Genomic DNA, 50,611 nt, shown 5'->3' on the forward strand with positions numbered 1-50,611 from the left:
AGGCACCCCGAACGGAGTCATCCCCCCGAGCGGATCAACTGTCAGTTCTCCGAAGCCATCTTACGAGACCCACTGCCAAAGCATTACACGCCCCCCCCCATCGGAGAGTACAACGGGACCACCGACCCGGATGACCATCTGGGTAAGTTCGACAACACAGTCACTTTACATCAGTATACAGATGGTGTGAAGTATCGGGTGTTCCTCACTACCCTTTCTGGATCGGCACAACGGTAGTTCCGGAGGCTGCCGGACGGATCAATCACGAGCTTCAGAGAGTTCCGCACGGCTTTCCTTCACCATTTCGCGAGCAGCAGGCGCTACCAGAAGACCAGCGTCAACCTGTTTGCCATAAGACAAGGCTCGAGGGAGACGCTCCGAGCTTACATCCAGTGCTTCAACCAGGTGGCCATAGATATTCCGACAGTCACTGACTATGATGAATACGTTCACACAAGGGCTCGCGGACGACGACTTCTTCCGCTCGCTCATACGAAAGCCGCCCCGTAACTACGACCACATGCTGAACAAGACCAGTGAGTACATCAACATAGAGGAAGCCCAGGTGACCAGAAGAAAAGAAGCGCCACCCGAGCCATCGGCCACTACCGAGCGAAGGCCGCCCACCAGCTATCAACCACCGAGAGGACCCCGTGCGGAAGTAGCACGCCCTCATCAGGGAGCAAGGGCGCACGTCGTCCAACACGTGACAGCCGATCGGCCCAAGCAAAAAGGGAAGGTATGAACTCCCATGTTTTGTTCGCTCCATCAGTCAGCAACCCACAACACGTGCGATTGTCAGAGTCTCCCTCCGATCGCTCACCCTACGCCACGAAGCTATCGTCGCCGATCACCTTCGCCGGACCGACGACACCGACACCAAAGCCCCGGTCGGCGTGGTGCCAGAGAGTCACCTGAGCGACATCATCATCGCCAGCCAAGGGCCAATCCCTGAGCATCGCTGGAACGGGTAAGGCCTTTCGCTCGGGAGGAGGAGAACAGAAACAACGCAGCTCAGGGCGAGATCAACATCATTGCTGGCGGACCTACATGAGGTGACTCGAACCGGGCTAGGAAGTCACATGCTCGGCAGCTCAGGATCCACGCAGTCGACTGCAGTTAGGAGCGGGTGAGTGGGCCCAAGATCAGCTTTGGCCCTAGAGACCTCGAGGGGGTCGAAGTCCCGCACGATGACACCCTCATCATCCGAGCGGTAATAGCTAACTACACTATCCACCGCATATTTATTGATACAGGCAGCTCGGTCAACATTATCTTCAAGAAGGCATTCGACCAACTTCAAATTGACCGAGCCGAGCTACTACCAATGACGACCCCGTTATACGGGTTCACGGGCAATGAGGTTCTGCCGATCGAGCAGACTAGATTGGTTATCTCGCTAGGAGAGGAGCCGCTCAGGAGAACTCGGACAACTAACTTCATCGTGGTCGACACCCTCTCCGCATACAATGTGATCTTGGGCGACCGGCTCTCAACGAGTTCCGAGCGGTTGTCTCAACATTTTGCCAAAAAATCAAATTCCCTGTGGAAGATCGGGTGGGAGAAGTCCGAGGAGATCAAATGGCAGCCCGGCGATGTTATGTGGAAATGGTCCGAGCCGAAGCAAAGACCGCTCGGAAAACACCACGCATCGAGGTAAACGCTATAACCGAAAGACCCCCTACTTTAGTTTATAAAGAAAAGGAGGAGGTACAGATCCACCCGGCCCGACCGGAGGCCACGACGTTCAAAGCCTCCGACCTGGAGGCAAGTCAGAAGGAGGAGCTGACCAGATGTCTCCAACAAAATCGCGACATCTTCGCTTGGTCAACTCATGAGCTGCCGGGAGTCTCGCCGAGTGTGGCGCAGCACGAGCTTCATGTCCGGCCGGACGCTCGGCCTGTGAAGCAAAGGAAGAGGGACTTCAGTGCCGAATAAAATGTTATCATCCGAGTTGAAGCCGAGAAGCTTCTGGAGGCCGGCCATATATGGGAGGTGCAATTCCCGAGCTGGCTCGTGAATGTGGTGCTAGTCTCCAAGCCTGACAACAAATGGATAGTCTGCATCGACTTCCGTGATCTGAACAAGGCGTGTCCGAAGGATTTTTACCCGCTGCCCCGGATGACCAAGTGGTGGACTCAACCGCCGGGTGCGAACTGATTTGCATGTTGGATGCTTATCAGGGTTACCACCAAGTGCCGCTCGCCCGGGAAGACCAAGAGAAAGTCAGCTTCATTATGACGGATGGTACCTACTGCTACAACGTGATGCCATTTAGACTGAAAAATACCAGAGCTACGTACCAGCGGCTCATGAACAGGGTGTTCCGAAAGCATATCGGGCAGAACTTGGAGGTATATGTAGATGACATACTTATTAAATCACTTCGAGCGGTCGACCTGTGTGCAGATATAAAAGAAACCTTCCGGACGCTGAGAAAGTACGGAGTCAAGCTGAACCCCCAGAAGTGTCTATTCAGAGCCAAAAGCGGACGCTTCCTAGGATACATCGTCACCGAGCGTGGCATCGAGGTGAACCCTAGTAAGGTGAAGACATTGCAGGATATGCCGCCACCCAGAAATCTTAAGGAAGTTCAGCTTCTTACCGGTCGGATAACAACATTGTCGTGATTCATCTCCCGGACGACCGACCGAGCCTTGCCCTTCTTCAAGATTCTGCGCCGAGCTACCAAATTCCAGTGGGATGAAGAATGTGACCGGGCGTTCGAAGCTTTGAAGGTTTATCTGAACTCTCTCCCTATATTAGCCAAGCCAATTACCGGCGAGCCGCTCCGCGTCTATTTATTATCAACCGAGCATGTTGTTGGCTCGGCATTGGTACGGCTGGACGACGAAGAATAGCCGGTGTATTTTCTGAGTCACATTCTAAAGGATGTCGTATCCCGCTACAATGGTCTCGAGAAGCTTGCTTTCGTGTTAGTCCTCGCTGCTCCGAGGCTCCGGCCTTACTTCTTGGCACACACGATAATCGTTATGACGAACAACCCTCTAGGGAGAGTCCTCCTCAACCCAGAGGCGTCCGGACGGCTGATCAAATGGACAATCGAGCTCAGTAAATTCGATATACAGTACCAGGCTCGAACGGCAATTAAGGCGTAGTCCTTAGCAGATTTCATAACTGAAGTACAGAACCCCGAGCCCGCAGCTTTATGGAAATATTTGTGGATGGATCATCCACTCGGCTCAGAAGTGGAATCAGTATCTTACTACTTTCTCCTCAAGAAGAGCGGATGCATCTGTCTGTCCGGCTGGATTACCGAGCAACAAATAATGAAGCTGAGTATGAGGCCCTCATAGCCGGCCTGCAGGCTGCTCGACATGTGGAAGTCAGTCGAGTGATCATCTACTCGGGCTCTCAACTCGCCGCCCAGCAGCTTTCGGGAACTTTCGAAATAAACAACGCACGGCTCAAGCTCTATGCGGACGCCTTCGAGAAGCTCAAAACCAACTTCGAGGAAGTTGTCATACAGAAGATTCCCCAAACGGAGAACCAGGCGGCAGACAAATTAGCTAAACTCGCGAGTTCAATATCGTCAGTCGTCATCCAGCAACCGATCGAGCATGTATCTTTGGTGGCACACATCGACAGAATGGAGGGCCTCACGTTCCTGAGCGATTGGAGAACGGGCATAATGGAATTTTTGCGCTCTGGAACTACACCGTCCGATCGGGAGGAAGCCCAGCTGTTGAGAAGAAGAGTCGGTCGGTCCACCCTCATAGGGGACCAGCTCTACAAGAAGGCTTTCTCCCGACCGTTGCTAAAGTGCGTCAACTCAGAGGATGCGGAATATATATTGAAGGAAGTGAACCAGGGATCTTGCTGAGGACATCTGGGCGGTCGTTCGCTGGCGAGGAAGATCCTGTTAGCAGGGTACTTCTGGCCGACCCTTCAAGAAGATGCCGCCCGGACCGTTGCCAACTGCCTTTCCTGCCATAAACATCACTGCTTCTCCCATCCGCCAACGAAGGTGATGAAGATGTCTACAGTATCCTGCCCGTTCGGCCAGTGGGGTATGGATATTGTAGGGTCTTTTCCCATGGCGACCGGACAGCAAAAGTTCTTATTGGTAGTGGTAGATTATTTCTCAAAATGGGTCGAGGGCGAGCCGTTGGCGAGAATCACTGAGCAGATGGTCAAGAAGTTCATCTGGCATCACATAATATGTCGGTTCGGCATTCACTGCCGGCTCGTGTCCGACAATGGGTGGCAGTTCGTCGGCCAAGAGCTCTAAGCATGGTGCAAAGAGTACGGCATCCAGCAGCACTTCACTTCCGTAGCGTATCCCCAAAGCAATGGGCAGGTCGAGGTCGCCAATCGGGAGATCCTTCGGATTCTTCGCGTTCGGCTCGACCATATAGGGGGGAGCTGGGTGGATGAATTGTCGGGCGTGCTATGGGTCATCCGCACGACCACAAAGGAGGGAACAGGTGTTACTCCGTTTCACTTAGTATATGGAGGAGAGGCAGTCGTCCCAGTCGAGGTCGGCGTGGAGTCCGAGCGGATATTGAGCTACGATAAGGACAACGCCGAACGGAGGCAGCTAGAGCTGGATTTGATTGACGAGGAGCGAGCCAGAGCAGTCGTCCGGCTAATGGCATACCGGCAAAGGATGAAGCAGAATTACAACAAGCGAGTAATCCCCAGAGCGTTCCAGGTCGGCGACCTGGTGTGGAAGAAGGTAAAGTCGGTCGACGATGTGAGTAAGCTGGAGGCCCCATGTGCTAGTCCCTTTAAAGTCGTTGAGAAGCTCCGATCGAGCGCCTACTACCTCGAAGATCAAGACGGACGACAGTTGGAACGGGCCATGGAGCGCTAATCATCTCCAGCCGTACTGAGCTGGGTGAAAGGTGCGCCAATATAATCATTTAAGCATGTTTTCGTTCTCCTGTACCCTTTGGCTGCAGGAATGGAATCACAAAACACAAGGGTATACTGATTTCCACCGAACGACCGAGCTCCATCAAACTGTTGAGCGGCGACGTTAAACTCTAGGGTCGAAGCGGCGACCATAAATACCCCGCTCGGAAGACCGTCGAGCGGCGACGTTAAACCCTAGGGTCGAAGCGCCGACTATAAATATCCCGTTCGGAAGACCGTCGAGCGGCGACGTTAAACCCTAAGGTTGAAGCGGTGACCATAAATACCCCGCTCAGAAGACCGTCAAGCGGCGACGTTAAATGCTAGGGTCGAAGCGGCGACCATAAATACCCCGCTCGGAAGACCGTCGAGCGGCGACGTTAAACTCTAGGGTCGAAGCGACGACCATAAATACCCCGCTCGGAAGACCGTCGAGCGGCGACGTTAAACTCTAGGATCGAAGCGGTGACCATAAAAATCCCGCTCGGAAGACCATCGAGCAGCGACGTTAAATTCTAAGGTCGGACCGACTTCTACAATCCCCCGGCCCAAAGATCGCCCAATGGCAACATTGAAGCTCAACGCCCAACGAGAGACGAGCGGCGATTATTAAAGGCCAGGATAAGGAGGGAATCGACCTACTAAAACGGAGCCCGCTTGAGATGCACGATTATTTATGTTGACCAGAGAAAACGAGCCAGCAAAACACGAGCAAATTTTCATTAAACAAAAAGGACTGATCGGTAGGATTACAAAAAAACACTTCATTCAAGAAAGTTAAAAATATCCTTGGGCATGCTGCTGAGGAGCGCCGTGTGTTCCTGGACGGGAATAGTCAAGGACTCCGGAAGGTGGCCCTTAGCCTTCAAATAATCCGCTGTGGCGGTGATAGGCAATTCAAAGGCGTGAACGAGCCGGTGGCAGACCTTTTCAACAAAAACGTCCGAGCGGGTGTACTTTTGCCTCAGCACGGCGAATCGGCTTGGCTCGACCTCCTAGTACTCCTTGAAAGCAGCACGGGAAGCATCGAGGGCCTCCTGGAGGACCTTCAGCTCATCCTTGACAGCCGGCACCTCCGCCGAATGACCCTTTTTCTCGCCATCCAGCAGCTCGGCCAATTCCTGCACCTGCTGCGCCAAGGCCCGAGCCTCAACATTCTTCGCGTCTAGATCGACGATAGCGCGATTCTTCCGAGTGGTCGCCAGTTCTATCTTGTGGTCATAGGTTTTGACCTGCTTTTCGAGTTGGCCTAACATGAACACCTGATCGGCAGATTTCTTCCGCTCGGCCTCAAGCAGCTATTTAGTCTTCGCCAGCTCCTTCTGCAGCTCGGCGTATGATGGTGCCTGAGAGGAGGATGGCCCGCTGGAAATTTTAAGCTTCTTCAACTCTTCTTCTAACATCGCCAAGCGGCCGGAGATGGCCACACTTTCCACCCAATTCTGATAAAGGCCAAAGTTGTTAAGCACCGAGCGGAAAAGTCATGCGAATAAGTTGCAAGAGACTCACCCCGGTGGCATGCTGCATGTAGCTGTCGCCTAGCTGACCCGGTGACATCGCGGCGGCGCGAGCGAGCGCGTCTTCCCATACCTTGGCGAGCGGCCCTCGAATCGTGATAACGTGTTCGGGAGCTGTTGGTCGAGCGGATTCAGCCATATAGTCCTCTGTCGGAAGGTGCAAGACAGCTTATATCACGCGACGTCCGCTTGGCATCGTATGAGTTGACACCGAAGGACTAGACGGCTGGTCGAACGGTGCTGAAAATATGCCCGAGTGACGAATCCTTGGAGGCACTGGAGGCAAGGAGTTGACCGGCACCGCCTCGAGGGGGTCTGTCGGCACGTCCAACTGAGAGGGTGTCTGGTCGGAGGAAAGGGCCTCAATTGATGGAGCCTTGTCTCTGGGAGAAAGATCCCCCGTCCGCTCGGACGCTTGTACTGCGGAGGTGGCCGAACGCAGAGGCATCTCCGTCCTGCGTCTCTTCCGATTAAGGGGGAGATCATCCTCCGGCTCAGAGCCCGAGTGGCAGGCTCCTTGCTAGAAGTTGCTCCACCCGTTAACTCCGTAGGAGAGGTCTGAGCGGCCGACTCCCCAGTGCTCGCCTCGCTCTCACCCTCGTGAGAGCTGACCGAAGCGATGTCCAGTCGCTCCATTTCTTTGGTCGCTACAGCCTCGATCGCTTCAGCCTTCTTCTTCAGGATCCCGAACAGCACGGACTCCATTACGATGTTTGCTGAGAAAGAAAATGAAGAAAATCAGTTAGACTCAAAGTAAATGCACAAGTGAACTTCTTACCAAAGCTGCTTGGAAGCTTGGTTCGGCTCGGACTCAGGCCGAACATGTACATCACCCCTTCTGGTAAAAGCTTGTTGATATCGAGCTTGAGGCCGACCAACATATTTGCGGCTTGGAGGTAGTCCGATCGGGTCTTATACCTCTTCAGCTCGGGAGAAGTTGGTGGTCCGACCCGCCACTTGATTATAAAATGAAGCCGCTCGGGGAGACGAAGGAAAAAGAAGTACTCCTTCCAATGTTTGTTGGAGGAGGACATTGTTAGAGTGTATACTAAAAGCCTAGCTTTTGGTATAAACATTTATTTAGAAATAAGAATCACATTGGTCAAATATCTACATTTATGATAAATGTAGTTGTTCAATTAATTTATATTGTAGATAATATGGTGTGTGGTGTCACACACAGAGGATCATGTTATCAGTACCTTATAAATTATAAACAGTAGCTCACGACCATAATGGAAAGGAACAAACCATTGGAAGGTCGTAGTGTAATTAGGTATTAGTTTATCTTAACTATATAATTACACTAGTACACTTAGAGTGTATTGAGTAGGACCATTAAAGGTCGTTTCTTTTATACTGACTTTATAAAGAAACAAAGACCTCAGTTATTATGGAAGTGTGTGCTCTTAATCCTAATATAATAACGAGCACATATATTTGATATTTATTTCTTTAATTTATCAATGGGTGAGATTTAGTTCGATGAATCAATAAGCCCGATAAGTTGGGAAATGATATCACTTATAGTGTGTGTTGTTGATTATAGAAGGAAACTGTGTCCTAGTGATCTAGGTTGAGAATGTCCCCAAGAGGAGCTCATAAGGATTGTCATGTTAAACCCTGCAGGTGGACATAGTCCGACATGACGATGAAGTTGAGTGGTACTACTCTTGGAGCTAGATATTAATTAAGTGAGTTGTCGAACTTACTTAATTAGTGGACATTGTTATCTTAAACACAGGAGACTAACACACTCATAATAAGAAGGAGCCCAAATGTAATTTGGGATTGGTGCGATAGTTCAATAATAGTTCTTTAGTGGAATGAATTATTATTGATGAAATTTAGTTGTGTGTTAGGGGCGAACATTTTCATCGGGAGACCAAAACCAATTCTTCCTCTCGGTCCCTATCGTAGCCTCTAGTATATAGAGATTTATACCCACCGTATACCCACCTTCTTACCCATCCAATGGGGCCGGCCAAGCTAGCTTGGAACCCAAGCTAGGGCCGGCCAAGACCAAGTGGATGAGCCATGTAGGTGGCCGGCCAAAGCTTGGGTCCCAAGCTTAGGTGGACGACCACTAGAATATTAGAAGGATTTTTATTAAAATTATTTCTTATGTGGATATCATGATTTTAAAAGAGAGTTTAAAAATTAAAAATTTCCTTTTATAACTTTCTACAAAAGATTAAGAGAAGAGATTAATCTCTTTCCTTATTTGTAGATTAAAAGGATGGTTTTAATTTTTGGTAAAAATTTTCCTTATTTGTAAATCATCTACATGTTTAAAAGAGAGTTTAAAATTTGAAATCTTTCCTTATTTGTTGATTAAAGGAGGATTTTAAATTTTAAGAAAACTTTCCTTTTTAACCACGTTCATGATTTAAAAGAAAGTTTAAAAATTAATAATTCTCTTTTATTAGTTTCTACAAAAGATTGAGAAAAGATTTGATATCTTTCCTTATTTGTAGATTAAAAGAGATTTTAATTTTTAGAGATAACTTTCTTTTTATCCACATGTTTAAAAGAAAGATTTTAATTTATTAAATTTCCTTTTTATAAACCAATCATGAAGGGATTAAATTATTGAAGAAATTTTATAAATTTCTGGAGACAAATTAGGAAGTTTTAATTAATTAAAACTCTCCTTGTTTGTAGCTTTGGTGTGGCCGGCCATTTAAATTGAGAAAAGAAAAATTATTTTAATTAAATAAATTTTTCCTTTTCATGGCAAAAGAATTAAGGAAGTTTTTAATTAAATTTCCTTATTTGCCAAGACCAAGGATTATAAAAGAGGGGGTAGAGAAGGCTTCATTGAGAACAACCTCTATTATTTCTCTCCCTCTTTTCCTTGGTGTTGTGGCCGGCCAACCTCTCTTCTTTTCTTCCTCTTGGTGGTGGCCGAACCTTCTCTATTGGCGTGGAGCTCTTGTGGTGGCCGGATACTACTTGGAGAAGAAGAAGAAGAAGGAGAGAAAGCTTGTATCCCTTGGAGCTTGGTTGGTGGAAAAAGATCTTCATCTTTTGGAAGCTTTGTGCTTGGCCGAAACTTGAAGAAAGGAGAAGAAGGTGCTTTGGTGGATTCTCATCTCGGAAGATCGTTGCCCACACAACGTCCGAGGTTAGAAGAGGAATACGGTAGAAGATCAAGAGGTCTTTCTAAAAGGTATAACTAGTAATTTTTCTTTCCGCATCATGCTAGTTATTTATGGAAATAATACCAAATACAAGAGGCTTACGATTCTAGTATTTCGAATATGTTTTTCGAAGTTGTGTTCTTTTATTTTATTTTTCCTTGTGATTTGATTGTTCTTTTCGGTTAACCTAAAGTTATTTTAGGAAATTAAATATTAGATTTCTATAAAAGGTTTTGTCTAGTCGGTGGTGGTTGCTCCCATATCCAAGAAGGCCATGTGCCTCGCCACGTCAGTACTGGGAACCAATTATGGAAATTAATATTTAATGGAATTAATAACTTAAGGTGATTTGGGTCGAACGTGTTAAGTTCCGCAGGAGATCCAAGTCAAAACCTAAAAGAACAAATAGATTAAGTTTTGGATCAAAAGTGTTAAGTTCCGCAGGCGATCCAAAATTTAATTTAAAAGAACACATGGTAGCTAGGAAAAGGTTCAGACCTTTGTACAAAATTTTTGTACAGTGGAACCTCTAGGCTTTCCGAGTAGCAACCAACAGACATCTTATCGAAAAAGACTAAGTCAATCCGAGACTGGAATAGATATGTGCCCAACTCGGATTGCTTGGGGTAATAGAAATAGTAAAAAACCTCCGGACGGAGGGGAATGTTGTAGATTTTGAATAACACAACAACTCCACACAAAAGGCGGAAGGAATTAGGTACAAGCTGGCCGAGCGGAATGTCAAAAAAATTACAGACTTTAACTATAAAGGGGTGGAGAGGAAAGCGCAGCCCGCCCACAAACTGATCGCGGAAAAAACAAATTGTGTCGCGCGACGGTTTGTGTGGCCAGTCGGAAGGTGAGGCCAGAATGATTTCAAGAGCAGAAGGAAGGTCAAAGGCATTGACCAGACCCTCCGCGTCCCGCGCGTCGAACTGCGACTCCATAGTCGTGTACCATGGGCCGGGGGCGAGCTTAGAGGGCTGAGAGGCGCTGGCCATCGCCGGAACAATATGAAGAGCGAAGGACGAAGAAAAATAGAAAGGTCGATAAGGAAGGAGTGCGGAACAATGCCAGCGGAGCACAACGCCGCTAGAATGCGAAGAAAAGCACGAAAAGAACGAAGAAAGGGTGGGCAAAGAGTCCTTACAGAAAGATGGTAGGAGAAGAAGGCGAGTGGTTGGAAGGTTGAGGACGAGTTCACCGGAGCACTGAACAAGATGGAACAGAAGCCTTCGGATGCACGCATGCGATAACGCGAAGCGGCGGAGGAACCTTATAAAGGTTAGGCTCGACCGACCGTAGCCGTCCGATCCAGGTCACGGGATTCGAGGTGTAGATCTGACCGTTGAATTCAAAAGGCCAAAGGTCACATCAGCCATGACAGCTCGAGCGAGCAGTGACGGCTGCGTGGCTACATGGCGCCCGCTCATGGGTGGCATTTAATGAGCGCCATTACGCAGGCGTGGTCGCTTGCTCAGCCTTAATGGCGAGGATTTGCACGAATTCCGAGGAGATTCTAGAGACATCAGCATGGACCAATGTCGGGGCGGCGGGACAACCACTGGCAAACAAAACTTTCCAAGTGCCAGCAAGTGTCAGGCCGAGCGGCATCACCCACTTGCGCAGTTCCCGATCGGATAGACACTAACATCAGTAGCAGAACGACAGGCGTGTCACCGGGCCAATAGTCCAGTCAGTCGGACTTGCAACCTCCTTCGAAAAGACTTGAAGGGAAGACACGTGATCCGATGGTAAGGATCGGGGGCCCACATAGGAAGGGGTCAACGACACGGGAGAGTCAAAGTCAAGATCAGACTTGGGACCCGGCTGATCGGGGGAAGTCACCTGGGCGACCGACCGGAGTAAATCCCGGGCCGGCGCGAAGATAGCTCGACCTCGGGTCGAGCTTCCGACGCTCACGAGTTTCCCTTATAGAGGAACCGTTGTGTCGAGCGGCAGATCCGCTCGGACAAATTGCAGATCAACCAGCTCGTACTCCCGTCTGAGTATGTGACCGAGCGGCCTTCTTGCCTGGTCCGATGCGCATACATACCCGAGCGCCCTGGAGGCCGAGCGGCCATCCCGTCCAGTCCAGTAAGAGACAAAAGACTTAGAAGAGGACAAAATGGGCAGCTAGTGATATCATTCTCGAGACACCTGCCGCCGACAAACAACATGGTCGGCGGTCGGGCCGTACAGAGGATCGTACGGTGGAAGTTTCCACTGTCATGACAGAGATATACTCGGACGGTTGCAGTATGGCGTTAGACACGCTTTTCTGACACAACCATTCTGAGGCATGCCTTGAGGAGCGTGCACGCCCCGAGAAGCGTGCACACGCCTCTCCGGGGTCCTATATAAGGACCTTCAGACTTCGGCGGAGGTATGCTTTGCTCATCTACTGTAGCCACAATCTCGTTATTTTGCCTCTGTTTCATCTCGCCATTGTCTGACTTGAGTGTCGGAGGGTCGTCGCCGGGAACCCCTTCCCTGCCCCGCTTTGTTGCAGGTCTACCGGAGGTCCACGTCATTGCGGAGATCACCCAAAGGCAGCAGAGAGCGCCACGCCCCCAGTTTTCATCGACTCAGCGCTTGGACATGATCAGGTTTGATTCCTATTTTTATTTTCTAATATATATATATATATATTTTAATGACTTTTAAATATTCTATTTTCTTATAATATTTTCTTTTCTAGAAAATAAATATAAAAGTTATTAATAAAACAATAATTTTTATTTTTTCAAAGAATAAAAATAAAAAATTTACCATGTCTTATTTTCATTTTTTTATTTTTCCCACATTTGTATTTATTTGTATTGAATATTTTAATTTACAATGAAATTTAAACAGTGACTTTTTTCATTAAAAGAATCTTGCCTTTCCTAATTTATTAATTCGAAAGGAAATACTAAACTTTTGGATTAAATAAATATTTTTTTAAAAAAAATAAAAATGCGTCTATTAGGGATAATTTTCTGCGGGAAAAAAAAACTGCATATCCAACTTTGTTTTTTTTTTTCCCATTAAAATTATCCTTTGGACCAATACAAACCAAAATAATTAACTATAAGATGATCTAACATATTTATTACGATCCTTGGATTTTCATGAATAAATTAATTGATGTTTCTTTCTTTGAAAGTAATTATGAATTTAATTGTTTAATTATATTATATTATATAATTTATAGTGAAATAAATCTAGAAAAAAAATGTTTTAGGTAATATAACAAGGATGGCAATTTGATCCCAAAGACTAGCATTTTTTTTAATTAGAAAAGTTCAAAAAGTATATTTACTTGTTAAAATTTATTATATGGATCACTATTTATATTAAAATATTAATTTTCAAAATGAAATTGACTATTTTTGATAAAACTTTAACTAGTTGTTATAAACAATTCAAGTCGTCCAAAGGCTATGATGTCATGTTAATATCCATAGGCTATGATGTCATGTTAATATCCATGATTCGATCCTCAACTATAATATATTTATAAAAAATTTTCTCTAAATAAGACGTAACTAATAGATTCTAGATTGTTCATCATATATTTTTCGATTTATTCTAGTAATTGATCGAAAAATTCCATCAAAATTAATAAATAAGACTACGAGTTTTATCATTTTTTATAAACAATTCAGTCAAAGTTATTATTACAAATAATTTAGTTCAGATTATATTATTTTTGAGATAAAAAATTATATTAATATTCTTAAATTATAATGTCCTTTTAAAGATAAAAAAAAATAAAAAGAGTCATTTTACTTTTTACTATTTCTTAAATAATTTGCACTTCGTCAACATAAAGATGCAATTATTATGTACAATGCTGCAATTTGATTGTTATGCAATATATTGGATTAGAATTTTGTTATGCAATCTAAATTTCAATTATATTTATATTTGACAATGATAAATAATTAATTAGTAGCTCTCAATTTAAGTGGGTCTGCCTGTCCACCAAATAATTTAAATGGATTAATAAAATTTTTATAAATTCAGTTTTAGATAGATTTAGGTGAGACAATCTACCTAGGGTTGTGATTGGTGTGGATCGAGCACAGATCTTTTGAACCATTTTTTTATGGTTCAGGGGATGTATCACTTGCATTTGTGGTCGGATTGTGATCGCGATCCGGCTGTAAATGGTTGTGATTCCTTCCTGGATTTATCGTCCCCATCAAATTATAATTTTTGTTCGGAGCGGGTGACCGGAGGCCGCTTGAAGGTCTTCGGTGGTGGATAAGTGACCAAGTTACTGGGCACCTAGCGAGGGTGTCCTTCGGACGGCCTTCGGCCGCCCCACCTACTCAGAACAAAAACTAAAATATGGTGGGGACAGTAAACCCAGGAAGGGATCACAACTATTTGTGGTCGGATCGGGACCGCGATCTAATCATAAATACGAGTAACACATCCTCTAAATCACAAAAAGTGATCTAGGAGATCATGCCTCGTATGGATCAGCCTACGACGAGTTCGAGTTGCAGATTAGGATTTTTTTAAATTTAAAATTAAAATGAAAATTTAGTGGGCTGTCGACGCCTAAACTAAATTTAAAATTTTTAACTTTATATATATTTTTTATTTTTTAATAGGCTTGAGCTGCAATCGATCGTGCATTGAAATGGATTTAAAATTTCTTAGGAGGGTGGGCCGACGGTACCGCGGATGATGGATTCCTGGCAGACCGGCCCATCCTATCCGGCTACGAATTGGCCCGATCTGACAGCGCTAGTCATGCCACTTTGCGAGCATCGACAATGGGGTGTTCAATAGATGTTATAACACTTATTTAATATTTTCCTCTCTATTGTGAGTGAGTATTATAATATTCACTCACAAGAGAGAGGAGAGAGAATGTTCAAAGGTTTGAACACATTTGAACACATTCTCTCTTAATTTTTTTAATATTTTCTTTTCTTTTTTAAATTATAAATTTTTAATATTATTTAAAAAACTAATAAAAGGGATGAATAAGTGGATGTGAGTGAAAGAGATATATTGTTAAAGCATCCATATCAATTATTCTAAACTAAACTTTTACCTTAAATTTTACATTTTGCATTAAAAAAACATCCACATCAGATACCCTACTCATTCCCTAAATATACATTTTATGAATAGTAATTCTTTAAATTTAGGGAATGGAATCCATTCCCTAAACATTAAAATACTATTTCTCTCTCCTCCCTTTAATAATAAAAAATTTCTCTCCCCTTCCTCTAATAATAAAAAATTTCTCTCTCCTTTATCTCTTTCCTCCATCTAATAATAAAAAATATGAAGGAAAGAGAAAAAAATATATATGATAAATTATAGAGAAACTGATGTATCATATAGTGAAAAATAGATATCTAAATTTAATAAAGTAATTTTTTTATCCTAAATTTTAGATTTTAGATGAGGATACTGATGTGGATGCTCTTATAATGAGTATGTGACAATGTATCCTATATTTTTTGATGAGGTGGTGGATGTTATAAAGCGTTGGGAATGCTCTTACCCCAATCCAAATGTTTCCATTTCCGTGCACGTGTATCACACGTGCGCTTCTATGTACGTACTGGTGACCGACTTACCGTGGCTGCTTTTCCTGTGAGACCGGGCGGAGCGGGGCGAGGCGAAGGGAGTAAGAGAAGTGACAGAGAGAAAGATGTCGGGGATGGGAGATGGGTACGTGGGCACCGCCCAAGATGCCGTGCGGATTCGAAGGCTGGAGAAGCAGAGGGAGGCCGAGCGCCGAAAGCTCGAGGAGAAGAAGAAGAACGCTTCCGCCGGCGGCCAATCCGGTCTTCTCCAATTTGGCTCCGGAACCTCAGAGGTATTGTTTATTCTAATTATCCCTACATCCTATTTTGTCTTGGCACTTCGCCTCCGTTTTCTCTTATTTGCTGGTTAGGGTTTTGCCTTGAGGCACAATAAAAATCTTACACACTAAGAGCATACAATCACTGAAAGTTCACAAACCGATAGACATGTATCTGAATTTTCCAGAACATCCAATCAATATCAGGTACAAAACCCTCAAAACGACATCTATTACGGGTTCCTGACAAAACATAAATCATGCAAGAAATAGCAAGTTATCTAGCCTTCATGATGTGGCTGCCCCATTTGTAGTGCTACCAAACAATCTAGAACAACTCATCACTTGTTCGGACCTCATGACTGACATTCACCCATGGTTTCACCTTCCTCCATAGAGCTCGGGTGATGGAGCAATCAAAATAGATGTGCGCATTCGATTCATCCTGCAGTCTGCACAAAGCAAAACGCTTATTTGACTCATGGCAATCTGTCCGCCGCTCCCATGCACAAGCAACCAAACACTAAACTGATGTTTGGGCATGATCCCCGGCTTCCACACTACCGCAGGCCTACGCAGTTTGAAGAACTCATATGCTTTTGCTGTCCCATTTTCCTCTGCTGCAAACCACTCCAGCAGTGCCATATTTGGAGCTCCCTGTCTGTGTGACCTTTGAACCATCTGATCCTAGATGTCCATAAACTGCTTGATCAATGGGGAGTCTGAAGCCCTTGCCCTCCATTGCCAAAAGTCGGCTCCCTTGAGGTAATGGTGATGAATCCATCTTACCCATAGCGAGTCCATCTTGGACTGAATGTTCCAAAGCGTTTTGCTCAGTAGGGCATTGTTCCATGCTTGTAGGTTCTGAAGTCCGTATCCACCTTCTTGTTTATCTTGGTCCAAAATATCGGTTGGTGCTTGGAGGACCGAATAAACATCCTGCATATGACATAAATCTTCTCAATCACTCCACCGGGCATGGGAAGTATGGAGAGTCAATAACATTCAATTCTAAGCGGCCCACATAGGACAACGTGTGCTTCGGCCAAGCATTATTCTTCTTTGTTATTGCATCAAGTAATATCCCATTGTTAGCAATTTGTAACTTCTTTGCTGTAAGAGGAATACCCAAATATAGAAACGGAAACGTGCCCTCCTGAAATCCGATGATTTGGAGCAACCGTGCCTTCATTCTATCATCCACACCTGCCATATACATATTAGACTTCAGAGGGTTGGCCTTTAGCCCAGCTTCATCACCAAACTGCTTCAAACAGTCCACTATTACTGAAATTGAGGTTATCTGCTCTTGCAAACATCAATAAGTTGTGAACATATGCAAGATGCGTGACCTAAGTTTCTTGACACATGGGCTGAAAATGAAAAGAGGGTAGCGAGGATGCTACCTTAATCCTTCTCGATAATACCTCAAGGCACAACCCAAATAGTAGAGGTGATAGAGGGTCACCCTGCCTTAATCCCCGTCTCTCACTGAAAAAATCGTGAAGTGCACCATTTAGGGAGATAGAATACGATACCATAGTGACACATTCCTTGATCCAATCCCGGAATGTTGGGGAAACTCAAAACCAACAAGTGCTGACATGAGAAAGCCTCAATCCACTGTATCAAAAGTTTTTTGTAAATCCACTTTAATCATGCATTTGGCAAAATCCTTTCGCAGGCATATTTCTGAAGCAATTCCTGTGCTAAGTTGATGCTATCCCCTATAGAACGACCTTGCACAAATGTTGCCGGCCGGATTCAACAAGCTGCCCAAAACTGTAGCCAGCCAATACCTTAGCTATTACCTTATAGAAAACATTGATTTCACGTTTGGTAGTACCTTGTCTCCTCTCCAGTAAAATACCCTTACTGTAGGGCGTCATATTTCTAGGAAATAAGCAGCTGTCCAAAAATTCTACCTTTCAGCTATTTGCCGAAATAGTTTTTTTTTTTTTTTGGGCGTGATTCCTGAAAAATACAACCTACCGAAGATTTGTACACGTGATCAGTTTTGGGTTATTGTTTTTGTGGATGGAGTTTAAAGAAACAAATTTGACCAATTTTATTTTATATGGGTTGTTTCCTGATTTCCCACACATCAACGATAAAAGTATTGGCGATCAATCTTAATTCTTTAGCACAAGAGACGAATGACGATCTTCTACGACTCACAAAGTTTCTCTCCGTTTTAACTGCAATTTTTCTTTTAAATAATAGTCCTATGGTTAAACTCTATTGGAATTCCCTTTCTATCCATTATTGAAACTGTATTTCATATATTTGCATTTGGTTCTACTTACAAAATTTTACTTTCTAAACTTGTGTTTATTATATCTACATTCTCATTAATTAGCACAATATCATTTACAAATAATAGGCATTGAGAATGTTTATCTTAACTATGATTTGTACATTCATCTTGTTGTTTAGAAATATGAGTTGGCAATCTATGTCAAGGAATCAACCACTGTGTAGACCCAAAAAAAAAAAACTTGGAACTCATAGGTAGTTGCCTAGCCAAACTAGGAAGGGGACCATATAGGCGGTTGCATATGTTCACATATGGTGTATACATCGCAATATGAAGTTGGAAACAATCTCATTTGGTTCATTTGAACCCATTTAGTCTTAACTAAGTTGACTTAATCTGGAAATAATCTTATTCGGTTCCTTCTAACCCATTTAATCTTAAACTAGTTGACTTAAGTCCGAATAGCTTATAGCTTGTATGTGCTTACTTTTGCAAGTGATACATTGATTATATGCATCTTACTTATGTATCTATTCTATGTTGCTGGTTAATGTGATTTGCATTGTATTATTGACATATTTTCTAGTTGTGGAATAATTAATTGAATGCGTTGATTAATGTACTTTATTGGATATTATGGATATGTGCCCCATATGCCCACACATACCTTATATGTGCTATGCAGTTGATCAATTGCATATTGCTCAAATAAATTTTTGAAACCTTGTTCTCAGTAGTTCTCAAAGCTAATAACTATAGTATCATATTGGCCAAATATGTTTACTCGATATTTTTTTTTTTGGAATAACATGTTCATGAATTATGATGAAGAAACTTTTCTTTCTTCAAGCATTAAATTCTTTGTAGCTTAACTCTGTGATGACTAATTCTCTACCTGCACTATTATTTCAACTTCCTTATTTTACTCACATACTATGGAAGTTTCTCAATCAATCTCTCTCATCTATTGAAATGAAATTGTTTTCTTTTTCTATGCCTAGATATAGGCCTGTTCCAGCTTGCATCTTAGTCTTCTGTAGTGCGCTTACTCCAGACCATCTATCTGCTGGCTAAAAGGGAGATAGATATGATCAGATGCACCTTCCTAGAGAGAGTGGATTCTTCCCCTCGCCACACCGGACAGTAGAGCATAGCCATCCCACTTAATTTGAATCCAATCCACCGGCCCGTTCCTAAGCGATGATATTCTGACACTATCTATTATTGTGTAGGAGTGACGAGATACAATTACTAGAGATCCTGCTCCGAGCTTTGACTTTTTCAGAGTTGAGAGAAAGTAGGAGAGATCAAGGGCTCCGGCACTAGTGCACAAAACAAGGAAATGCATCTCTGACATCTGGGTCCATCTATCGACTTCTGAACTGTCTTGACCTCAGACTGAATCTCTGCCCCTAGTGACTTGATCTCTGCGCCCATTCCAACAACTCAACTCAGCTAATGAATGTGGGTCTTTCTAGCTTGATCCAATGGAGGGCGGTCTTCTTGCATGATCCAATCAATCCAATAGGGAAGTTGTTCAAGGGACCGATTCTTCCTGTTCCTCTCACCCTTTGCCAAACTCAAAGACATGTAGGTGTCGAGCATAAAAAAGGGCCCTAGGCCCATCCAACCCAAAGAGGCATACGTGTTCTTTGTACATAAACCTTTGTGAGGGTTTCACGAAGTTTCACTATCTGTCTCGTTTCCCTGAAAAATTCCCCTAATCTTCCATCATAAAAAGTTGCAGGACCGCAGTCCACAATATGCAAAGCTCCATTGGGTGGGGCTTTGGTCTTTTGACGGTGCCCCCGTAACTCGTAGGAAAAGAGCTTTTATTCACCTCTATGGGTCTTCAGGGGAATGCAGTAGTTGCTTGGACTTCACTCTATCGTCACTAGAAGGCCCTTATGGAGGTCACTAGCAGAGTGGCTCCACAAGGAAGAACAAGCTGCAGGGGTGAGACAAAGAAAGCAAAGGAATTGGAATAGGAACTGATGATGCCAAAGAAGAAAGGCTGCTCTTGACCCACCTACCGAAAGACCCGAACACAGTCAATGAATTCACACACTAGTCAAGTGAGCCAGATGCTTTCTGCAATGAACGAGCAACGACAAAGCACCTTACTTAATTGAGGGAAGACTGTGATTACGATCATTCCAATATTCGAACAAGAGGCCTTTCTATCTCTTTTCTGTGGTCAGTCACTCTTGCTGTCCTATCTCCTAGAGGGTCACCTATAATAATGCTATCTTCTATATAAGAAGAGTCCTGAAAGGCCCTGAATTCACTCTATCGGCAACCTTTGGGACTAGAAGGTGCGACTAATCAAATATATTAATAGAAGGGACTAGAAGGTGCAACTGCAAGTGAACTAGGTTTTGGTATTCCTTCTCAAGCTTCTATTTCTTCCGTTAAAGGAGATTCGAGAAAAGATGGAATAGGAAGACGTGTTTCCAGAACAAAGAAAATAGGGGTTGAGGAGGGGGCCTACACATTCACTCTTTCTCAGCAAAGCATCATTGAACTTAGCCTGGGTCAAAACCTTTCTTTTCCCTGTCTCATGTTCTGATCATTATAGAACTGCTTAGTGGAGGGCAAGGTTCTAAAATTCGCTAGGCGCTAGTCGGACGCTAGACCAGGGCCTAGTGCCTAAGCCGCCTAGGCAGGGATTAGGCGTCACTAGGCGGATTAGGCGGATTAGGCGGATTCCACGATATCCACATAAATTACATAATATATCACACATATTATAATTCCAACCCAATAACATTAAATTTAAAATGAGTTCAAAATTATACAACTAATAAAATATTAAATTTAAAATGAGTTCAAACTTCAGAATCACACAACTAATAAAATATCACATTTATTCTACTTGTTCTCCATAATTTTTAACAACTTGTTTTTCATCGGACACAAAGTCAATAGCATCATGATCCTCCTCTTCTTCGGATGCAAAATCATTCTCGTGAAGTTCTCCCACTCTAGAGCTTCTTCGGGATTGTAGATTATCATTTGCTCCACTTGCTTCATCAATCATTTGCCATGTGAGCCCGGAATCTAGTTCAACTTCATCATCTTTCCCACCATCCACAATTCAACCTTGTGCATTTGAATCAAGAAGGACATCAACATTCCTTTCTTTTTTTCTTTTTTTGTTTGTTCAACAATCTAGTATTAAATTGGACAAATACTAGATTGTTCAACCTGTTGACATCCAACCTACTTTTTTTCTTTGTATGAATCTGAAAAAAAAGAGAGTAAATATTATAGTTAGTAACATGAATATAAACTTTAAAACAAATTAAAGACTTAAAGCTTATCCCTTCAAATGCACTCCAATTTCTTTCACACCCGGATAAACTTGTTGTTAATGAAAGTACCCTCAATACCACTCTTAGCAAGTTGGGTGTGTGAGCACCGTATGTACTCCACCATACGCATGGATCAAATGTATCATCATTCTTTTCACATGCTTTTGCTGTCAATGTTTTACCAAATAATCCAATCTTGTCTCTATATTTTGCAAATTCCGTGTTAATAATTGTATCTTGTAGATCTAACTTATTGGCATGCAAAATTTTCATACATTCAAAAATCCCCATCGTAATCTTCTCATAAAGAGCAATAGAACTATCATTATAGTAAAAATAGGGATTCAACAAAAAAGGTAGTAGTATGCAATGCTGTATCAAGCCTATCTTTCATTTTTGACTCAATAATTACTATGATAGGTTGATAATTTGATTCCACGTTGTTTAGGGCTACCTTGATATCTTCTTTAGCTTAAAGAAGCTTCCCTTATAGAAACCCCATGGATGACTTTTTATCTCCATGAACCAATCGAAGAACTCTCACTAAAGGAGCAAATATTTTCAAAGAAAGTGTCATACCATTCCAAAATCTCATGCTTATCACAGTAGAGTAAGCTAATTTCCCTTTGTTTGTTTTTGACCATTTACATTTCTCCTAGATATCACTTGTAAACATGACCCTTAAACTAGATTTTTTTTCAATCAAACTTTGCAATGTTAGAAAATTTGATGCAAACCTAGTAACTCATGGCCGGACTATGTCTCTCTTCTTCGTGAAATTTCTCATCAATGATAAAGTCTTATGGTGAGCATAAATGAAAATGGTAAAAGACTTGGCTTGCTCAATAACCTTTTTATATCGTGGAAGCTTGCCAATACTTTCAAACATGAGATTAACACTGTGACTTGCACATGAACTCCAAAAGATCCCATGTCGCTTTTCAAATTGATGCAGCCATATTATTGGTGGCATTGTCTGTTATAATCTGAACAATATTATGAGCTCCTATTTATTCAATACACTTGTCAACATACTCAAAAATAAGTTCAGCTGTATGTGTCTCGTCTGAAGACTCCTTAGACTCTAAATATGTAGTACCCTCCTTGCAATTAACACACAAATTTAATATGCTTCTTTTTCTATCACTCCATGCATCTGTCATGATCAAGCACCCATTCTTTGCCTATTCTTCTTCATGTTTCTTCAACAGTTGCTTTGTTCTTTCAAATTCGGCTTTCAACAGTGGCTCCCTAAGTTGATATTGAGTTGGAGGCTTGAATCCTGGTCCAAATTGACCAACTGCCTCCATTAGTTGTTTGAAGCTATCATTATCAACAGCATTGAATGGAATTCCATTTTCATAAACCCATCTCCCAATATATTGGTGAACTTGTCAAGTTCTCTATTTGAAAAATGTCTCATTTATATTTTTTGGCGAAGTACTTTACTTCCACTTGAACCTATATTTTCTGGAGCAATTATTGATGCATATCTATCCAGGGGGCCAAGTTGAAAAGATTTTTTAATTCCATTCATCCCTTCAATTTCAGGACCTTCTTCTTCGTTTTGAGAAATAGTCACCTCTGCTTTACAACTTTGTTCTTCCATTATTTTGTTCTTCTTTCCGTTCTTCCCTTCTAAAATAGTCTGTTTGCACTTATTTTTATCTTCTTGAGATGCTTTTCGACAACCAGATGCATTTCCAGATATATTTTCAATGTGCTTCTTGATTCTATACCCTCCTCTCGACATCATTTTTCTACACAACTTGCATTTAATTTTGTCGAGGTTTTTAGGATTAATTAGTATCTCAAACACTCATCTGATGTCATTTGACTTTCTTCTATGTGGTCTCTGGGGCCTAAGATCCTTTCTTGAAAGCTCAAGAGTATGAGGGCACTCAAAAAAAAAAAAGGAGAACAATCTCGCTTAGTGGGCGGTAGGAAGGGTAGGCCAAGAACCTAGTGAACCGGGCGGGCACTCGAGGAAAGGGGGGCACACTGAGCAGAGAAATTGGCCCCACGGAACTTTAGAAAAGCAAGGACCACAGAGGGAGGTCGAACCAAGGACCTATGGAAGTTGGAGCTCCCGTCAATATTGGATCAAACGGACCTCCACGTCGCACAGATATAAGTACGAATAATTCTCGTCCATAACAAAAAAAACACTCCCCATTTTTGGGGTTGAGGCGAGAAATGGCTTGATGAACCGTTCCATTCGCCACGCATGGGCCCCATTCACTTGCAACTTGTAGAGGGTATAGAAAAAAGAATCAATTATGAAACTCAAGTAGCAACTGTTAAAGGAAAGAAGTACTCTATCTGATTCCCTCTTAACAATGGAGCTACTTTAGGGTATGAGTCCATTCCAGTATAAGTAGGCTCCACTACTTTCTTGTTAGTTTTGAGTCTGAAGGAATCAACCTTGCTTGAACTTAAGGGCATCGACCTCATATATATACCTAAGTCAGAGAGGAAAGGACGGACATGAGAAGGAGCCTCCCTTTATGATTATTCCTATATCTTCCACCATATCATCGATCTTTCTTTATTCCACTCCTTCTCACCAAGCCCCAGGCACTGATTGAACTAGAAGCCTTTTCACTCACCCTCTGCCCGGACTGGCACCTGAACCCAGAACCATCCTCTTCATATCTTCCTAGTTGCACCCGGAACGAGTGATGGAGATTCCTTAAAGGGTGTGATGCTGAGAGAAGAACTTCCTGTCCGATCAGATAGGCCCAACTCCCACCTCTCTAATCAGAGACATTAACACTAGGCCAGAGCATGATGAGGGCTTAGGGAGGATACATTAGACAGATGGGATGGGATGGGATCTTCTCCCTCTTCCTGGACAATGGGCCTAGACAGGCACCCTTCCTCTCAGCGGCCAGCCCTATTCTCTTCTCTCTAGCATCCTTACGGCTTCGAGAAAGCTAGGCCACTCAAGCCATGAAGCACTCTCACCATAAGTCTGACAATTGGAGATGATATAATGCAATTAGGTATGACAGGTAGATTAGGGTTTGACGGCAATTTTTTAATAACTGTTATATGTGTTCGTGAATTATGATGAAAAACTTTTCTTTCTTTAATTCTTCGTAGCTTAATTCTATGGTGACCAGCTCTCTACTTGTCTGTTGTTTCTATGTTCTCAATTTTTTCTGAATAAAATGTTACAGATGTCTTTGAATTTCAGTGAGAAAACATTTATTTCTTTAAACATTAAATCGGTTAAAACAATCCATCACATCACTTCTACATCTGATAATTCTTTCTTTGTACTATATTTATTTATTTAATTTTCATATGGCTTTCAGATTCTTGACACGGCATTTAAGAAGGAGACAATTGGTTTAGTGACTAGAGAACAATATGTTGAGAAGGTAAGATATTACTGGGTAGTCTCATTTGCTTATTTCAGTGCCTCCACAAAATTGTACTGCAGTTTGTGTGACCAATTGTATTCATTTCTTATTTGTTCATGTTCTTTTTTGGACTCTGACAGAGGGTCAATATACGAAACAAAATTGAGGAGGAAGAAAAGGAGAAGCTTCAAAAGTTGAAGGAAGAGTCAGTTTCAGTCTTTGAACAATTCACTTTCATAATTCTCTGTTTCATCATAAATTTTGTGATAATTTGCCTATCAATGTTAGGGAGGAAGAGCTACAGATGCAAAAAAGGAAAAAGAGGAGGGTAAAGGTTGATTCACGCTTATCCTTTGTTGATGAAATAGAGAATGAGAGTGATGAGGAAAACATGGAAAAGAGTTGAGTTCATTCTTTTCTCCGGTACTCATTGTACATATATTGGTGTTAGCAACCATTTTCTTCCTAAACTCTGAACTATACAATTAGTTCTTCCTGAACAACCATTTCATTTGATAGATTTTCAATGTTAAACATAGTGAGGTTGATTTTTCTTCTTTGGTTCATTCTAGTCCATTAAATTGCTCTCTTTTGTGGATATTGTTAGTGATATGGCCTTGCATTGAATTCAATTCAGTTAGCTAATCCATATTGCCGATCCCAAAAAATTGGGACTAACACAGCTTGTTGCTGATGTTGACGACACTACAAATTGAATCATCATATCATAGGGCACTCTTTGTTTGTATCATGCAATATAAATTATATAAGAGGAACATTGATTGTCCATATCTCTTTGATCAACATAAATTGGAGGATGACATCTTTCTTCATATGGGCAATCAATGTTGATCAAAGAGATATGGAAGTTAGCTTCCAGTTTAGAAATGAAATCCTTCTGTTGATTGGTATGCCTGCAACATTTTTTAAAAATATGGCCTCCTAGAATTAGGCCTATTCATAATTACTTTTAATCTGCTTTTTTTTTTTTCCAGATCTACATGGCTTTTCCTCCGTCATGTTAACTGTGTGCACACTGATGAAGTTTTTGACAAAATAATTAGATGCAATTTAACCTTTTCACCTCCACGAAATGCTGTTGCATTTATGCATTTTCTCAAATTATTTGTTTTCAACCAAAGCTAAAATGAGTTGATACTACTGTATTGTCAAAGCAAAACTGAACTTTGTGTTGAAAAGACTTCTTGTGACATGTAAAACAAGTTATATCTATAGAATGTTTCTTTAGCTCTTGTCTATCAGGTTTAGTGATGTCATCTTTACAATTTACAGAACAAAACAAACATGGCAAAGATCCAACTGTGGAAACTAGCTTTCTGCCTGATAGGTATGGTATAGATTTATATATAAAAATCCTAAGAAAAATAACATTGTGTTTACTTCTTGGTTGGCCTAAAACACTGCGCTGGTCGCAAGAATGATCTCTCAGGGAGAGAGAAGCAGAGGAACAAGCAGAACGGGAAATATTACGGCGGCAGTGGCTACGTGAGCAAGAATTGATTAAAAGTAAGATGATGATTCCCCTTATAACTTCTGATTGTTAGCTTCTGTGCTAAATTAGTTTTAAAATTTTCAGATGAACCTCTTCAAATTACATATAGTTACTGGGATGGAGCTGGTCACAGACGGGTTATTCAAGTAAGTCTCATTATTTTCTCATCTTAGATGATTCTTGTTAAGCTCTGTTAATAACTTTTTTCTTTGAATCGTTAGGTTAGAAAAGGTGACAGCATCGGAGAATTTCTGCGAGCTGTACAGCAGCAACTTGCTCCTGAATTTCGAGAGATTCGGACAACATCAGTCGAGAACCTTCTTTATGTTAAAGAAGATTTAATTATCCCTCATGTATGTATTTCTCACACCTTTTTGTTTGCGTATTGCCCCACATCCATTAATCTATATAAGCTGTTAGCAAGTTATATAACTTATTCTTCCTGTACCTTTTTATTTGACAGCAACACAGTTTTTATGAGCTGATTATCAACAAAGCAAGGGGCAAAAGTGGACCGGTATTGTTGATACTATATATAATTTACTGCTTTCAGATTCTTTCTTTTCCTCATAATTGCTTGCACTACTATTACTTTCTGTCTACTGTTGTCACTCTGGAAAGCTTTGGCACACGTCATTTTGTTCATACTTCATGCATTCCAATTTTTTGAATTCTAGCAACTTCTTGGTCAAGTGCCATTTATTATCATATGTCTTGTTTTTGTTGATAACCTTACTAGTTTCTAGTACCATCCTTTCCATGTATTCACTGATTCTGAAGGTTGAAAAGGGTACCTTGTAAAGAGTAAAGGTTTTCCCTGTGGAGTTGTTACCTGCATAATGCCCCATTTTTTGTATGTTCTTATGTGCTTTGTTTTCGTCGCTGATGAACCAGGGCCATCTCTTAGTCTTGGATTTGGAAATTAATTGTAGCAATTAATGATCTTTATGATTGTGCATTTGCAGCTTTTCCACTTTGATGTCCATGAGGATGTTCGAACCATTGCTGATGCGACTATTGAGAAAGATGAGGTACCTGTATCCTATTTTACTGCTCTTCTTAAGTATATTCTTCAAGTTCTAGAATTCTAGATAGCAATTTGTGGGATGATAAATGATGCCACTGAATCGGGAAACTTTCTGTCTCAAATGGATTTGTAGGCAATGAATATACATTGTTTCTCATCACAATGTTGTCTTCACACTTGCAGTCTCATGCTGGTAAGGTTGTTGAAAGACATTGGTATGAGAAGAATAAACACATTTTTCCTGCATCTAGATGGGAGGTATGCCTCTTAAACATTCGTTCACAAACTTTTTACCACAAAATCCTATCAGAGATTACAAAGTTTTGGTGGCTTTTTCTGTAACAACCATCCCTTTCATATTTGCAGATATATGATCCTACTAAAAAATGGGAGAGGTATACCATCCATGGAGACTAGCAAAAAAGTTGAGTTTTCAACTGTGTTGCTCATACTATTCCTAGACTGTGAGAACTTAATTAGCAATCTCTAATAGGAAGGAAAATCTTCTGAGTGCAAAGTTTGATTTCACTATGTAATGTTTGCCGTTTTGTTCACAGGCCTAGGCCATATCTGAAAACTCTAGTATTTAAACATCGTACACCTGCATAACAGTGATGCTATTTGAGTTAGATTTTTTTAGATTTAATTAATTTTGAACTAGGATTGATATTCATTGCCTGAAGTTACCAAGTATCTATATTTCTAAGATTAATGCTCCTCATAGAACTTGAGGGAATCGGTGGGACAAATACAAGCACAGCAAATAGTTATCGAATTTGTTGATTCGCGTAAAAATGCCAGAAGTGACTTTTTAATCTACCTTGATTCAATAGAATATTATAAAAAAAGCTCCAGTTCAAGGAGTTGACGGTTAAAAATAGTATTAATCCTTAAATTGTTTTAAAACATTAAATAAGATCTTATATAGATCATAAATATTATAAAAATAAATTTTAGGGTGACAAAAGGTGAATACGTTTAACTCTAACGTTTCCGTTAATCTGTTTCAGGGTTAATACGGAGAAGGTAAATTTTAGATGATTATTAGTCTCTGGAATAGTGATTAATATATAAGGGAGATATTTATTTCGGTTTTATCGAGATTTGAATTCCAGATCTTATGGTGGTAATATATCATGCGCTAGTTACTAGATCGTCGCGAGAGGATTATAAAAAATAAGTTTCATGTCCAGTTGGTAGTTGGGTAGAGGATGATGAATTTAGTATAATGGGATAAGAGATTAATTTTCGATGGACATGTTTTTAGGAAAAAAAACCTTTCACTCTTAGCTAACTTGGCGGTGGACTATAAGTTGATCATGAGATTTATTTTTTTTCATATAACCTGGGACGGGTTGTGAGAGACATTTGAGATGAACGTAATTACCTTTGTTACAATAAATATCATAAAAATAAAAATAATTAAAAATGATTAAAAAGGTGTTTTCCGCCTCCGAAAAGACCTTAAATGGTATTTTTTGGATTTAAAATTTAGAGCTAGATCTCCTAATCCAAAAAAAAAAAGTAGATCAGAGGATGGATCACTTGCAATTGCGCTTAGATCGTGGTCGCAATCTGACCCAACTAGTTGCAGTCCCTCCCTGGGTTCATTGCCCCCTCCAAGTTATAGTTTGAGTCAAGATGGGTGGCTAGTGTTGGTTAGTCCTAGGAAAATCGTACCAGTTCCACTGTACAAAATTTTTTTGTACAAGTGTCGAACCTTTCCTTAAATAACCTATTGTGTTCTTTAGAAGTTAAATTAGGAATCGCGGACGGAACTTAATATCGTTGATTCCAAATTTAACTTATCTATTCTTAATGGTTTAGATTTGAATCGCAAGTGGAACTTAACACTATTGATTCAAATCCACCTATGTTATTAATTCCATTAAATATTAATTTTCAAAATTGGCTTCCAGGACTGCATGGCGAGACACATGACCTTCTTGGATATGGGAGCAATCACTACCGCTTAGACAAAACCTTTTAAGGAAAGCTAATATTTAATTTCCTTAAATAACTCTAGGTTAACCAAAAAGAACAATCGAATCACAAATTCGAAAAACAAAGAAAACACAAACTCGAAAAACTAGATCTAATGCCTCTTGTGTTTGGAATTCTTACAAAGAAATAAATTAGCATGATGCGGAAAATAAATACTAGTAATACCTTTCTTTGTAAACTTTAATGACCCCTTGATCTTCTACCGTATTCTTCTTCTAACTTCGGACATTGTGTGGGCAACGATCTTCCGAGATGAGAACCACCAAACACCTTCTTCTTCCTTCTAGGTTTCGGCCACCAAGAGTTCTTCTTGATGGAGAGGTTCGGCCACCACCAATGCTCCAAGGGATGCTAGAGACTAGGCTTCCTTTCTCTCCTTTTTCTCCTTGCTTGATCCGGCCACCAAGAGAACTCCACCAATAAAGAAGTTTCGGCCATAATAAGGATAGGAGAGAAAAAGAAGGGGCCGACCATACCCAAGGAGAAAAAGAGAGGAGAAAAATAGAATAGAGGTTATCACCCATGAAGGCACCTCTACCCCCTCTTTTATATTCCTTGGTCTTGTCAAATAAAGAAATTTTAATAAAAACTTCCTTAATTCCTTTGCCATGAAAAAGAAAATTTATTTTAATTAAAAATAATTTTCTTTTCTTAATTATAATGGCCGACCACTTTTAATCCCCAATTAAGGAAAGTTTAATTCACACAAGAATTAAAACTTCCTAATTTGTTTCCGAAAATTTATAAAAAAAAAATTCTCTAATAATTTTTCCCTTCATGATGGTTTGTAAAAAGGAAATTTTATAAATTAAAATCTTTCTTTTAAACATGTGGATGATTTCCAAAAAGGAAAGTTATCTCTAAAAATTAAAATCTCCTTTCAATCTACAAATAAGGAAAGATATCAAATCTTTTCTTAATCTTTTGTAGAAACTAATAAAAGAGAATATTTAATTTTTAAACTCTCTTTTAAATCATGAATATGGTTAAAAAAGAAAAGTTTTCTCAAAATTAAAATCTACCTTTCAATCTACAAATAAGGAAAGATTTCAAATCTTTTCTTAATCTTTTGTAGAAAGCTATAAAAGGAAAGATTTAAATTTTAAACTCTCTTTTAAAACCATGGAATCCACATAAGAAAAATTTTAAAATAAAATTCCTTTTTATTTTAATAGGGTCGGCCACCTAAGCTTGGGTTCAAGCTAGGGCCGGCCACCTCATGAACCCATGATCCATGCCTTTGGCCGACCCTAGCTTGGACTCCAAGCTAGCTTGGCCGACCCCTATAGGATAGGTAAGAAGGTGGGTATAGGTGGGTATAATACTCTATAATTAAGAGACTACGATAGGGACCGAGAGAAGGAATTGGTTTTGATCTCCCGATGAAATTAAGCATCCCGTGTTTGCCCCGAACACATAACTTAATTTCATCAATAATAATTCATTCCACTAAAGAACTATTATTGAACTATCACACCAATCCCAAATTACATTTTGGGCTCCTTCTTATTATGAGTGTGTTAGTCTCCCTGTGTTTAAGATGTCGAATGCCCACTAATTAAATGAGTTACTGACAACTCACTTAATTAATTTCTTAGTCCAAGAGTAGTACCACTCAACCTCATCGTCATGTCGGACTAAGTCCACCTGCAGGGTTTAACATAACAATCCTTATGAGCTCCTCTTGGGGTCATTCTCAACGTAGATTACTAGGACATAGTTTCCTTCTATAATCAACAACACACACTATAAGTAATATTATTTCCCAACTTATCGGGCTTATTGATTTATCGAGCTAAATCTCACCCATTGATAAGTCAAAGAAATAAATACTAAATATATGTGTTTGTTATTATATTAGGATTAAGAGCACACACTTCCATAATAACTAAGGTCTAGTTCTTTTATCAAGTCAGTATAAAAAGAACTTATCTAAAATGGTCATACTCAATACACTTAGAGTGTACTAGTGTAATTTATTAGTCAAGATAAACTAATACCTAATTACACTACAACTATTCCAATGGTTTGTTCCTTTCTATTTTAGTCGTGAGCAACTGTTTATAATTTATAAAGAACCGATAACATGATCTTCTGTGTGAACACCACACACCATGTTATCTACAATATAAATTAATTGAACAACTACACTTAACAAATAAATGTAGGTATTTGACCAATATGATTCTTATTTCTAAATAAATGTTTATACAAAAAGCTAGGCTTTTAGTATACACTCTAACAGCTAGATGCTGCCCCTCGCTCGGCGCCAGGCTGCCTGACCACTTGCCCACTGTCGGCGGCCTCTGGGCACCCGCCTTGACCCAAACTAGAACTTGGAGGGGACGGGGAACCCAGGGAGGGATTGCAACCAATTGCGGCCGGATCACGACCACAATCCGATCGTAATTGCAAGTGGTCCATCCCTTGGTCCACTTTTTTTTGTGGACCATAGGATATGCTCCTTGAAATTTGATCGTTATAGGTTCCACCTGATAACAAATTTGTCTCTGAACAAGCTTCGATTCAAGCCTGACAGCGTCTTGTTCTAATACTCGAGTTAAAAGTTATGACCTCTAGAAAATTGCTATATCAAATCCACATCATTCTTCCCAGGGTAGCGAAACTTTTGCCTTCAAATTATCAATCATGTCATCATCAGAAGAATCACCATGGTTGGGAATTAAATCCTTCATATTAAAAACATCGATAATGTGAATAGGACTAGGTAGCTTCAAACAAGATACATTGGGGCTTATCTTCTCAATTATTTTGATCGGATCAATTTTCTTGACTAATAATTTGTTGTAATCCCTAGAGGTAAAACAATCCTTTGTTAAAATTGCCCAAATGAAGTCACCAATATCAAACTCTAACTGTTGCTGCTGTTGGTCTTCTCTGTTTTTGTATTTGGAATTAGAGATGGATAAACGATCATGTACCGATTTATGGATCTCCTACAAACAATCCAAGAAGTCAGCTACCCTACTATGTACTTGACCATACTAGGCAACATCAACATATCTAGTGGATCACCAGGCTGAGTTGAATAAACCACCTGGAATGGGTTGAAACTAGTACTACGATTCACGGTATGGTTATGAGGAAATTCCGCTTGTCACATCTTCTAATCTCAACTCTTCACATGGTCTCCTACTAGCAACATAGTAAGTTTCCAAGTGATCTATTCACAACCTCCGTTTGCCCATCCGTCTGAGGATGATATGCACTATTAAAATTCAATTGTGTATTGACCATCTTCCATAAGCTACGTCAAAAATGGCTAAGAAAACATGTGTTCCGATTTGAAACAACGGATGTTGGCAATCCATGAAGACGGTAGATATCATGAAAGAACAGTTGTGTCACCATAACAACATTTGTAGTCTTCTTGTAAGGAATTAAATGAACCATCTTAGAAAATCTATCAACGACAACAAAGATGAAATCACTATCTCGCTGGGCACGCAGTAAGCCTAGCACAAAATCTATGCTAATATCAACCCAAGGTCGAGAAGGGATCAACAAAGACATGCACAAACCCACATTAGTGGATACCCTTTAGAGACTTGACAAATTTTGCATCTCTATACATATTTCTCTACTTCTCATCACAATGTAGGCTAAAAGTAGGAAGTTTGAACCAAATACAATCGGTCCCAACTAACATTACCTTCACCGTGTAACTCCTTGATTATCTGCAAGTGAAGGCTACACTCTTGAATGTAAAATTGATTACCTTTAAACATAAATTCATCATGCAGAAAAAAATCTATTTTCTTTCCCGCTCGTTTGTTTTACAGTGTCATCAAAAAACGGATCAATACCAAACAAATCACAGAAAGAGTGAAACCTTAGCACCTCAACCTGCATAGTAACTAGAAAGTTGCTCCTGCGACATAAAGCATCTGTCACCCGATTAGCAACCCCTATTTTATCTTTAGTCACATAGGTAAACTACTCCAAATACGTAACTCATCTCACATGCTGGGTTGATACATCGTCTTGCTGGTGTAGGTGTCTCAATGAATCATGATCTATGTATAAAATAAATTCTTTGTGAAACAAATAATGATGTCGATACCTCATGGCTTGTATAATGACATAGAATTTTCACATCATAAGTACTGTAATTTAATTTTTCTCCAGAAAGTTTTCCATTGAAAAATGCTACAAGTCTTTCATTCTGACTAAGTACTATGCCAACACCAACTTTGGAAGCATATGTGCGTGTAACTCAAAAGGTTGTGAAAAATCTGGAAGGACTAAGCTTGGTGTCATTGTGAGCCATTGTTTAGTCAATCGAAAAGTTGATTCTACATCCTCAATCCACTCAAATATGCAACCCTTCAAACATTTTATTATGGGAGTCATAATGCTACTGAAAGAAGTAATGAAATGCTTGTAAAATGAGGTCAGTCTATGAAATTTTTTTGCTTCTGTTAAAGTTATCGATGAAGGTCAATCATTTACTGCTGGTATCTTAGTTTTGTCAAATTCCAAACCCGCTCCTGAAATCACATACCCTAAAAACAACACCTTGGGTGAGACATAGACACACACTTCTTCATTGTAGCATAAAATTTTTCTGTACGCAATACATTAAAAATTTCCCTCACGTGTTGTAGATATTGTTCTGAAGTCATACTATATTTTAGGATATCATCAAAATATACCATGACGAATCTACCAATAAACGACTGCAACAACTAATTCATCACACGGATAAAGATACTAGTGACATTGGATAAACCAAAAGGCATTACAAGTCACTCATACCACCATTCCCTAGTCTTAAAAACTGTTTTCCATTCATCTCTCGACCGATAACATCCACTCTTCAAGTCCAATTTGATGAACACAATTGCTCCACTAATTTGGCAAGTAAATCATGTAAACGAGGAATGGAAAAACGGTACCTAACAATAATTTTATTGATGACCCTATTGTCCACACGCATACGCCAAGATCCATCTTTTTTTAGTACCAAAAGAGCAGGTACTACATAAGGACTCATGCTTTCTCTTATATGACCCTTAGCTAGCAAATCTTCAACCGGTCGTTGCAATTCTTCATGCTCACACAGGCTCATTCGATAATGTGATCTATGTGGTGGAGATGCTCCTGGCTCCAGATCAATATAATGTTGAATATTCTGTGGCGGAGGTAACTAATCTGGTAGATTTTCAAGAAAAATATTACCAAAGTCTATAATTAGTGGAGCCACTAAATTTGGAACAGTGCTAGGTTCAAACACTTTCTTTCCCATCAATATAACCCTATTTTCTACATTCTGCAACTTCTTGTCCAACTGAGTCATGGATAATAAAACTGGCTCTTCACTTGTAGGCTTTGATTACTCCATCGCCTGTCGGCCAAGTAGTAGCACAATTTTAACTCCTCAAACACAAAATTATAAGTATTATCTCGTCCATCATGATGCACTTGTCTACCATACTGCCAAGGTCCATCTAACAATAGGTGATAAGCATTCATTGCTACCACATTACATCAAACAATATCTTTATATTTTAGACCAATAGACAAAGAAATAAGAGCCCTTCTTGACATCGACACTTCACCTTCCTTCTTAAGCTATGGTAATTTATATGGTTTGGTATGATTTTCCATTTGAATATTTGACTTTTGAACAACTTCAGCAGATATAATATTTTCATAACTTTCAACATCGATCACAAAATGACATACTCTGGCAAGAATAGTACATGTCAACTGAAAATATTACTCTACAACTAGTCATCGTCTACCTATAATTGTGTCGAAAAGGAATATCGAACCACGAAGGCTATCCTCGGGACTGTCTCAAGATTCCTCGTGGCCCTTGGCAAAAATTTTTTAGTGCTTTAATATATATTTTTTTAATTTTCTCTCACCCTTTTTTATTTGGACTTGGGATCCACAACCGCGAGTTTATTTTTTTTAAAATAAAATATTAATTAAAAAATAGATTTTTATACAAAATATACTTTTGAAATGTAAAATTATTAACTAAGTTTTTATATTCAAGTTTTGATAATTTTTTTAATTGATAAAATTGTTAAATTATTTAATATTTTTTGAAATAGTGTTGAATTTAAAATTTAGTTTTCTAGTTTTTTTTAGCATTATACGTTAAGTTATATGAATAAAAAACAAATCTCTAATTAGAAAGAATATAAGTAAAAGAAAGAGTGAGAAAAAATATTATTGACCAATGAAGGAGAAGGAAGAATATGTAAAAGAAATAGTGAGTAAAAAATATTATCGATCTAATAAAGGAGGAGAAAAGTATAGAATCATTGATGAGAAAAAAACAATGACACGAAGCACTGATGAGAGGGAAAAGTTATGAGGTTGAGAGATATTCAAAAGAAAAAAAAAGTTGATTAGGTTATATAAGATATATAATTAAATGGTCTGTCTAATTATAAAATGCTGAATAAGAAATTAACATTAATAATAAATAAATAAATAAATAAATACATTAAACAATGAATTAGGTTTCTGATCAATCATCAGTCGATCGGATCAGTGGATTTTGGTCAGGAGCGGCCCTTGTGAGGGGTAGGCAGGGCACTTGCCCAGGGCCCCACTTTGGGTGGGGCCCCATAATTTATTTTAATATATTATAAAAAATATATTTTTAATTCCTTGTCGAATTCTCCTCGCCAAATTGAAACCCTCTCGCCCTATCCCTCTCCCTCCACACTGAAGTGAACTCGCCCTCCCTCTCTCCCTAGCCCTCTTTCGCTCAGTCACCCTCCCTCTTGCCGCGCCGTCCCTTTTGTCGCGCCCTCCCTCATCATCATCGTTGCCGAACTCCGAAGCTCCCCGCGACGACGCGGCGACATCGTCCCTCGTCGTGGCCTCCCTCGAGTTGCTCTCAGCCTCTCACTTGCAACGACGAAGACATAAAGCGTTTAAGCTAGGGTTTCCCTGTGTCTCCTTCGCCGCCGCTATGACACGTGAAATCATCACGTTGACTTGATACCTTTTGCCGGGCAGGTCTTCTAAGTTTTAACATCTGATCCTCATCCACCAAATTTTTTTGGGAGTGATTTCTTAGTTTTATGTGTTTTCCTGCAAAAGGACAACTATCTCCTTATCGAAGAAGGCAAACTGTATGCAGTGAAAGATCACCAGAAGTCAACTTCTTGTTAGTCGTGCCTCCGAAGCCGAAGGGTATCTCTCTTGTGAGTGTTATTTATTTGTTAAAAATTTAGTTACTGTGACCGAACTATTTGTAGTGATTAGGGAAGTTGCAATCTTGAACTTTGAAGTTGTATTGTTTGCTTTGATCATCATCATTTCCTTCCTGTTTATTTGATTTGGCTGTTGGTTCAGGTAAAATTGGATCCAAAAGTATTTAGTATTGATCATCTCGGTCAAAAAAGAACAACTGGATTAAAATTGTCAAGGGATATGTAACAAGGAAGGTCTAGTGGATTTTGCTATCTTATTCTTCATCTCCAATAGCCTTTTTGTTTGTTATCATCAATATATGTTGCATGACTACTATTATTTTTTCTATTGTTTTGGATCTATGATATATCACCAAATAACATAGTTCTATTATTTTCGATCAGATTGTATTGTTTGTGTTGCATATTTCAATTCTCTATGAATGATAATCTGTGTTATAGCTTCATACATGCTTTTTTCTGTTAGTCATTTTTAGAAATTGCATGATTACTCTTGTTTTTAAGTTTTATTTGTGTTAAAATTCTTTAGAAAAACATGATTTATTTTATTTTATTTTGTTTCTGTGTTATATCAGAAATTAAATTATCACTTTTATCTTATTGTGTTTGTACTTGGTGTACCAGAACTTAAAGAAAAATGATGCCTAGAAAATACTCCTTTGGAAGTGCTAAAAAGAAAAAAAAAGCAACAAAAGAGAAGATGACTCAATCAATGAAAGGTTCTATGGATAAATTTATCTTAAAGGAAACAAAAACAAAGCAAGAAAATTTGATTAATGATTTAAATAATCAGAGCACACAAGTAAATCATTCTGAAAAACAAATAGAAGATGTGTATGTTGTAAATACTAAAGATATGGATCAAGACAAATAATAATGAGAAAGATGAAACATAGATCTTTCTCTAAATATATTTGATCCAAGAGTTTGGGATGACCTTGATACAAAAATGAGGGATTCACTCGTTGAAAAAGGCTCAATTAGATAAGTTAATTTTGAATACCCTCATGATGAATTTGGTAGACATTTTTCCTCAGAGTATTATAATAGAGTGCTTTCAAACAAAACAAATCATGGAAGAAAATGACTAGTTTATTCAAAAGAGTTGGATAAAGTATTTTGTTTCTGTTGTAAGCTTTTCAAAACACTGCAATCACGAAGTTAATTAGCAAAAGAGGGATCTAGAGATTGGAAACATATAAGTGAGAAACTTAGCAACACATGAACTTAGCAGCTTTGATTTTTTGTTAAGCTTGGTAATTTGGTATGATATTCTCTACAACATAAACTTGGTCAGTAAATCCTTACAATCTGAAACGATGTGAATTGATGTTGCAGTGAAACAATTGAAAGGGCTTGTTTCTTTTTTTGAGAATTATAGGCAAAAAGGATTTGCATCAACCATAAATTCTGCTAAAGAAATTGCTTCTAATATAAGAGTTGATCCTGTATTTCCTGAGCAACGACAAACTTCTAGAAAAAGATAATTTGATGAGATTGCTAAAACTGAAAGAGAACCACAAAAAGTTGAAAAATGCTTTAGGACTGATTATTTTCTTGTTGTGGTAGATATTGCTCTTATGGAGTTGAGGAGTAGGTTTGAACAATTGAATACTTTTGAAGAGATGTTTGGATTCTTGTTCGATGGAGAACCGTTAATGACATTGGATGAAGATGATTTGAGAAAATATTGTGTGAATCTTGAATCTGCTCTAAAAAAGGATGATCTGTCTGATATTGATGCATATGATCTACTTTTGGAATTATGAATGTTGCAAGAGATGCTACCTCTGGAAGCATATGACACAAATAAATCTTGGACGACCATTAAAATTTTAGAGTTTGCATTGAAAATGGATATTTTTCCTATGGTCGTGGTTGCTTATCAAATTTTACTCACTATTCCTATGACTATAGCATCAGCTGAAAGGAGTTTTTCAAAGTTAAAATTATTGAAATCTTATTTGAGAACTACAATGAGTCAAGAGAGATTGAATGACTTACTGATCCTTTGCATGGAAAAAGACATATTGGAGGATATCTCATATGACGATATAATTGATGACTTTGCTTCAAAAAAATATAAGAAGAGTACATTTACAATAATATTAATTGTTGAATAAGTTATTTCGAGAAATCATGTAAAATGTTCTCTAATATATAGTTTCTTTAATTACATATTTTGATTTACTTTGATTATGATATATAATTAATTGTTTTAATATATATTTGATTTTTTAAGTTAATGCAAGAGGGAGGGCCCAAATGGACAAATCTATAGTTTGCCCCGGGCCTAGTTTTTCTCAGGACCGCCCCTGATTTTGGTAATCCTAAGTATAGATTGCTAATACTATTTTGCATTACTATTATTGCTATGAGTTAATTTAGTGTTGAAAGAAATTCAAAGTGTTGGTGGATTAGGACGATCAGACACTGAGCAGAGATAGTCCAATTAACAGGTTTGGAGGATTAGATGGTTGATGGATAAGTTGAGGTAAGCTTCTGGAGTAGAGTGATTCTTCTAAAAGAGGAATAGTGAAGTCATTTCTCAGTTGGAACAAACCTTAGACATTGATTGAAGAAATCAATAGAAGTTTCTAAGTCAAGATCAAAATAGTCCAAATTGTCAGACTCATGCATTATTATACGTTTCTAACTTTGTTTTTCAGGATCATTATTTGTATTATTAATGTGCTAACTTTATTTTACTAAAAACAAAATTTTTGTTGATCGAGAGGTTTAGTCGACTGAACAAGGAGGTTCAATCAACTGATCTAGGTGGATAAGCATAGATAGATTCAAATCTCTATTAAACAGGAAATTAGGGTTCAGTCGATTGATCAGGGGGATCAGTCGACCGAACTACTTTTAGAAAGTACGGATATGATCAACTCATCGCAGTTAAGGAAACTCCTAGGGGCTAGTCGACTCAACTAAAACATCGTAATTTTGCCGCATTGATCAGATCGTATCCGAGCAAGCAAGGAAAGAAGTTGGACTAGTCTCCTGATAAAGGATTAGTCAACTAGAAGATGCCTATAAAAAAAGCCTCAAGGTCCAAGACTCAACATCAATTCTCTGTTTGACTCATTCTTCTCCTGCTCTATTTGTGCAAGTCTTGATATTACAACGTTGAGAGGCTCTTTGATAACCTATGTTATTTGCAATCATATTGTTGTCTGTATATTCTTACTTTACTTACATTCATTTAATGAGATAGTAGGTTTGTTATTATCCTCCTCTTTCATTTGTACGAATTTGCTTCTTCTTCGAGTTTTTAGAGAGAATAACCTCTAGTGGATTACCGATCGTAAAGCGATAAAGATCGCAGGCTTTGGAGTAGTGGTTGTTGGACTACAGACCAAGTAAAAAAAAGTAACTTGTGTTTTTTTTTGTGTTTGTCTATTCTCTATTCTATTGCACCTTTCCTTTTATTCAGTTTTAATAAAAGAAAAGAGAAGTTTTTTAAACAAAAGAGACCCCCCCCCCCCCCCCCCCCCCGCTTCGTTTATTTCAATCCAACACTCGATGTACTATGCCACCAATTGATCTTCCATCTATCATATTTCATTTCCCGCAATTATGGTCTGTTTGGGAGGAGGTGAGGGAAGGGGAAGGAAGGGGAAATAAGGGGAAGGGGAACTTTGAACCTCGTTTGGGAAGGAGTGAGAAAGGGGAAGGAAAGGTAAGGAATGGTAAGCTTTAACCTTCGTTACCCATGAAAAGAGAGATTTTCTTACACCCCGAATTGGGGTGTAAGGAAGGGGAAGGAAAATAAAAAAAAAAATTATTCCAATTTTATCTATTTTCTTAATAGTTTAAGAAATGTTCCAATTTCTAATTTTGCTATGTCGCCGGAGTTCAATTTCCTCGCCTTCTTCACATCTCGCTTGCTGCTAGATTATTAGAAGAGGGGATCCGACACGTCTTCTAACTGAATTGAAGGGAGAAATCATTTTTGTCGTCAAAATTTAAGAGGATATCTATTATTTTTTAATTTTTCCATCAAAATTTAATAAGTTTTTAAAGAATAGAAATTCTTATTGTTATCTTTCAATTTTTTTTGTTTAAGGTTTCTAAAATTATTATTTTCATTATTTTTCATTTAATTACTTGATTATCGGTAATTCATTATTTTGTTATGAATAGTATAAAAAATAATTTTTATTACAAAAATAGCCAATTTAAATGATAATATAAAAAATTAATTTTATTATTAAAAATATCTAATTTATATTTATAAAATAAATATTAATATTATGAAAATTTTATAATTTAAAAAGTAAGTGTAAATTTGTAACTTTATCTATTTAACCTTCATTCCCCTTCCTTTCCTCCCAAACAAAGTAACACATGTTACGTTAATGAACCTTCTCTCCCTCCCAAACAAGGAGAAGTTAAATATTTTACTTTCCCTCACTTCCCCTTCCTTCCCCTCCCTTCCCCTTCCGTTAATGAACCTTCCCTCACTCCATCCAAACAGAGGGTTAATTGAAAAAATTCAAAGGTATGTGTAAGTACTTCGGGTTGATTTTGATGTGATCACCTAGTTAAGTTAGGCTCTGCGGTTTGGATGTCTTGTGTCTAAGTGTAAAGGAACTTATGAGCATAAAAAGTCAAGTGGAAGATACAACGAACGAGAAGGATGGCACGGGAAGCGAGTTTACGAGTTTGGTGCATCCGAGGGACATGGAGCTGCAAAAGAGTACATCGACAGACGAGAAGGACGCGTGTAGCGCTCCCGAGGGACGAGAAGCTAAGGAGGATGACTGCTCTAAGAGAAAACCATAGTTGTGTTCGGGTGAATTTAACTCTGAACGGTCGGAACATTACTTAAGCGACCAGACAAAGTCAACTGCTGAGTTGACTATATTTAGGTGCTCGGATTCCTTCGGGCCACATAAGTGAGCCATTGTCGAAGTGGATTAGAACGAAGTCCACGCCATCCGACTCCAGGAGCTAGGACCGGGTCCAGGCATCCGGAAGTGAAGACACATTGGAAAGAAGCCGTTGCAGAGTGGATTGAGACGACTAAGTCCAGGTGCCTGGGAGCTGTCATGTCAGCCAACAACTAGTTTCGACCAGTGAACTATAAATAGAGCCCTGATCTTGAAATCTGATATAGCAACACTTGTACTTCTCATTTCTTTATTCGGTTTTAAAAGCTTGTGTACTCAATTGTTGTAATAGGCTACTCCACCTTTGACTGTTGTCAAAGAAAGAACTACTTAATGTGCATTTTAACATCTTGGATTAACAATTACCTATGTTGTAACCAAGTAAATAATCGTGTCCCTTACTTTTTATCTTATGTTATGCTTTTATTTAATTAACCTATGTTGTGTCCTTACTAAGTTCAATAGCAAGAGAAGATTCTAACTCTTATTGCAGCGCTATTCACCCCCCTCTAATCGGCCTATCGAGACCAACAATATATTCATCCATTGACCGGATGCTTTGCTTTGGAATTTGTAACCTTTGATACATTAATCGCTGGAAATTATATGACAAAAAGGTTTCCCGCATGAGCTTCTTTATCTTCTCTCAGTTGGTAATTTTTGCCTTACCTAACCTATTCTGGATCAATTTCAGTTGTTGTCACCATATAGTTGCTCTCCCGCGCAATCTGGTTGTAACCAATGGTACACACTTATCTTTAGGCACCTTTTAAATTTCAGGTTTTCTTTTAGAACTCCTCAGATTATAGGCTATCATTAAATTCAGAAATTTCAATTCTCATACCTATCTCCCAACGTCTACGATTATCCTTTACTATTGCTCAGTATTGTCTATGGGGAGCCTCCTCTTCAAAAACATCCTCCTCCTTCCCATCACCCGTTTGCAAATCCGAGTTCACTTGGTGATGGCGTTGGATTGGATTTCGTTTAGTTTGGTTTTCGAACAACATCACCATCCTTTCATCAAGTCGTTCTATGACCCTGACCCTTTAATTCGTCCCATCCTTTCATCCATCATCTCTCAAATCCACGACTCCAAATCACACTCATACACGTTGTTGACATTGTCAACATGTTGTTGTCTTCTTGGTGCATAATCACGTAAGATCAGTTTAACTCTGATACCAACTAATATCCTCCGAAAAATTACTTTATCAAACTTACATCAAATAATCACATTTAGATTAGAGAATGAGAGGAAATAATATTTCTAAGGAAAAAATAATCGAAAAAGTAAAAATAGTTAAAAGTGAATTTAAATAGTGTTCTTTAGAATTTTTAATATGTTTATCTCTAAGTTATTATACAACTTAAAAAACAATATGGAGGTCATCCTAACAATTAACATTTTTAGATCTGATATTAAGGGAGGGCCTAATCAACATCATGATAGAAAGAGAAGAAAAATATTTATATTTCTCTTATCGTAAGCCGCCGGCGGCCGATGCCTTCTCCTCTACCCATCGCAAGCCGTCGACGCCTTCCCCTCTTCCCCATCTCAATTCTCCCCTTCCCCTTATTTACGCCCTCCCAAATAGAGCGTTAGTCGTCGGCGGTCTGTCTCATCCCGTCCATGCGAGTACTCTGACGTTCTGCTTCCATGGAGATTAAGGTTTTCGCCATCTTACTGGCGCTTTTCCTCCTCACAACGGCCATCCTTCAAGGTATACTTCACGATCCCCGATCTACCTACTCGTATGATTTTCCCTGGATCATTATGCGTTCTTATTTGCTTGAAGTAGTCGCTCAAATGCATGGATGGAGTTTCGAAACTCCGGGTGTTAATTACGGATGCAGTTTGTTTGTTCGATGTGTTCCTTTTCCCTCCTTTCCATCTTTTTACTTTAGTTTGTTTCTGCTCGCTAAGATTTTGATCTTGCCAAGTACGAGATTTTATCCCTTTTCTTGGTTTTGGTATGCAAACGGTTATCTGAGTTGGGAGGGGAAAATGGTTGCAACGAATATTACAGTGAGTAAAACTGCGGAATCTAACGCTAGTAATTGAAATACAATAGTAAATTAACCATGAAAAAAGGTGCAACACTATTCTTTTTTCCATCTGAGTTAAGTAGAGTATGGGATTTCTTCTTTGCTTTGCTTCTAGTACAAGCAGAAAGTTCTTCCAGTAAATTCATAATCTGCTCCGGATATCTAACTTTTTAACCCAATTTAGCATTGGTTTTCCTACAAGTGGAAGGATGGTTTGAACAAGTTTTGAATTTTCTATTTTACCAAAAACCTATGATGGTTTTGCAAAAGACACTAAGGACTGATCAAGCAGTCCCTTCCTCCTTTCTTGACTTTCCTCCATGAAATGAGTTTTATTGGCATTGATTTCTTAAAATGAAATAATGTGAAACTCATTGTAGGTTCTGATTTTCTAACGTTTGGTAGAAAATCTTGCTAATGTTAGGAAAACAATCGTATTTGGACTAAATAAGTAGTAAACTTTATCCCCTTGAGTGGAAATTGTCCTTTAAATTATTAATTTCTTTTTAGTGATCTTAGGACATAAACATGTGGCAATTCCTCATTTTTACTCTTGGAATTTCTTTAGAATGGATGATTGCTTTCTTATTTATTTTGGCAGTTGAATGTAAGTCACATGAGGATGTAGCTGCAGCTGGAGTTGTTTAAGCAAGTGACCTTGGCATAGTTGGTGATGATACCCAAGTTTTTAGTGATGTTCCTCTAGGTTCGGCCACTGGGGTGGATACTGCTTGCGTGTTCCCGAAAAATGCTGGTAAATGCAAGTATACAATGAGAAAATCAATTATTTCATAAGTAATCATATAGTTTTTGTTATTGGATGCATCATAACTTCTGCACTGTTTCACCAAGCAAGTACCTGTAGGGGAAGAAACTGAACTTTTGGTTGGCTTTCATAATGAGGGTGAATGCCTGTAGCTTTTAAAATTTCAACACTATTAAATAACTTTTCATTCTTAAATTTCTTGTCCTTGATTATTTAGTATTAATTTGTGGTGTTGTGTGTTCTTATATAGAGTTGACAATCTTGCAAAGTAGTCTTAGGACTGTCTCCTCCTCACTTAAGTTGATGATGTATCTTCCCTGTATTGTTTTGATCATCTGTTTGATTGAATTGTTGTGACCTGCTCATTTGTATTATTAAATATATTTACCTGGATGTTCATGGATCTTCTATATTGGCAATTTTCCTATATTATAACATTTTCTACTCTCTCACTGTATGGCATATCCATCAAACATCAAAGATAATGTCTTAGTAATTTCATTGTTGTTGCCACTTGCCTGTATATTTTGTTAATGAGTATTCAGATTTCAGACCATTACAATGTTTACATTTATTTCTTCAAATGAGAATAACTGCAATTATAACTAGAAACACTCTATAATACTATTATCCTGGAGCAATTAGGTGTAGCTCTAGAAAATGATTAAATGTGAGAAAATTGGTTAAGATGGTATGGAAATGTTCAAAAATATGCTAGTAAAATTATGGATAGATAAGATGAATCAATAAAGTTGAGTCTGTTAGGAGAGATCAAAGAAAACTCTAGTTAACATAATAAAAAATAATCTAAAAGATTTGAATATTATTAACATATAGCCTTGTGTCATGTAGCCAACCTCAAATTATTGGGACTGACATGGCTCATTGATAGTGATCATCTCTATTAAATGAATTTTGCAAGGAGGAAGGATGATTTTTGCACTGAATTTTAAGACATGAATGCTATATCTAGTTTCATCCTTTCTTTTTTTATTTATATTATCTATTTAGGGAAGTTTGCTAGATCTAAGTTAAAGTGTTATACAAAAAAAGAAAACTTGTTTTTTCCTGCAATATTTTACTTGTTTTGGTGTTTTCTACTGTTATCTACTTTTGTTTGTTCATTAAAGTATATGAAAAAGGTTCAGATCAACCTTTTTGTTCGGTGTAAAACATTGATGCTATTTATAAAGATGCTTGCATACTTTTACATTAGGTCATTAGCAACTGTTTCATGTAATGCCTTTCGGCATAGAAATTGTGTTTTTCAATCAATGTACAGTCTGTATGTGAAGTAATATCTTTCTAGAGCAAATTTCACATACTGTGCAATTTTTGAAGCTTCTGACACCATACTTCCCTTATTGTCGATGTTGTCTTATATAACTGGATGCGTTGATCTGGAAATGTGCAGGTAAATCATCTTTGAATGTGATCACTATACATGCCAGGCTTCATCTTCCGTTTAATCATCACATGTTGGTGCAGAATCTAACTGTGCAGGTGAGTATCCATGTACCACTTGCAATATTATACATTCCTTGCATGTGCTACTGTGCTCAGCTACACTTTTGAATCCTGTTTTCCCTTACACAAAAGAACTCTGCTTTTTTTCACGCATGTGCACACTAAACACGCAAGTGTGTTCTTACTTACTGTTTCTATATTTTATTCATAATAGACTTTTTCACTTGTTGATATTAAGATGCCAGTTAAATTGAAGTGGTTCAAGATACACATTAACTAAGGCTGTAGCAGCATAACTATTAAATTTAGGGGGCGTTTGGTTTAGGGGAGTAAGAGTAGGGAATAGGAATGGGAATCATTGATTGCCATTGTTAATGTTTGGATTATAGGAATAGGAATACAAATAAGGGAATGAATCCTTGAAATTGGGTAATAACTCATTCCCATGTACCTCCCCTTCAATGAGTCATTACCCTATTTTCATCAATCAAAATATTCCCTTATTCCAAAAATACCCTTGACCTAAAACTTAAATTTTCTCCCTTAATATCAAATATCAAAATATATTTATTTATTTTTTCTTTCATATCACTTCTCTCTCATTGTTCTCTCTCATCATATTTTCTCTCTCATCATTTTACCACACACTTTCTCTCTCCTTAATCTCTCCTATCACACTCTCTTTCCTCTTTTTTTCTCATTACACTTTCTCTCTCCTCAATCTCTTCCATCGCGCTCTCTTCCTTTTTTTTTCTCATCATACTTTCTCTCTCATCATACTTTCTCTCTCCTCAATCTCTACCATCACACTCTCTTTTCTCTTTTTTTCTCATCACACTTTCGCTCTCATCACACTTTCTCTCTCCTCAATCTCTCTTGTCACACTCCCTCCTTTTTTTTTCCTCAACACACTTTCTCTCTCATTATACATTCTCTTTCCTCAATTTCTCCCATCACACTCATTATTCTCTTTTTTTCTCATCACACTTTCTCTCTCATCATACTTTCTCTCTCACCATACTTTCTCTCTTTTCAATCTCTCTCATCACGCTCTCTCTCCTCATTTTTTCTCATTATATTTTCTCTCTCTTCATCCTCTCCCATCATACTTTCTCTCACATTATATTTTCTCTCTCATCTTCTCTCATCATGCTCTCTTCTATCACACTCTCTTTTCTCATTCTCTCTCATCACACTTTCTCTCTCTTTATTCTTTCTCATCACACTTTCTCTCTCATTATACTTTCTCTCTCATCATTCTCTTTCATCATATTTTTCTCTCTCATTCATCTTTCTCTCTCATCTAATTTTTTCTCTTATTTTCCTTTAAGGGTAAAAAAGGAAATTTTGATTTATTCCGATAGAAAATATGCAACTAACCAAACATTACTTTTAAGAGTGATATCTATGTTCATACCCATTCCCATTCCACACTACAATGATTCCCATTCCGATTCCTATTCCTAGGAAAGAACCAAACGCCCCCTTAGTTGTTATGGCGTCCGTTGGTAGTAAGGTTCTTTAACACTTGGTAATCTCCTTATTCCAGTTGATATGTAACATAAGCAAAACAAATAATAGTGCAGATGGAGTTAACAAGTTGAATTAGAAATTTGTGTCATCATATATCTTGTGTTTCTAGAATGCCCCAGTTTTGCTTTGACTTCAATTAATCACATGTAGTTTCTGATAGCAATTATAGATCTTATGTATGCTGTTACTAGAAAGGATAAAAAAAAAATATTAGTTTCCGGTGTCGATTAGGTGTAGCTATAATAGATGATAAGATGTAAGAAACTAAGCTCAAATGACATTCAAAGACAAACAATTAAATCAACTAGATTGAAAGGTAGAAGGGGTGGGGGAAGAATGAAAACTTTAATTAATGTAATAAATAATGATGTATTTATTTGAATATTACTACTAAACATTGCATAGAGCTCAATGGAAAGGTAAAATCCATTGACGCAAAATAGTTGAGCTGAACACGGTGTGATGATGATGATGATAAGTTGACTTCTTAATTGGATTTATCACTATGTCCAATTGATTCATAAACATATGATCGTCTTCTTTAAATAGAGCTGATGATTCTCCTTTGGGATGCCGTATGGAAATAATAGAGCTGAGAAGGCCCTTGAAAAGTTCTGAGTATTTTTCTCACAGCTGTATTTTAATACGGGAAATAAACTTTCTATTTTCTTTGTAATATACCTAAGGGTTTCATTGTGCATTTTTTTTTTTTTGATAAATTTGATTGAGTCTTGGTGTTTCATCACTCTCAAGGTAATTTGGATGTAGTACATGAACTGTGAAGGAAAAATTACCAAGCAGATTAAAAAATTGCATCACTTTTATAATCTATGTAACTTATGAACATTTTCTGATTATGCTATATGGAGAAAAATTGGGCTAATTTTACTTCTGAAATATGATTCTCCTTTATCTGAGATTGTCCTGTTACATTAGCGGTGTTTTCAACACTTTGCTCATGTCCTATATCTTGAAGGGGCATGATTCTAATCTACTTAATGGCGTTTATCATCCTGTTATGTGGGTGTTTCTTCTTAAGAAGCTGCTATATTGTGTTTTCTTGCTATTTCTCCCTGATTGTACACTCTCTTGATTAAGATTCTGTCTTCCAGTCATGCAGGAGTTCTATAATGCATCAGTGCCTGTTTCTTTTCAAGCTACCTTCCCTTATTTATTTGCTGTCAGCAAATACCTGCAGGTGGGTGTCTTTTGTTTTGTTTCCCAATTTTGTGTCCGTTTATGTATGTACACAGGTGCAAAGGCAACTACTTATGCCAAAAAGTCCAAGGTATTTATTTCATTTCTCAGGAATCACTTTTTCTTGTTATTTTTGTGCAGCCTGACTCCTTTGATTTTAGTGGCATCAATAGTCTATGAGATTGATTAGCATCGATATCAGAATGTTTTCTATAATGGTACTGATCCGGTGGTAAGGTAGGGTCCCGACCCGCAGGAGGTCAGCATCACGTGGAAGGTCAAAGTGAAGGCACGGTCAATGCCTCCAGGCTAGGGTCCGACCGGACGACCCCATTTGCCGATCGGACTAGGGAATGGCCGGTCCGACGTTATTACAGCTCGGTCTCGCATTGAGCTTCCGGTGCTCAAAATTATCACCAAAGCAGGCGCTGACCGGCAAGTCATTTGCTAAGCAGTTGGGCATATGCCGGACGGACATCCGGATTGGCCACAGATCAGATCACAACCATCAAAGCGCGAACCTGACCCAGTAAACTCAGACAATCGAAGTAGCCGAACGGTCATCCCGCTCGACCCAGACAGTAGAATTAGCTGAGCGGCTCACTCGCTCAACCCACTAGCAGACAGAGACAGGATCAATTGGTAACCTCCTCGAGACCCGTGTCGCAGACAGACAATATGGTCGGCGGCATGATCAGGCAGAGAATCGTATGACGAAAGCTTCACTGTCTTGTCAGGATATGCTCGGGCTGTTGAGGTATGATATCAGATACACTTTTTTGACACGTCTTATCAGGGAGAGCTTTGAGATGCGTGCGCGCCTCGAGGAGCGTGCACATGCACCCCCGAGAGCTCTATATATAGGACCCCAAGCTTCGATGGAGGTATGTACATTCTACTGTAGTTACAGTTACGCTATCATTTTCGTTTCTTTGCTTGCTTGTTGCCTTCATCGGAGATCTGACTTGAGCGTCGGAAGGTCATCATCGGAGAACCACTCCTTGGCTCGGCACTGACGCTTTTGTACTTGCAGGCTAATATCATCGGAGGTCCGCTCACGATCAACAGGAGCGTTACATCTTCAGTATCCATCACCTACACTTTCGGATAGGATCAGGTACAATTGAAGCTGGAGGTTTTATAAGGATTGAGTCTCTGTTTCTTGGAACCTTTGGAGTTGCTCTTCTTGTTCACTCGGGTTTGTGGGCATACGATCTAATTCAACAATTTTCATACGTAATGTACTGATTTGCTAATCCAATGACAATCTTAATTTATTATTTAACTCTATCGACTTAGTAATTCTTGCTTCCTAATTGATCTTCCTAGGAATTATTTATACAAAGGGATAGTAAATTTGAGATGAACACAAATAGAAGTGCCAATTCGGATGGGTCGTCAATTCGGATGGGTCGGGTTGGGTTGGGTCGGATTGAGGTTTTTTTTAACCTGACCCGAATCCGATCCGAACCCGAGTTCAACTCAAAACACCTAAACCCGAACCCGACTAACCTGATCAACCCGAATCCGATCCATATAATTCGAAAATTCGATTCAAAACGATTTTTTTGGATTATTTTCCTATAATTCTTTACTTTTATTTCAATACTCCATCATTATCATATAAACATGATATTAATATACATAAAAATATCTAAAATTTAAAAATAAAATTTGATTTAACCCCCAAAAAATTCATAAAATCCTATATTTAAGTCAACCAGGGTCAACCCGAACCCAATCCGAAAATTTTTAACTCTCCAACCCTCCAACCCGAACCTGAATCCGAATCCGACCCGAACCTGAAAATATCCAATTCGAACTTGATTTTTTTCGGGTTGACTCGGGTTGGGTCATCGGGTCGGGTTCATTTTTGACACCCCTAAACACAAATATGCATCTGAAAGTTTCATTCATCCTGAGCTTGAGAAGTTTGATTTTGTGCATTATGCCCTCTTCCAGTAGCTATGAAGTTATTATGTTTCTAACCCTTGCTATTCTAGTATTATCTACGCACTTACTGCAGGTTGTAGTGCAATGTTTTTTAGATTTTTTGTGCATTTAAAAAAAAAACTAACATAGGGCTCATCTTTTATACCTCTTCCTTTTCCCCAAGTATGTATTTCATAATTTTACAAACCTAGATGAGTTTTAAATAAAAACATATTTATGGATAAATAGTAAATAAAGTATATTAAATATAGAATTGGAAAAATATAATTAATTTTATTTAAATATAAATTAGATGTAATTTAATAAAATGAACGTTCATCCATAAATATTTGGTGATGAAATATTTGAGCAGTTATATATTTAATTGATGATGTTAATATGGAGATATAAATATTTAGGAGAAATATTTAATGTTGGCGTGTATCCTCCTACCGTGCAACTAGAGTCCGGGCAGATGTCTCTATTCTCTTAAGATGATACAGTGATTGAAATATAGTGTTATATATTGTGGCAGAAAGGTGAATACGTTCGCCCCTAGCATTCCTGTTAATTCGTCCCAAGCTCAACATGGAGGAGGTAAATCACAAGCGACTACTAGTTTTGAAATAGTGATTAGTACATAAGGAAGGTATTTATTTTGATTTTACTGAAATTCAAATTTCAAATTTCATTATGATAATACTTCATACGCTAGTCACTAGATTTAT

At 39.0% G+C, this 50,611-nt stretch overlaps 1 protein-coding gene across 2 annotated transcripts; it reads left to right on the forward strand.

The window, feature by feature from the left end:
* The first annotated feature begins 15,111 nt into the window (after positions 1-15,111).
* Positions 15,112-27,481, forward strand: LOC122015545 (protein XAP5 CIRCADIAN TIMEKEEPER). 2 transcript variants are annotated; one of them, XM_042572502.1, is made up of 12 exons: positions 15,112-15,371; positions 24,248-24,313; positions 24,436-24,500; positions 24,584-24,696; positions 25,589-25,643; positions 25,746-25,822; positions 25,893-25,954; positions 26,030-26,161; positions 26,272-26,325; positions 26,774-26,839; positions 27,019-27,093; positions 27,202-27,481. In XM_042572502.1, exons 1-12 carry the CDS (start codon positions 15,204-15,206, stop codon positions 27,250-27,252), a joined length of 984 nt encoding a protein of 327 aa, XP_042428436.1. In that variant the 5' UTR covers positions 15,112-15,203; the 3' UTR covers positions 27,253-27,481. The 2 variants fall into 2 exon arrangements, 1 of the variants encoding a protein (XP_042428436.1); XR_006120917.1 differs by having other exon boundaries at positions 15,143-15,371; positions 25,733-25,822.
* Positions 27,482-50,611: the final 23,130 nt, after the last annotated feature.

The sequence above is a fragment of the Zingiber officinale genome, chromosome 8B, assembly GCF_018446385.1.
Source record: "Zingiber officinale cultivar Zhangliang chromosome 8B, Zo_v1.1, whole genome shotgun sequence".
NCBI lineage: Eukaryota > Viridiplantae > Streptophyta > Magnoliopsida > Zingiberales > Zingiberaceae > Zingiber > Zingiber officinale.

Bases quoted from the DNA above. Each gene is read 5' to 3' on its own strand.
- LOC122015545 (XM_042572502.1), top strand. From the start codon at position 15,204: ATGTCGGGGATGGGAGATGGGTACGTGGGCACCGCCCAAGATGCCGTG. The intron at 25,955-26,029 runs GTAAGTCTCATT...TTGAATCGTTAG, and splicing joins GTCACAGACGGGTTATTCAA to GTTAGAAAAGGTGACAGCAT. The intron at 27,094-27,201 runs GTATGCCTCTTA...TCATATTTGCAG, and splicing joins TTCCTGCATCTAGATGGGAG to ATATATGATCCTACTAAAAA.